We start from the raw sequence: 72089 nt of genomic DNA, 5'->3' as shown, positions 1-72089 counted from the left end.
AAATCTCGGGGACGAGCCACTTATTGCCAATTGATTTTGAGCTGGGTGCCCAGATTTGATGTCTTTTTTGCATGGATATGTATGTAAATACATAATGCATGCTGCTTTTGTTTCCCACCACATTAGAGTCCTAGCCCTTGAATTATATGCCAAATTTAGTGAACATTGATGCATTTTGTTCTGCTTTACCTAAGTACAAGATGTGTTTAATCTCTTCCCAAAAAAATGGAACTGGGGTGTTGTGGAAGTGGTCATGTTAGATTTTGTTTAAATACAACTTATGTTACATGGACTTACAAGTTTTTTTTAAAATAATCAGTGTCGGATACGTATCTGATGGGGAATAATTAGATTTAGAAGATAGGATATGGAAATCCTTAATAGAATAATTGAACGAAGGAGATTGAAGAGTTTAGACGAATAATAAATTAAGATTGAAGGAGATGAAGAATAATTGGAGAAGGAAAATATTAGGCTTGAGATAATTTAGATAATTGAACTGATTGAATAATTGAATACCTAAAACAACTAACATTGGCCTCCTTATATAAATAAGCCAAACTTTATAACCAAGAATCCTAGACTTCTAAATCTAATTAAACCCAACATAAGAAACTACTACATCAACTTAATAATTCTACTAATAGAAATACCTAAAAGTGAACGTTCTCATCCTACATCAGTATCTATGTATCCATTTTGGTCACACAATCAGGAAGATCTCTAACTGAGTCTATTTATGAAAAGAGAAGCGAAGTTTGCTTTGCCTTGAATGAACGATTCTTTCTTAAGATGCTATCGATCAAAACACGGACCAAAAACTGACATAAATGGTATAAAATATATCTCGATTCCATGTTTGACATTTCATATTCGTTTCGGGTATGGACACACATAATCGTATCAATGTAACTTAGAATACAACAGTTTTGCTTTTAAGATGGAGTCATTAGAAATCTCAATATTAAGTTCAAAAGCTAATTTGCACAAACTTACTATCAATTAATATATTTAATAAGTTATAACGTTAAATTAACTGTAAAGTGAATGCCTTGCATCTACCTTACTTAGTTTCGTAACTGGCACCCTTCAAGCTAGTGGTGCATGTCCACTAGCAGGGTTGAATTGGGATTTTCTCAAGGGTAAGCAGAAATTCAATGGCAAGTCGGCAACCTTAATAAACCTGTTTATATCAAATATTCATGATGAAGGGTGGATAAAGATATAAAGGCGCCCAGTCATATTTATCTTTGTTTGCCAATTTTTAGTTACAATTTCAAATTCACGATAGATAGATTTGTCCTTATATTGTATATAATGTTATATCCCTATCGTGATAGATATTTGAATTGACTAACTGTATACAAAAGCTAATAAGTTGTTGATGGATTGAGGATCTGAGTAAAATCAAGTCTTGATAGATCATAAACCGGATCACTTTCTATTGCTATTATCCACTTCATCTATGTTTTTTATGGAAATATGAACTCAATTTGCTAATGTCATCAAATATAAGTAGAGATGCCATCTTTGTAAAAGATTTATATATTGTCATTATTGTGGAGGAAGACAAGATAATGACAAGATATATGGTATGTATTTAATATATTACTAGATTAGAATTCTATATTGTGCATATACCTTGAACAAAACAAGATTCTATATATGATTAGGAAAATTTCACACAGGGAAGGAAGAAAACTAGCTTCACGGCTGATATAATAGCAAAACATGCATGGTACTAGTTTAACTATTTTTGAACAAATTTGGTCTGAATGCAAACCACCATGTAATTGGGAGGAGTATGATATGGTGTACCTGAGTACGTTTGGCAACTTAAAGTGGAAACTAATTAGGAATAGGATGGAGTTGGAAACTATTGGAATGGAATCCACTATAATAGAATTTGATTCAAATTTACGAAATGTGTGTTTGACAAACTTTCATAATTCAATTCCTATTTAGATTTTTGTATTTGAAACACAATGAATATGTTGTCTACGATTGTATGGGATTACCATAGCTCTGTGGAAGACTTCATAAAAGGATTTGGAGTATGTTTAGAATTTAATTCTATTGGATTCTAGGCCTCCCAAGGAGGCTAAAACTGGGTGGTCTACTAAGAATTTTATTTAATTGAGCTTAGAATTTTATTTAATTGAGCTTGAATGTTGGTAGTTGCATCCACTGTAGCAACACCAAAAGAGATGTATAGTGTGCATTTCCTTTCATTAACACAATTTTGGACCTTATTACGGGAAATAAATTTTTGAAAAAAAATAGTGTTGAATGTTTTTATTTTTTTTTAATAATAATTATTTTAATGTTTCTTATCTAACAGGCGGGCATCGTAGTAGGTCCTAGCATTTTGGGTCCTATCACTGGAAACAAACAATTACGGACAATTTTCGTCGAGCCAAGTTTCACCACATTAGATCTATATTCAACTTTGGGAATAATTTTCCAAATCTTCTTGATTGGAGTGAAGATGAACCCCAGGATGATACCAAGGACAGGAAGAAAAGCTATAATAACTTGCATTTTGGTAATTTTACTTCTAGCGATACTCTCTACAGCATGTGCTACTCTTTTCTCATCAATATTCAGTCAACACGTAAACAAAACGTTATACTATCATCTTATAATGGTTGGAGTTGCAGAATCCATTCCGGCTTTCCCTTCCATTGCTAGTTATTTTTCTGAGCTTAATATTTTCAACACGGAGTTCAGCCAGTTAGCCTTAAGTTCTTCATTGATCAGTGGTATATTGTATATATCAGTAATGACAATTTTTTGGACCCATCAACAAAATCTAAGCATCCTAAATATAGCTATATATGGGTGTCTCACTATAGCCATAGTAGTTATGGTAGTTATGGTAGTTATGTTTGCACTGCGGCCAGCGATAAATTGGATGATTAATCGGATACTAGATGGAAAGACAATGCAGTAGGGATATCTGTTTGTGGTGTTTGTAGCGGTAGTATTGTTAGCATATTTTTCTATACTTCTCGACCTTGATATTATGTTTGGGCCATTCATTTTTGGGCTGATGATACCACCAGGGCCACCTCTAGGATCAGCCCTAGTTAATAGGCTTGAACTTTTCAATAAATGTTTGATCATGCCAATTTTCTACACCACGAATGGGATGGCGATGAATGTATATCTGATCGACTTATCTACCGCTCTCATTGTTAGAATGGTTGTTCTCGTTAGTTGCACTGGAAAGTTCTTAGGAGCATTTTTACCTGCTCTTTACTACAACATGTCGTCCAAGGATGCTATTTTACTTGGCCTCACAATGAATACCCAAGGCTTTATGGATCTTTCCTTTTTCCAAGTATTGACGGCCGTTCAGGTATACTATATTACAGGAAATCATGCTCCATATATAATACCTCTTATTGTTGGCTTACTGTGTTTATGTTCATGTAAGTACGACAACTGGTTCATTTTTTATTTTTATTTTTGTTTTTTTTAAATGGCAGCTAGTCAATTACGACTACTTTCAAATCATGGTATTGTCGACAGTGGTCATAACCGGGGCTTCTGCACCCCTAGTAAGATATCTCCACAAGTCGTCAATGAAATATAATCTACTCAATAGAAGAACCATTGCACACTCTAAACTTAACACTCCACTGTGAATTCTTGCTTGCATCCACAATGAGCCGAATGTACTATCTGTGATCTATCTCATGATGGCCACCAATCCAAAAAAAAAACTAGCCCCATCAACTTGAACATCATTCATTTTGTTGAGATTGTTGGCCACTTAAACTCCCCAAATCATTTCTCACAGATCGCATTTAAAGATCTTCTTCTTCTCCTAATACAAAGATCCCAAAGAATCGCCGGTGTGTTCAGGTCTTATGAAGAAAAAACAAAGGGAGAGTTTCAGTTGCACCCTACACCGTGGTAACATAATACACATCTATCTAATAATGACGTGTAAGCTTGCGATCGAAAAATGATTTCTCTCATAATTCTCCCTTCCACAAACATTTGGATACCGGCTTCACCACAAAGTGGGATAAGGACAATGAACAAGAATGTCCTTGAAAATGCACCTTTCTCTGTTGGTATCATTATTGACCGGGGGGTGCTCGGTGGTGGTTTAGATAACTTCGTCATCTTATCATGTGGCAAGTGGTTTTTGGGCGGCTGGACGATCGTGGGAGGCACTAGCATATGCAGAAAGAATGTCCGAACACCCAAACATTAAGGTCACCGTAATTCGATTGTCAAGAAGAGTTGTGAATATAACTTGAAGAAAATGTCACCGAGAACAGATTTGACGAGGAAACATTAATGGATTTTAAGTTGAGAACTACATACAACAAAAGAGTCACGTATATACAAGAGGAGGTAAACAACGGGGTAGGTGTAGTCAGTGTGATTCGTGAAATGGGAGATAAATTCGAATTGATTATACTAGGCAGACGCTACGATGAAAATTCACCGCTTATCATCGAGCTTACTGATAACAATAAAATTGAATAGCTTACCTACGAAATGAACGATAAAACTCAAAACGTAAGTAAACTAAAACTATTTATGATCCTATATGCTTATCAAAGATTTCTCTACTCTCAATCCTATGAGATATAGTGGAGTAGGAAGTTCGTTCCACTCCTAGTGCTCTAGCATGGAATTGTTTTCTAATCTAATTAGTCGTTTTTAAGTCCAATGAGAGCTTTACGAAGGTGTGTTATACTACGATACGTATATGAAATTGATTATGTTGAATCTAGATAAAGGATTAGAGGGGAATTGAATCCACCTCGAATCCAACTTAATAGCCTAGCATAGATTCTTGTATCTCGATTCTTACGTTCTTACGGCAAAAAATTCGAGTTCTAATCCCTAGTGTTCATGGCATTTCTACCGAGTACTAACTAGCATGTGATGTCGTCCACCCATTCTTATGGCGAATCACGACCTTCTAGATTGGAATAGATTCTACAATACTTCTACACTATACCACTAAGTTTTCATCAAGGCTTCATCAACCCCTCTCATGGAGGTTTTAGCCTTGAATCATTCATAATCATTCCCATATGAATCTAAACTAAACATATTATCAAGATTCAAATTTACTAATCTAAACTAAACGATAATTAAATTCTAATTAACAACTAAGAAATGGTAACCAACAATAATTAAAACTAGATCTAATAGATTGAAATAACACAATTCGAAATTGATAGAATAACTATTTTATTTATCTAATCAATCAAGAACAATGATTCAAAGACTTAATCTAAAACAAGAATTGAAAATGGAACTAAAACTTAATTTAATTAATTAAACTAGATCTAGAATTATCTATATTGTTTTAGGTCTAACTAGCTACCATTAACAAAAAGCTAATCTTTGGTTTTTATATGTCCAGATCCAAAAATCGTGCATGGGCTTGGAGCCATGTTTTGGGCCAGAGAATCAGGCCCAAAACCCAATATTTTCAGTCCAAAAAGGCCTCTTCAGCTGCTGTTGGCTTCAACAAACTTTTCATCCACTTCTGCTCCTCTGATTGGGTCAAGGCTTGGACCATTGGAAATCTCTTTCCGAGCCGGTTCTTTTGACATAAAGTAGGCCCCATTCCGAGGTTTGAGTCTAAAGATACGGCCATCGAAAGTTCTGCTGACTTGTGTGCTATTTCTGCCCGTGTTGACTTTTCAGCTTTTGACTGGGCTTTAAGAAGGCTTTGTCTTCTTGAATCTAGGCCTTTAATCACGGAACTCCTTAGTAACCGACCTTTGCTCTTTTATCTCGCTAAAGTGGCACATTTCTGCACATAATGGACTTTGAAACCTGGAATGCATAAAAACACATAATCAGTGTTAACTCTTAATTATTACTCACATAATTTGTCTAAAAGTATGACTGTTACAGGGTTAAAACTACAGCTTTGGGCTCTTATCAAACCACCCCCAAACAGCATTTTACTTGTCCTCAAGCAAAGATGAGAAATTAGAATAAGTGACCAAAAATGGAGTTCTATCTACACTCGTTTTGCTGAGTGCGATTGCATTGACCATATGCAACAAGGCCTTAAACCACTAGGAATTCCCTAGTGGACGAGTTATAGCCTCGTGAGAGTTTTCCAGTGAAGGTACTCACAAACTTCAACTATACTACAACGACTAAGAAATAAAACTATTGTTTCCTCATTCATGTCCCAACTATCTATACATCTCACTAGCAACTGAATAAGAATAACTAAGTCAAAACCCTAAACTAATACATGCATAATAATCAATCATCTATGATACAAATATAAATACTACGAGTAATACTATGAAATGCCTAGCAGGTTCATTTCTGAAACTCGGAATAGCGTCCTTAAGTAGGTCCTCACATAAATGTCAAGACAAAAACCACTCTGATTTTTCCGCTCAGTTTTTTACTCCCAATTGTGCAGTGGGCACACTTTACCTTACAATCTCAATGACAAACAAGGAAGCCAGAGTCGATCAAACACATCTGCCACTTACTATCACACTAACCTAATCTTAATTGAGCTAGAGGTCTTTATTAGGTGTTGCGGGGATTAGGAAATGGTTTAAGATGGAATGAAATGGATATTCAAAAGGACAAGTCCGAGATAATAGAGTCTTCATATTATGTAACTTAGAGAAAACCTTGTTATTTTCTTTTGCTTCTATACTTTGTTTCCATCCTTAGCCATATTTTTTTTTTTTCTTTTCTTTGGCTTTTGACTCCCCTTTTATTCTATTTTTGGAGTTTTTATTTATTTCTATTTTTTTTTTTTTTTCCTTGGATGGAAACTTCTTTTCTTTTCCTCAAGCAACTATTAATTTGTTTATAATGTTTTTTTCTTCTTCTTTCTTCACTCATTCTATTCTCGGACTTATTCTATATTGGGTAAGTTGAATTTTTTATTTTGTTTTGTTTTGTAACAGGTAAGGATTTGTGGGTTATGAAAGGCTAAAGAAAGGCTCGTGAGGGGCTTAACTAGCGGAAAATAATTTATAGGTTTGAATTTCTGGCTATATCGATCCAAAGAGGGCCTAAATTCTCGCTTTTTTAGGATATGGCATAGTGATCAAGCAAGTGGACGTGTGATTTCTCTATCCGGATTTTACTTCTCCCTTGTGTCATTTCTCAAATGTTTCATTTCATATAAGGCTTTAGGCTATATTCTCACAGGATTTGTAGAATAAGTACTCTAGCCTAGATTTCTTTAAACTTATCGCTAACAATCATAGATACTCATGTAATATATTTATAGATAGATGCAAAGATTATTACCTACATATTAACCTAAGTTTCTAACAATTATTCTGATGTAAAAGCTACATGAGACTTCTAGATTGTTAAGAGCATAGAGAAAGAAAACAATACCAATATTCCTAAGTGTATAGCATAAACTTATTTATTTATATTTTTGAAATTTTTTGAAACTTTAACTAGAAAACAAATGCATATTATACATATCTATATCCTAACAGATGCCTTAATTACACGTGTTTCTATGCCCCCCAAAACAAGAATCATGCTTTGTCCTCAAAGTATTGTAAATAAAGAGGGTAGGAAAAATACCATTGAAACGTGTGAAATTCGTGAACATTTGCAAAACAAAGTTAGAACGCATACTAATATAGGAAATAAAACCGACGCAACTCTATAAGAGTTCCACCCATTATGGGGTTAACCGAATTAAATTGCTTGGGACATAAGCAGACACTAACAAAACTAAAAACTTACCTTATCTCCCGCTTAAGCATCCTTTTCCTCGTTAGTGAGACGAGGTTCCTTCGTGATCCCCGCGGTCCATTGTAATTTGCCAAGCTTGCCGCCAGTTATCATCTACTAATGCTAACCTGTTAAGTGTTATCATGTCCGATGGGATGTACGGGGCAATCAAATGAGGTCGCACCCGCCATCCCGCCAAGTCATTATTCGCGAACGAGCTTAACCACCCGATTTGTGGGTCTCATGACTTCAACCCTTTTCCAATCTGTGAATTGTGCACGTAATCTGAGGTAAACAACTACGCATGATGCGGCTTACTAACACAGGCATAAGAAGATACTTACGCCTCATGGTTTGGGCTCTCTTAAGACTAGCGACTAATACTGCAGGAATGTCATATCGGGCGACGCCCCTCGCCTAAAGCGAGGAAAATGTCACCGCAAGAAGATCGCTTTGCAGAAATGAACCGCCATTCCCCAAAATATTCATCGGGATGAATAACATGGTGGTGCCTACGTTTAGGGAAAGGCTACCAAGGGCAATACTATATCGCCTCGGTCCATTACTCGAAATACCCTCCCCATAATACTCATGGAAATATGTATAATCATAAAGATATGCATTATCGGTCATATATGCCCATGTGTAAACAGAATCGTATTGGTAATCCCCGAAACTAAAGCGACCACATTTTTATCGAATTGATGTGCCGTGTCTTCTCGACTCACGACGGAGAATTCTTGTTCTCCATCCTGATTACAATAGAATTTAACATGGTCATAGAAATAAGCAGTAAGCTATGGTGAATATGAATCGTCATCACTTACCAGTAGATGACGCCATCCTAACTGCAGGATCCTGTGTCGGAACCAATGTCCATAGGTCTCGGTGCCCAACACATCTTCGAAAGACTGTTCAGGTATGACTATAGGAGATGTCATCTTAACTACTCTTTGAACAGTTCCAAAAAATCCTGGACTGACCCTCTGAAAATTGGAATTTCCGCGTTACGTAAGGTGGAGCGGGATATGGTGCGCCACACGTAGCGGCGGTCGCTCGTGTGTTAATGCTTTTACAGTGTTTTGGGCACGGGTCGCGCTCAAGGAGGGCGCGGGTCACGCTCTGACAAAATTTCGTGAAATGTAGAGGGCACAGGCGCGCTCTAACGAGGCGCAGGCGCGCTCGTAAGTGCTGAAACCGGGGTTTAGAGCAAAAAGAAAGAAAAACTTGGAGTGGAAGGTGCGGGATGATGGTGGGGTGTAGTGTGGTTTGTTAGTGTACAAATAAATGTGTTTAAATAGGTTCTGAGCTACCAAAACGAATCGGGAAGTTCCCAAATTGTTTGAAGGCAATTTCTGGAAATAGAAAAATTCCAAACCCGAAAACAGAAACAAACCATTTCCATGATTTTCTATAAATCTTGGTATCTTTCATACTTGATTTAGAATAGTAACTTCTAAACTCTCCTAGATTTCATGCTACCACCACACAAATCATAGATATGCCGATATCGGCCAAATTATCAACCTTTCCTCCAATACAACTTTACAGCAGATGATCATATAACGACTTATGCTCGGTATAAATATTTCCACCCCCAAACAAGTCGGGAAGGTGGGATTAATGATAAAACAAGCAGTACTTGAAAATAACCAATTATATTAAAAATAAAATTTAAATCTAAACAACATTAAATAAACACATTACTATTTAAATTTAACTACTGAATTAAAATCCAACTAATAAAACAAAATTATGAAATAACAGTGAACACAACTGATGGTGAACACCTAGTTCTGTGATGATGATGGGCCATGGGATGGAGATTGGCTTGAACCATCTGTCCTTTGGCGACGACGCTCATGCCTGTCGGACTCGGCTGAAACAGAGTCCTCCACGGGTGGCATGCGTCATAGCATCTCTATTCGGAACAAGCACTGGGCTTCCATCTCAGTACCGAGTACTACATACTGGGTTTGTTGATGCTGGTGGATAGTCTCCATGTTAGACAAGATATCGCCCGTAACCCCTCGAAAGCATTTCAAATCTCCTCCGAAGGTTCCTTGCTTCTTTTGAACTACAACTGTCTATCTCGGATATTTCCACAAATACCATAAACGCACCGCAAGGCAGTTTGCAACACTTGCATCGTTCTAAATTAGAATTACAATTATCTAATGCATCTTCATCATCCGGACATGTCATATCTTCCCTTTCATCCTCCCGACTCAACCATTTTTCTTCGCATAACGGCCAAGTCTCTTGGATGCAATCCAGATAGATACTTGCATTAGAATGCAATTTGATCTTAATAGGAGCAGATCGCGGCGACTCTAAAGGAGGGCATGATCTTAGTGATCAATACGGAAGAGGTGCCAAGCTCTTCCCCTCCTCGAATCACATTAAACATTAAATCAAGGATGCAGAAATTATACTTATTTGTTTGCAAAATCCAGAGAACGTGCAGACATTGCAGGCCGATATCACTGACTTTGTCTTTCCCGAGGACGTTCCTACCAATCCACTGAGCTACATCTAGTTGATTGGTTCTCAGGATGGACTGGCGGACGCAATGAGATGTCGGATTGTATTCACCCTCCAGGACAGTATCCTTCATCAAAGCAGGAACTCCAGTATACTGGAATTCCTAAATTGTCGTTACCAGGTTGCTTTCTGCCGTAATTCCTAAACGGCCCGCCAACAACCGCCTCTCGTTACTTCCCCTCCTCGCTCCTCCTAACTTTATGAAAATCCTATCCCCTTCCAATTCTCGCTTTTTATAAAATTGTTCTACCAAATCATAGTGATAGAACTCCTCACCGAAAGTACCACAGTCCGTCCAATGCCTCTTAATCATCTCTCGTCGTAAAATGGCACGAACCGGGAAGCAAACGCGTGGTTCGGCAAAAATTCTACGTCGTGAGCGCCATTGAAGTTTCTTAGACAAGTAATGGTTTTGTAGACTGTGGGGAGGCGAGTGTGAAGAAAAACTACTAAAACACGGTGGTGGCGGTGGTTACTTGAACGGTGGCTTTTTTTCGAGTTGGGGTGGTGGTGGTAATGGTTTAGAGAAGATTTAAGTTGGCTTTGATTATCTTCGTGTGGGTGTAGTTAGGTTTCCTTCTCTCTCTCTATTTTTTTTTATTTTGGTTTTCAAAGTTTGATTTAACTTGTAACCGACGGGATTGAAAGGGAAACACTGTGCGTGCAGTTTGGGAAGGAAGGAGACGCACAGTCGTGCGTGCGGTTTGGGTCCAAGCCCAATTTGAATTCCGAAATTTTCCGATTTTTCTCGCAATTTCAAATTCAATTTGCCGCTTCGTTACTGGCCCGATTTTGGCGAATGAGTTATGGAAATGATCAGTAGAGAATTTCCAATCCAATGATCCATAAAACACTCAATTCCAACCATGGGTGACGTATAAGAGGGTGGAAGAACGCCTCGAAGTGCGTGTGTGACGTAAGTTATACGAACAAAGGAATTCTAGGTTTAGATTACGTCAACCCAATTGAACTACAAGTAATGGGCCTAAGCAACACCAATGGAAAGTTTGAGCAATCCCGATGGAAAGATCGACTGCCCACCCCCAAACAAATTTTTAAACACAAAATTTGTTTAAAACGTGGGTTGTTTAAAGTCAGATTCCCAAGACTTGTTGGATTGCTATTTCTATGATTTTAGAATTTTTTTTTTTTTTTTTTTATTAGTTTATTATAAGAAACACGAAAAACAATAAATACATAATTCACCCCATAGAGGAACATGACTCAAAAACCGAGAAAACATGCAAAAGTGGAAAACGTGAATTATGTTAACCGTGGACTTAGGATCCGGTACTTACAGCCACACACTCCATAGGGAGGGCCCGGTTCCCTGAATGGTGCACTTACCACTATATGGGAGTGAAAGGAAGTACACCAAATGACAAGGTCAGTCCTCATAGACAGGGTCCTGTAAAAGGACTTCCTCTACATCAGGGGACAGAAGTTCGTGAAAATGTTTTAACCATTGACCATTAACTTGAAAGGTACTTGTTGTCATTTGGATTTACCAAGGTGATTGCCCCATAAGGGGTGACTTCAAGAACGAGAAGGGGCGCACCAACGGGTTTTTAGTTTTTCCCCGGGAAAATATGTGGACGGAGTTGTAAAGCAAGACCTTTTGACCGACCACAAACTCTTTGCACAAGATATGCTTATCATGAACACGTTTCATGTTAGCTTTATAATCCTTTCGAGATCGCACGAATCGCCACGGATTTCTTCAAGCTCATTCAATTGTAAACAAGCGTTTGACACCTGCCTCATCAATATTGAAGTTAAGGCTTTTTATAGCCCACGAGCACGGTGCTCTAATTCAACGGGCAAATGACATGGTTTCCCAAATACAAGTCTAAAAGGGAGACATACCTATAGGAGTTTTGAAAGCAGTTCTATCGCCCATAAGGCATCCGATAGACGCTTTGACCAGTCTTTCCTATCAGGGTTTACAGTTGTTTCTAAAATCTTTTTGATTTCCCTATTAGAAACTTCTACTTGTCCGCTAGTTTGTGGATGATAAGGAGTTGCTACTTTGTGTGTAACTCCATACTTTTTCACTAGGGATGCAACAACTCTGTTGCAAAATGTGTTCCACCATCACTAATGATGGCTTTCGGAATGCCAAACCGACAGAAAATATATTCTTTAATAAAAAATACAACGGTCTTATGTTCATTGCTACGGCAAGCTAGGGCCTCTATCCATTTAGACACGTAGTCCACGACAACTAGAATATAAATGAAACCATGGGAAACCGGGAAAGGACCCATGAAATCAATGCCCCAAACGTCAAAAATTTCTACTATCAAGATTGGATTTAATGGCATCATATTACGCCGCGGATTCGCCAAAGTTGTTGGCAACGAATACACGTCTGGTAATGCAGTTGGGCATCCTTAAAAAGGGTAGGCCAATAAAATCCACATTGAAGAACTTTAGCGGCTGTTTTCATCCCACTAAAATGGCCACCACACTCTTTGTCATGGCAGAACGATAGAACTTCATTGTATTCCCACCGGGAATACAACGATTTAATAACTGATCCGCACAATACTTAAAAAGATAGGGCTCATCCCAGTAGTATAACTTAACTCTGGCCAAGAACTTCTTACGTTCATTTCTTGACCAATTATAAGGCATAACATCAGCCACTAAATAATTTACAATGTCAGCATACCATGGTGCTGAAAAAATGGCATACAGATGCTCATCAGGAAAAGAGTCCGGTATGGACTTAGAATCAGTCTGATCGTCGTTTGTGAGTCTAGATAGGTGGTCGGCAACTACGTTTTCGACCCCTTTTTTGTCCTTTATTTCTAATGTGAACTCTTGCAGGAGAAGGATCCATCGGATTAATCTCTGCTTAGCATCCTTCTTCGCAAGAAGGTACTTAAGGGTTGCATGGTCCGTGTAAACTAAGGTTTTAGAACCAACCAAATAAGGACCGAAACTTATCTAAAGCATAAATGACGGCTAAGAATTTTTTTAAGCTAGTTGAATAATTCCGTTGAGCATCGTTTAATGTTTTACTAGCATAATAAATAACAATGGACTTATTATCTAGTTTTTGTCCCAAGATCGCACCAACCGCATAGTCACTAGCATCACACATGAGTTCGAAAAAGGTTTAGACCAATCGGAGGATGTATAATTGGTGTAGAGGGTTAGGGCGGCTTTTAAAGTTTCAAAAGCCTGCTTACGCTTAAAATTAAAATCAAAGATTGCATCTTTCAAAAGCAGATTAGTTAAAGGCCTAGCTATTTTGAGAAGTCTTTAATAAATCGCCCATAAAACCCCGCATGGCCTAGAAAGGTTTTTAATATCACGGACAGTCCGTGGTTTAGGTAAAGTCGCTATCTTATCTAGTTTGGCCTTATCTACTTCGATGCCATCACTAGATATAATGTGACCTAGCACTATGCCTTTTTTCACCATGAAATGACACTTTTCCCTTTTTTAAAAACGAGGCTCTTTTCTTCACACCGTGTCAAAACCTTAGAGGTTAGACAAACAAATGCGTGAAGGAGTCTCCATAGATAGAAAAATCATCCATGAAAACTTCCATAAAGCGCTCTACCATGTCACTAAATATATGAAGCATACACACCAGAAGGTTCCGGGGAGCATTACAAAGGCCAAAAGGCATCGTTTATAGGCATACGTTCCAAAGGGACATGTGAAGGTAGTCTTTTCTTGGTCATCAATATCAATAATAATCTAAAAATAGCCTGAGTAGCCATCTAGAAAACAATAAAAAGCATGACCGGTTAGGCGTTCGAGCATTTGATCTATAAAAGGTAAGGGAAAGTAATCCTTTCGTGTCATAGCATTTAACCGTCTGTAATCAATACAGATCCTCCATTTCATAGGACCTTGTGTGACAACATAGTCACCCTTCCCATTTCGTACCATGGTAACTCCCAATTTCTTAGGAACTACATGAATGGGACTTACCCATTCGCTATCGAGATTGGGTATATGATACCCGCAGATCGAAAGTAATCGTAAGACTTCTTCCCTAACCACCTCTTTCATGGCAGGGGTTCAGCGCTTACGAGGTTCGAGAGAAGTCTTCGCGTTATCCTCCAAATGGATACGATGAGTGCAAACATTAGGGTCAATTCCTTTAATGTCGGCTAGGGACCAACCAATCATAGACCGATGTTCCCTAATCACCCGGATTAAACGTGTCTCTTCATTCTTAGATAATAGAGAAGATATAATTACCGGATGACTACCATCCGGATCAAGTTGAATATATTTTAACTCTGGTGGAAGGGGTTTAAGCACTGGGGTGGAAGGAAAATCAATAGATGTTTCGTCGGGGTCCTCATTTTGCATAATGAATACTTGCTTAGGTAGCAAGTCTTCATACTCAATATGTGGAGCAACCGAAGTGTCTACAATTGGTGTGGACTCAAGGATGGTGTTGACTTCTTCTAAGTAGGAGTCATTTACAAAATCTTAAGTTCCAAAAGAAAGGAATTTGTACATATTGTTTTCAGGAAATGTGTTGTTAAAATAATCTTGAGCTAAGCTCTCGATCATGCTAACCTCCCCATCTATAGACAAATCTGGTAATTGTTTCATCATTTTAAAACATTTACCTCAACCGTAAGATGGCCAAAAGATAAGGACATCTTACCATCGCGGCAATTTATAAGTCGTTGGCGTTGGCAGTTGCTAAGAAGGGGCTTCTAAGATGATCGGTACAGAGTCGTTTAATTTCGTGATCGAGGATAACAAAATCAGCGGGATAGTAGAAATCCTCGAACCTTAACAAGCACGCGTTTTTTCCACTACACCCTTAGGATACTTAATTGACCGTCCACTAATTGCAACGTTATTTTTGTAGGTTGCATTTCCGTAGACCTATTTGTTTATACAAGTAATACGGGAGTAAGTTAACACTCGCCCTCAGGTCTAATAAAGCGGTCATCATGTGGGAATCTCCTAAGGTGCATTTTATAGTAGGACGACCAGGGTCCTTGTACTTAACGATTCCATTATTTCCGGATAAAGTTGGGAATTGTTCAGTTAAAAAGGCGTCTTTAGGTATGTTGGTCTTACGCCTAGTAGTGCATAACTCTTTAAGAAACTTAGCGTGGTTAGGGAGCTTTTTAATAGCTTCGAGAAAAGGAAGGTTTATCGTTAGATTTTTGAAAACGTTCCTAATCTCCTCAAAGTTTGTATCCCTGGTTAGCATGGCTAACTTCTGAGGGAATGGTGATTTTGCTCTATATTTAGCCTATGGCTCAACTTCATGTGTTACCTTGGCTTTCTGTTTCTTAGGTTGTGGTTTAACTGGTACCTCTACAGTGGTAGGCTCTTCAGTTTCTATTTCGGTATCTAGTTCGATATCCGGTGTAGGGAGTACTGATGGGATAACTATAGGCATAGTTACTTTGTTATCAACCACTCTTCCAGAGCAGAGAGTGGTGATGGCATTCAGGTCACCTACTATTGTCGTTTCCATACTAGTATTACCGTTTACCTCAAAGGCTGTGTTTATTGTTTTAGGGTTGGGTATGGCTTGTCCCGAAAACGCTTTTGGTTGGGCTTTTCTTGGGCTAACCGTTGTATGCCCCGATTTATGGATTGTAAGATCTGTTGGTTTGATTGAGTCATTGATTGGAAAAGTTGTTGGGTAACTTTGTATAAAGGCGCCTATACGATCCCGGTGTGATTGTGTAGTAGTCACAGTGTGGTGCGGGACCGAACTATCTCACGTTGATTATTTATGGGTGGGTTGTGATAGTTACTATTGTTAACCGGAACGATACCTCTATTGGTATTATAACTATTATAATTTACCCGACCTTGTGCTAAACCTTGTCATGGTTGCGCTTGGTTGTTATAATTATTATAATTTCCCTGACTTAGTCCCTGGCCTTGCCTAGGTGGAGCTTCATTATAGTTGTTTGCTTGCCTAACATTTTGGTTATTAGACCCTGGAGATGAAACTTGTTGATTGTTTCGCCAACTAAAGTTGGGATGTTGTCTCCATGGGGCATTAGGAATAGGATAGTTATTAATGGAATAAACATTATCTTGCTCTAATTGTTGTTGTTCATAGGCTTAGAGGACAATAGGAGTCGGGGTGCTCGGGACTCAAAACGGACATTACATGGGTTGGAGTTAACATTCATTCGGGGATAGGCTTTTTGTTGTTGCGTAAATAGCCTCAACCTTTTTAGTTAGAGATTCGATTAAATTTTTAAGTTCTAGATCGGGTTTCATCTCAAACATACCGCGTGGCCTTAACTGTTAAAAGAAGAAGAACCAAACAGAGCGAGGGGGATATCATCACTACCCCCCAATTGTTATTATGTTTAGTTTGATCTTCTAAAAATTTGTAAGCCTCCGAGGCTCCTTTACTTAGGAAACTACCCCATTCATTATGTCAAGGACTTCTTTATGGTGATGTTGAAGTCCTTTGAAAAAGGCACGAACTAACGTGTCTTTTGCTAGGTTATGGTGTGGACACTCAATAAGCAGATCGGTGAAACGATTCCAAGCCTCAGAAAATGATTCATGAGGATTTTGTCGGAAAAAATGAATCTTGGAAAGCATCTCATCCGTTTTTAGGGGTGGGTAAAAATGTTCCATAAACAGCTGAACAAGTTTAGCCCACGAGTCCACAGAGTTAGGCGCTTGGGCAGGTAACCAAGACGCTGCCTTATCGGTTAAGGTGAAGGGAAATACCTTCAATTTAATTTGTTCCATACCAACCGTAGGATGATGGAATGTTGTAAGGACTTGTTCAATCCTACGCATGTGTTGATAAGGTTTTTCATGGTCTAAACCATGGAAAACGGGTAACAAATTAAATATGTTTGGGGGAATTTGAAAATCCCCCACTGGGTCTGCTAGAACGATACAAGATTTAGGGCTATCGCTCAAGGCTTTGTAAAAGTCGGAGAGAGGAGTCTCTCTTTCTTCAGCCATTATGTCAAGTGTGGTTGGTGGAATATTACTTAGAGGTGTAGTGATTGGTATACTCGATAGATTTGTTTGTTGACGTTGACAGTTAATTACGTTCGGTGTTTTTCTCCGACCAGACCTTAATCTCATGCAAGTCTAAGTATAAACACGACAACAATCCAAACAATCTTGATATATTAGTATGAACCTCTAACTAGAGATGCGAGGTATGGAAGAAAGGAATACCAAATAGCGTCCTTGCTTCGCTTATGAATAGCGTCTTGTTTACGCGTGTTCAGTGTAAATAACAAGTTAGAACACTGAAAAACTTAAAAATCGAAGTTTGAAACAAACCTGTTGAAATCCGGAATTTTTGGCTTAGGGCGCTTTGCGCTCAGATAGCCGGTCGGTCTCCTTATTCAGTGACTTAGCTGTCGGTCGGTGTGAGGGCTGGTCGCTCATGTTCCGACTATAGAGGCAGGTGCGCCCCTTATAGCGCCGTCACACAAGTGTAATTTTGTCGCGAATTTTTTTTTTGAAATGGATAACCACAGTATGAATCAAACAAGGGTGGGTGGGTCTAATGGGACTTAAAAATGACTAATTCTATTATGAAAACAATGCTAAAGTGCAACTAAGATGGCAGCGGCGCCATTTGATAACAATAAAATTGAATAGCTTACCTAAGAAATGAACGATGAAACTCAAAACGTAAGTAAACTAAAACTATTTATGATCCTATATGCTTATCAAAGATTTCTCTACTCTTAATCCTATGAGATATAGTGGAGTAGGAAGTTCGTTCCACTCCTAGTGCTATAGCATGGAATTGTTTTCTAATCTAATTAGTCGTTTTTAAGTCTAATGAGAGCTTTACGAAGCTGTGTTATACTACGATACCTATATGAAATTGATTATGTTGAATCTAGATAAAGGATTAGAGGGGAATTGAATCCACCTCGAATCCAACTTAATAGCCTAGCATAGATTCTTGTATCTCGATTCTTACGTTCTTACGGCAAGAAATTCGAGTTCTAATCCCTAGTGTTCATGGCATTTCTACCGAAAAAGTACTAACTAGCATGTGAGGTCGCCCACCCATTCTCATGGCTTAATCACGACCTTCTAGATTGGAATAGATTCTACAATGCTTCTACACTATACCACTAAGTTTTCATCAAGGTTTCATCAACCCCTCTAATGGAGGTTTTAGCCTTGAATCATTCCGCAATCATTCCCATATGAATCTAAACTAAACATATTATCAAGATTCGAAATTTACTAATCTAAACTAAACGATAATTAAATTCTAATTAACAACTAAGAAATGGTAACCAACAATAATTAAAACTAGATCTAATAGATTGAAATAACACAATTCGAAATTGATAGAATAACTATTTTATTTATCTAATCAATCAAGAACAATGATTCAAAGACTTAATCTAAAACAAGAATTGAAAATGGAACTAAAACTTAATTTAATTAATTAAACTAGATCTAGAATTATCTATATTGTTTTAGGTCTAACTAGCTACCATTAACAAAGAGCAAAGCTTTGGTTTTTATATGTCCAGATCCAAAAATCGTGCATGGGCTTGGAGCCATGTTTTGGGCCAGAGAATCAGGCCCAAAACCCAATATTTTCAGTCCAAAAAGGCATCTTCAACTGCAGTTGGCTTCAACAGAGTTTTCGTCCACTTTTTCTCCTCTGATTGGGTCAAGGCTTGGACCATTGGAAAGCTCTTTCCGAGCCGGTTGTTTTGACATAAGGTAGGCCCCATTCCAAGGTTTGAGTCCAAAGATACGGCCATCAGAAGTTCTGCTGACTTGTGTGCTGTTTCTGCCCGTGTTGACTTTTCAGCTTTTGACCGGGCTTTAGGAAGGCTTTGTCTTCTTGAATCTAGGCCTTTAATCACGGAACTCCTTAGTAACCGACCTTTGCTCTTTTATCTCGCTAAAGTGGCACATTTCTATACATAATGGACTTTGAAACCTGGAATGCATAAAAACACGTAATCAGTGTTAACTCTTAATTATTACTCACATAATTGGTCTAAAAGTATGACTGTTACAGGGTTAAAACTACAATTTTGGGCTCTTATCACTTACAGATTTCGACAAATGCTCAGAATTAGGTACAATTGGTGACATATTCGAGACACCAGATTTTGGTGGCAAGGCAACACTCTTGCTAATGCAACATCAATCAAAATAAAACTAGCGTGCTCAAATTTAGCTTTTAACTTAGTCAATACAGATATTTCGCCTAATTTGGATGTTGTAGAATCTAATCTTGTGGATATGCACTTGTTGTCTTTCAAAGTGTTTTAATTTTTTAAGCATATAAACATTGGGTAACCGCCGCGGCTGTAGAAGCCCAACCCCGTGGGCCTGTGCTGTGTAAAGCCCAAAGCCTCTTTGGAAATGAACCAGTTGGTCCAATAGTATTTATATTTATTTCTGTAGGTAGGCAGCAAGAGCAAAGATAAGTAAGGTTGGATCGGTCCATCCTCGCAAAATAAAACTAAAATATACAAAAGCCACCACCAGCTCTTCTAATACACATTTCCGCCTCTCCTCCACTCACCACGGTCGGTCTAATAATTAGCATGACGTCTCCTCCTCCATCGAGTGGCTTATTATTATTACAAGAGAATAATAATAATAATAATAATAATAAATTATTATGGAAAGGCATTTTCACTGTCTTTGGGATCATGACCACTCTCGTCATTTACGGTGTTTTCCAGGTTTTTTTAAAAAAAAATTCAATTCTCGTCTCAAGAGTTTTGTCTTGTGTATTTTTTTGACAAAGTAAAGAGAAATTTAATGATGTAGGAAAAGATAATGAGAGTTCCGTATGGGGAAAAGAAAGAGTATTTTAAGTACTCGTTATTTCTTGTTTTCTGCAACAAAGATTATGACGTCGCACATATCTGCGCAACCGCTTTTTTATCGGGTACTCTACTATATATATGTAACCTTATTATTATTATTTAATTTGTCTTTCCGGAGATGGTGTCATTGCCTAACCAATATCTTTTTTAGGCAAGTAAAAAAGCCTTGGACCCTGTTGCTCCAATCTATAAGTATTGCCTCATCTCAGTATCAAACATACTCACAACAACTTGCCAATATCAAGTATGTACCATTTCTTCTTTTTTTTTTTTTTTTTTTTAATTAATTTCGCCTGTATATTAACGATGTCACCTGTTTTTTTCTCCAAGTCCTCAAGTATGTTAGTTTTCCAGTTCAGACACTTGCAAAATGTGCTAAGATGATACCCGTTATGGTAAGTGACTTATTTATTCTCATCTTTCCAAACTCGTTTTTTATGATGTTGCTTCCAAAGGTTTTCTAGGTCTTAAGTTTCTTTAATCCTCACTGAACATTGCAAAATAACTTTTAGCTCTATTGGATTTGATAGATGTTTGACTGAATTCAAAATTTTAGTATCCTGCATATATTCCCGCCACAACTTACCTATTGAAGTGTTACCTATAGTAAACAAAAACTTTAAGGGTTAGCTCCGTAGAATTATTTATGTACGACTTGTATGTTTCCTTGTGGAATTTGCAAGGAGCTATATGTTGTTCCTTAACAATCACCTGTTTTACTTCAGTGATCTAGTTTGTATGCAAGACAGAGTTAAGTATCATTTCCATCGAGAACGTAACCGAAAGTGACATGGTGGTCGATTGACTCCAAAAGTATGCTCCTACGGTTTTAGGAGCAGACTCTCCAAGCATCAGCTTTTTGCTCAAAAGAAACAACTCCAGCTACAATTTTTATTTTATTTTTGGATACATAAAAGAAAATGTAATAATATTAATGAATGGGATTAAATTAACAGTTCAATTATTAGCCAGTAGCTAATTTTCAAGCCCAAAACCTGCCCCATAACCCCTAAGACACCAACCCCTGATTACAAGAAAGGAAAGAAAAACAGAACGGAAAATAACAAGCAGGTGACCAGTTGGTAATCAAGAACAAAAGCACCCAAAAACACCACCATAACCTAGTTCCTACACCAGATGACCACTATCACTTGACTTAGATGGTCTCTTGTTCCTTGTCCTCTGTTCGTCTTCTCCTTCCACCTCCCTGCTGTAGTATTCCTTCAATAATTCGACATCCAACATCTCATCCTCAGTGTCACATCTGCCATCAAAATTATCTTCAACAGACTCTTCTTCCTCCGAGAGTATGTTATTCTTTGTCCTGCTACAATATTTAGAAGTGATCTGATGATATTAGTGGTCACAACCAGAAGTATTAGCCAATACATTAAATGCATTGGATAGATAGTGAATGAAGAATTGTGGTAGTTATTTTGTACAACAACAATTTAAAGAAGATAGCCTCTGAAAAATTAGCTTCCTGACTTCATTTGCACGATTACTTGCTGTATGTATGTACATAATATACATAATATGTTTTCTAGTGTTTTTTTTTGTTTAAAGCTAATATGCAACCATTTTTTTTTTTGATTGGTAAGCCTGTTTTAAATGAGATTAGTAACTCTTTAATGCTGGCGGGGTTCGATCCCCAGACCTCTGGTATCATCACCCAAAGGTTTTACCGACTTTGCTAGTCGGCACCTGCAATATGCAACCATCTTTGTAGACAATAGCTTTATTCTTAAGTTTAGCAGTTTATCTTAAGTACTATTCATATTGTAAATGCAATCACAGTTGATAATAGATGTAATACCACTTTAAGGATTGCACTCCTTTCTAGAATAATTTTTGTTTGTAATATACTATCTAGTGTCTCAGTTTCGAAAGGAATTAAGTAATTCATAAGTGTGTGGGCAATAGACGTAAGCACGAAAGGATACGGGGTAGTTGTTCAAGAAGTACCCATGTAAGTGTCGATCGTCGGTGTCCTCATGTTGATTTCGGTGTTGGATAACGTGGATATGCATAAGTTGTGTTTATTGAAGTATCACGGTATCATAGATAAATGTTCTAAAGTAAATACTGGCATCGTTTTGAGTTCGGCTCTCCTGTACTCTCATTCTGAACCAAGCTTATTTGCTTGGAATCCTCCATCCTCATGTTGTGTAATTGTCTACTTTTTTTAATATTGGTTGTATAACTTAGTTTAGGATGAAAAAATATTCTACCATTCATCTTAAGCAAGGTTCTGAATCTTCATGTCAAATGATTATATTTTGTCTCTCAAAAAGATTTCCTTTCTTATCTGCAGGTTTGGGGCACATTAATTATGCAGAAGAGATATAGGGGCCGAGACTACTTGATTGTTGTAGTAGTGACTATAGGATGCTCGGTATTTGTCATATATCCGTTAATTCTTTCGCTAAGTAGATTCCTATCTTATTTACGGGTGTCAGTACGACTACTATAATTTCTTTTTTTTCAAATCAGATTTACTACTCTGTCGTGGAATGGGCATATTATCCACTTAATGAATGTGTAAAACCGTAAAAGAAGGATCACAAACTATATTACTGGCTATCTTGTACATGAATAGCCACGATAATATTTGAAAGAATAGTTGAACATTATTATCCTTTGTTTTGTCTCCTTTCTCTTTTGATAACATGACATTTTGACCATTTGTATTCACTGAAAATGTATTTTGTCTCCCACAAAATGAATTTAGAAATGTTTCCATTTGTTACCTGCTTGGCTTTGCCTGAATGTGAGGGGTTTCGTTGGATACACAAGCAAAATCTGCCACTTAGTATCCCTTAAGAACTATGCGTAAATCGTAAACTAGAGTGTAAAGTATACCAATTTGGAACAGAGTTGAAACCTTTTCCCTCGTTTGCTGATAGTACTGGTTGGGGTACTGATGAGAATTTTATAAGGCAAATTAACCAATTGGGTTTAAGGCTTTAAGGTTGGAAGATAGGCATTGACATTTCTCTCACACAATTCATGGATGACACCGTGTCGTCGAGGGTAGTTAGGTTGTTAAGTAAGACACCTCGCGACTTGTTACTTTTATTTATAATTTTTTGGTTTGAATTTTTCCTTGAGATCACTTCTTCTAAAAATGTATTTTGTGGGAACAATAATTTGGGTACTCGACTGGGTGGATACCTCGTCTATTTTTGAAAATTCTTTGGCGCAAATTGTTTGAGATCATATCGAGAGATTTGATAGAAACCGAGTGGGTTGAAGAGGTTGGTATGCTTTTGAAGAGTGGTTCTTTCCCTTATTAAGAGCTTCCTTCTAAGTTTTAGAAGTTCTTTTCTCTTATCCTAGTTTATTTGAGTGTTTGACCATTATGTTATTCACTGTCGTGAGGAATTTTCTGTGTGAAGCGTTTGTGGAACCCCAACATGAATGAATACCTTCTATAAAATGTACAACAAAAGGGGTGTAGGGCTGCAATGATCATATGTAAAGAACTAGGTACTAGAAAACTGGGTACGAGATGTGGAGGAATAGGAGTAAAATCAGATGCTGGTATGGAATAAGAGGTTGATAAAACATACTACCCAATGTGTTTAAATCTCATTATTATAGGGTTTGGAGGTTTACTTGCTCAAACTTGTACACTGAGCTTACTAAGATTGGGATTCTATAATCAATTTTCTCATCTGCACTTAGGATTTTATCTAAAAACAACCCCCCTCCCCCCTCTCTCTGGGGAATCCAAAAACATCATAGTGTCTTGATACGTGAAAGTTTAAAATGGTTTAGAAGCTGCCAACGCCTACTATGCTAATTTAAAATCAGAATATTTAGCTATCAATTATATAAGGAGCATGTTGTTTTACTCTTTGGTTGGACCTATCGTAGGAAGACTAGGAACTTAATGGGTTATCTTTGGAATTACTCGTTCTGTTTATAGGTACCTCAAGTCCTGTTTATGTATATTATTTCATTGTCTATTAGATTTTGTCTTTGCTGTCTAAGATCTACATTATTTACTTCTAAAATATATAATAAACTAAATTTGAATATACTTTTGTGGACTTTCATGAAACTTGTGAGATGGAAGTTGATGAATCTACTTTTCTTTTCTTTTTCTTTTGAACTGGTGAAATTAGGCAGCAGCTGACATTAGTCCGCATAATAGAGGCAGGGAAAGCACCGTGTGGGGCGTTTCTTTAATGATTGGTTACCTTTGGTAAGTATTCGGAATTTGTATCCTATCCTTGTCAACCTTATCTCCAATGGCATTTCAATCAGCTTGTGTTTGAGAATATAGGACTTCTTATCATATCAACATACCTGACAGTCTGTATTTTCTATTCTTGAGATTTTTAATCGATATCGGATATCATGTTCTACTGTTTGAGACCCAGATTCATACCTTTGTTCTCAATAGGGAGAAGAGGATGTTCCCTTTTATAAGAATCATGGGGCCTCTCCACTCATTGCCAATTGGTTTTGAGTTGGATACCCAAATTTAATATGGTATCAAAGTAGACTATTCTATGGCCTGAAATACCCATGTACTTTACATCACATATGTGTGTTTTTTTTAAAAAGTGTCCATTTGTTTGGCTCAAGATACGCGACGCCCCAAATACCCATGTACTTTACATCACTCATTAAAATGTGTCCACATGTTTGGCTAAAGATACGTCACACATTAGGGGGCATCGTGAGATCTATTATCCCATATCGGGTATCTGAAGCCATGCGCCCATGCATATAATACATAAATCTCGGGGACGAGCCACTTATTGCCAATTGATTTTGAGCTGGGTGCCCAGATTTAATGTCTTTTTTGCGTGGATATGTATGTAAATACAATACATGCTGCTTTTGTTCCGTACCGCATTAAAGTCCTAGCCCTTGAATTATATGCCAAATTTAGTGAACATTGATGCATTTTGTTCTGCTTTACCTAAGTACAAGATGTGTTTAAATCTCTTCCCAAAAAAATGGAACTGAGGTGTTGTGGAGTGGTCATGTTAGATTTTGTTTAAATACAACTTATGTTACATGGACTTATAATTTTTTTTAAATAATCTGTGTCAGATACGTATCTGATGGGGAACAATTAGATTTAGAAGATAGGATATGGAAATCCTTAATAGAATAATTGAACGAAGGAGATTGAAGAGTTTAGACAGATAAGAAATTAAGATTGAAGGAGATGAAGAATAATTGGAGAGGGAAAATATTAGGCTTGAGATAATTTTGATAATTGATCTGATTGAATAATTGAATACCTAAAACAACTAACATTGGCCTCCTTATATAGATAAGCCAAACTTGATAACCAAGAAACCCAGACTTCTACATCAAATTAAACCAAACGTAAGAAACTACTAAATCAACTTAATAATTCTACTAATAGAAATACCTAAAAGTGAACGTTCTCATCCTACATGAGTATCTATATATCTGTTTTGGTCACACAATCAGGAAGATCTCTAACTGAGTCTATTTATGAAAAGATGATAAGAGAGGTGGCAAAACAGGCAAAAGATGATATCAAAATAATAGGTTGAGATGATAAAATAGTCAAGACTGCCACGATTCAGGGAGAGTATAACTTGGAAGATGCATATGAAGGATTGCGGGGGATGAGGCCATCAGTAGCATGGCATCGAATGGTATGGTTTGCGAACCGAATTCCGAGACACTCATTTATAAGCTGGATGGCGATGCATAAAGGGCTCAAAACACTAGACAAGCTAAAGGAATGGAAGAAAGTGGACACCGACAACTTCATTATGTGCTGGAGAGAGATCAAAACTGAAGAACACTTGTTTCATGATTGCTCCTTCTCGATGGCAGTATGACAAAGCCTATTAACATCAATGGCAGAGTACAAGCTGTAAACTGGAGTGAAGAAATAGAGTGGGTTCAGAAAAATCAGCGGGGAAATGGCCGAAACAGGATTCTCTAAGGCTGGTGTGGAATGGTTACATATATTGAATATGGAGGAATCGCAATGAGAAAATATTTGAAAACAAACAGCGCCAAACTCATCAGGTGGTGCAGCTCATTTTATGCGATGTGAAAACAAAGTTGCAATCAATGGCAATTATGATGGAGGAGGAACCAGAAAAACAACAATTCCAAAACACTTGGAATGTGGAAGTGCATACAAGACAGAGGCAGCGGCGGTACTGTAAGTGGGAACGAGCAACTCAAGGAATTCTGAACTTGAGTACCGATGGCAGTTTGCAAGGACTGATAGGTGGCTGGGCAGCGGTAATAAGAGATGAGCATGGGCAGGTTAAAGCTGCAAGAAAGGGAAGGTTAGGCAAACAGTTACACGAGGAGAAAAATGCATATTTGGGAACTGCTCAATTAGAATGACTGCAAAACACTTGATTGATTGAATGAATGCAAAACACATAATTCAATGTATATACTTGTGAGCTTGCATTAGAATGAATGCAAAACACTTAATTGATTGAATTAACACATCCACAAGTGAGCTTACATTAGAATGAATGCAAACTACTTGATTGACTGCATCGACGTGTGAGCTTGTATTAGAATGAATGCAAAACGTGGAGTCTTTTTCTTGCAAAGGGTCGAGTCCTTGGTCCTTAAAGCATTGGAGTGTTTCCTAAACTTCTGAGTTTTTGGACCCATGAGTTGTCTTTGACCCTTAACAGTTGACTGCTGACTTTGACTTTTGACTTTGACAGTAGACTTTTTGCACTTTTTCTCAGTTGTCCCATAACGTCCCTTCTAGGCTCATATTGGCTTTAGATCACGTCTTTTGAGATATTTGGTCAAGAATAAAATTGTATACTGAAAAAGCTATATGAACATGAGTTTTGTACATTATTGATTATATAATTTGAAATAATTGAAGCATTACAAGTGGATAAAAATGTATATTTGGGAACTAATCAATAGGAATGAATGCAAATCACTTGATTGAATGCATCTACTTGTTAACTTACATTCAAATGAATGCAAAACACATGATTGATTGAAATTAGCACATCTACAAGCGAGTTTGCATTTGAATGAATTCAAAATGTGGAGTCTTTGTCTTGCAAAGAGATGAGTCCTTGGTCCTTGAAGCCTTCGAGTGTTTCCTGAACTTTTGAGTTTTTGGAAACTCGAGTTGTCTTTGACCGTTGACTTTGACTTTTGACTTTGACTTTGACTGTTGACTTTAACCATTGACTTTTCAGCAATTTTTCTCAGTTGTCCCATAAGTTCCTTTTAGGTTCCTTTTAGATCTAGATCACGTCATTTGAGGTATTTTATCCCAGAATAGGCTTGTATCTTGAAAAAGCGATAAGAACATGAGTTTTGTACAATATTGATTATATAATTTGACATAATGGAATTATTACAAGCGAATAAAAATGCATATTTGGGAACTGATCAATTAGAATGAATGCAAAACATTTGTTTGAATACATCTACTTATGAGCTTGCATTAGGTTGAATACAAAACACTAGAGTGATTGAATTAATGCATCTACAAACGAGCTTGCACTAGAATGAATGCAAAACACTTGATTGAATACATTTACGTGTGAGCTTGCAATAGTATGAACGCAAAACATGGAGTCCGTGTCTTGCAAAGGGTTGAGTTGAGTCCTTGGCCTTTGAAGCCTTGGAGTGTTTCCTAAGCTTTTGAGTTTTTGGACCCCTGTGCTGACTTTAACCATTTACTTCGACTTTGATGGTTGACTTTTACCGGCGACTTTTTGACACTTTTTCTCAGTTGTCCCATAAGGTCCCTTTTAGGGCTCATTTTGGCTTTAGATCATGTCATTTGAGGTATTTGGTCCAGAATAAGCTTGTATACTGAAAAAGTGATAAGAACATGAGATTTGTACATTACTGATTATATAATTTGACATAATTGAAGCATTACACGAGGATAAAAACGCATATTTGGGAACTGGACAATTAGAATGGCTGCAAAACAATTGATTGATTGAATGAATGCAAAACACTTGATTGAATGTATATACTTGTGAGCTTGCATTAGAATGATTGCAAAACACTTGATTGATTGAACTAACGCATCTACAAGTGAGCTTACATTAGAATGAATGCAAAACACTTGATTGAATGCATCGACATGTAAGCTTGTATTAGAATGAATGCAAAACGTGGAGTCTTTGTCTTGCAAAGTGTTGATTCCTTAGTCCTTGAAGCCTTGGAGTGTTTCCTGAACTTTTGAGTGTTTGGACCCCATGAGTTTTCTTCGACCCTTGACAGTTGACAGTTGACTTAGACTTTTGACTTTGACAGTTGACTTTGACCATTGACTTCGACTTTGACTGTTGACTTTTACCGACGACTTCTTGACACTTTTTCTCAGTTGTCCCATAAGGTCCCTTGTAGGCTCATTTTGGCTTTAGATCATGTCATTTGAGGTATTTGGTCCAGAATAAGCTTGTATACTGAAAAAGTGATAAGAACATGAGTTTTGTACATTACTGATTATATAATTTGACATAATTGAAGCATTACACGAGGAGAAAAATGCATATTTGGGAACTGCTTAGTTAGAATGACTGCAAAACACTTGATTGCTTGAATGAATGCAAAACACTTGATTCAATGTATATACTTGTGAGCTTGCATTAGAATGAATGCAAACCACTTAATTAATTAAACTAGCACATCTACGAGTGAGCTTACATTAGAATGAATGCAAAACACTTGATTGACTGCATCGACGTGTGAGCTTGTATTAGAATGAATGCAAAACGTGGAGTCTTTTTCTTGCAAAGGGTCGAGTCCTTGGTCCTTGAAGCATTGGAGTATTTCCTAAACTTTTGAGTTTTTGGACCCATGAGTTGTCTTTGACCCTTAACAGTTGACTGCTGACTTAGACTTTTGACTTTGACAGTTGACTTTTCAGCACTTTTTCTCAGTTGTCCCAGAACGTCCCTTCTAGGCTCATATTGGTTTTAGATCACGTCATTTAAGATATTTGGTCAAGAATAGACTTGTATACTGAAAAAGCTATATGAAGAGTTTGGTACATTATTGATTATATAATTTGACATAATTGAAGCATTACAAGTTGATAAAAATGCATATTTGGGAATTGATCAATAGGAATGAATGCAAACCACTTGATTGAATGCATCTACTTGTTAGCTTACATTCAAATGAATCAAAACACATGATTGATTGAAATTAACACATCTACAAGCGAGTTTACATTTGAATGAATGCAAAATGTGGAGTCTTTGTCTTGCAAAGGGATGAGTGCTTGGTCCTTGAAGCCTTGGAGTGTTTCCTGAACTTTTGAGTTTTTGGAAACTCGAGTTGTCTTTGACCGTTGACTTTTCAGCAATTTTTCTCAATTGTCCCATAAAGTTTCTTTTAGGTTCATTTTAGATCTAGATCACGTCATTTGAGGTATTTTATCAAAGAATAGGCTTGTATCCAGAAAAAGCGATAAGAACATGAGTTTTGTACAACATTGATTATATAATTTGACATAATGGAATTATTACAAGCGAATAAAAATGCATATTTGGGAACTGCTCAATTAGAATGAATGCAAAACACTTGTTTGAATACATCTATGTATGAGCTTGCATTAGATTGAATACAAAACATTAGAGTGATTGAATTAACGCATCTACAAATGAGCTTGCACTAGAATGAATGCAAAACACTTGATTGAATACATTTACGTGTGAGCTTGCAATAGTATGAATGCAAAACATGGAGTCCATGTCTTGCAAAGGGTTGAGTTTAGTCCTTGGCCTTTCAAGCCTTGGAGTGTTTCCTGCGCTTTTGAGTTTTTGGACCCCTGTGTTGACTTTGACCATTGACTTCGACTTTGACTGTTGACTTTTACCGGCGACTTTTTGACACTTTTTCTCAGTTGTCCCATAAGGTCCCTTTTAGGCTCATTTTGGCTTTAGATCATGTCATTGGAGGTATTTGGTCCATAATAAGCTTGTATACTGAAAAAGTGATAAGAACATGAGATTTGTACATAACTGATTATATAATTTGACATAATTGAAGCATTACACGAGGATAAAAACGCATATTTGCGAACTGGCCAATTAGAATGACTGCAAAACAATTGATTGATTGAATGAATGCAAAACACTTGATTTAATGTATATACTTGTGAGCTTGCATTAGAATGAATGCAAAACACTTAATTGATTGAACTAACGCATCTACAAATGAGCTTACATTCGAATGAATGTAAAACACTTGATTGAATGCATCGACATGTGAGCTTGTATTATATTGAATGCAAAATGTGGAGTCTTTGTCTTGCAAAGTGTTGACTCCTTGGTCCTTGAAGCCTTGGAGTGTTTCCCGCACTTTTGAGTTTTTAAACCCATTAGTTGTCTTCGACCCTTCACAGTTGACTGTTGACTTAGACTTTTGACTTTGATAGTTGACTTTTCAGAACTTTTTCTCAGTTGTCCCATAACATCACTTCTAGGCTCATATTGGCTTTAGATCACGTCATTTGAGATATTTGGTCAAGAATGGTCTTGTATACTAAAAAAAGCTATATGAACACGAGTTTTGTACATTATTGATTATATAATTTGACATAATTGAAGCATTACAAGTGGATAAAAATGCATATTTGGGAACTGATCAATAGGAATGAATGCAAAACACTTGATTGAATGCATCTACTTGTAAACTTACATTAGAATGAATGCAAAACACTTGATTGATTGAATTAACACATCTATAAGCGAGCTTGCATTTGAATGAATGCAAAACACTTGCTTGAATGCATCTACGTGTGAGCTTGTATTAGAAAGAATGCAAAATGTGGAGTCTTTGTCTTGCAAAGGGTTGAGTCCTTGGTCCTTGAAGCCTTTGAGTGTTTCCTGAACTTTTGATTTTTTGAACCCTTGAGTTGTCTTTGACCGTTGACTTTGACTTTTGACTTTTAGTCTGACTGTTGACTTTGACTGTTGACTTTTCAGCAATTTTTCTCAGTTGTCCCATAAAGCTCCTTTTGGGTTCCTTTTAGCTCTAGATCAAGTCATTTGAGGTAGTTTTTCCCAGAATAGGCTTGTATCCTGAAAAAGCGATAAGAACATGAGTTTTGTACATTATTGATTATATAATTTGACATAATGGAATTATTACAAGAGAATAAAAACGCATATTTGGGAACTGATCACTTAGAATGAATGCAAAACAATTGATTGAATACATTTACTTGTGAGCTTGCATTAGATTGAGTACAAAACACTAGAGTGATTGAATTAACGCATCTACAAACGAGCTTGCAGTAGAATGAATGCAAAATACATGATTGAATGCATCTACGTTCGAGCTTGCAATATTATGAACGCAAAACAAGAAGTTCGTGTCTTGCAAAGGGTTGAGTTGGGTCCTTGGCTTTTGAAGCCTTCGAGTGTTTCTTGGGCTTTTAAGTTTTTGGACCCCTGTGTTGACTTTGACCATTGACTTCGACTTTGACTGTTGACTTTTCCCGATGACTTGTTGACAGTTTTTCTCAGTTGTCCCACTACTTTTTTACATTACTGATTATATAATTTGACATAATTGAAGCATTACACGAGGATAAAAATGGATATTTGGGAACTGGTCAATTAGAATGAATGCAAAACACTTGATTGATTGAATGAATGCAAAACACTAGATTGAATGTATATACTTGGGAGCTTGCATTAGAATGAATGCAGAACACTTGATTGATTGAACTAACGCATCTACAAGTGAGCTTACATTAGAATGAATGCAAAACACTTGATTGAATGCATCGACATATGAGCTTGTATTAGAATGAATGCAAAATGTGGAGTCTTTCTCTTGCAAAGTGTTGAGTCCTTGGTCTTTGAAGCCTTGGAGTGTTTCCTGATATTTTGAGTTTTTGGACCCATGAGTTGTTTTCGACCCTTGACAGTTGACTGTTGACTTAGACTTTTGACTTTGACAGTTGACTTTTTAGCACTTTTTCTCAGTTGTCCCATAACGTCACTTCTAGGCTCATATTGGATTTAAATCACGTCATTTGAGATATTTGGTCAAGAATGGGCTTGTATACTAAAAAGCTATATGAACACGAGTTTTGTACATTATTGATTATATAATTTGACATAATTGAAGCATTACAAGTGGATAAAAGTGTATATTTGAGAACTGATCAATAGGAATGAATGCAAAACACTTGATTGAATGTATCTACTTGTGAACTTACATTAGAATGAATGCAAAACACTTGATTGATTTAATTAACACATCTACAAGCGAGCTTGTATTTGAATGAATGCAAAACACTTGATTGAATGCTTTACGTGTGAGCTTGTATTAGAATGAATGCAAAATGTGGAGTCTTTGTCTTGCAAAGGGTTGAGTCCTTGGTCCTTTAAGCCTTTGAGTGTTTCCTGAACTTTTGAGTTTTTGGACCCTTGAGTTGTCTTTGACCGTTGACTTTGACTTTTGACTTTGACTTTGACTGTTGACTTTGACCGTTAACTTGTCAGCAATTTTTCTCAGTTGTCCTGTAAAGTTCCTTTTTGGTTCCTTTTAGCTCTAGATTAAGTCATTTGAGGTATTTCTTCCCAGAATAAGCTTGTATCCTGAAAAAGCGATAAGAACATGAGTTTTGTACACTATTATTATATAATTTGACATAATAGAATTATTACAAGAGAATAAAAATGCATATTTGGGAACTGATCAATTAGAATGATTGCAAAACAATTGATTGAATACATCTACTTCTGAGCTTGCATCAGATCAGGGATGAAAGAAATACAAGATTTTGGCTTGACCCATGGCACCCAAGTGGAATTCTAAAAGATAAGTTTCCGCAAGCTTTAACTTACAGCTCCAGTGGACATCTAAATGGCCAAGTTTTTGATTTTATAGAACAAGGGGAATGGTGTTTTCCAGAATACATAGAAAACCAGATAAGAGAGGTGGCAAAACAGGCAAAAGATGATATCAAAATAATGGGTGGAGATGATAAAATAGTCTAGACTGCCACGATTCAGGGAGAGTATAGCTTGAAAGATACATATGAAGGATTACAGGGGATGAGGCCATCAGTAGCATGGCATCGACTGGTATGGTTTGCGAACCGAATTCCGAGACACTCATTTATAAGCTGGATGGCGATGCATAAAGGGCTTAGAACACTAGATAAGCTAAATGAATGGAAGAAAGTGGACACCGACAGCTGCATTATGTGCTGGAGAGAGATCGAGACTGAAGAACATTTGTTTCATGATTGCTCCTTCTCGATGGCAGTATGACAAAGCCTGTTAACATCAATGGGTTTCAGCAGAGTACAAGCTGTAAACTGGAGTGAAGAAATATAGTGGGTTCAGAAAACATCAGCGGGGAAAGGGTCGAAACAGGATTCTCTAAGGCTGGTGTGGAATGGTTACATATATTGAATATGGAGGAATCGTAATGAGAAAATATTTTAAAACAAACAGCACCAAACTCATCAAGTGGTGCAACTCATTTTATGTGATGTGAAAACAAAGTTGCAATCAATGGCAATTATGATGGAGGAGGAACCAGAAAAACAACAATTCCAAAACACTTGGAATGTGGAAGTGCATACAAGACAGAGGCAGTAGCGGTACTGTAAGTGGGAACGAGCAGCTCAAGGAATTCTGAACTTGAGTACCGATGGCAGTTTGCAAGGACTGATAGGTGGCTGGGCAGCGGTAATAAGAGATGAGCATGGGTAGGTTAAAGCGGCAAGAAAAGGAAGGTCAGGCAAACAGTCTATAACATTAATAGAATTGAAAGGGGTCGAGCAAGGAATAATAATGGCTATTGATCATGGCTTCAGGTACATTCATTCACAAACTGATCCAACAAATGTGTTGTCCTTTTTTCAGAATGGGGGTCAACATCCATGGCAAGCAGAAAAGATGATGAGGAGCATAAGTCGAATGAGAGAGCAACTAGAGGAATTCTCTATCACTTATGTCTACAGAGAAGCCAACAAGTTAGCAGACTCACTTGCTAGTACTATACCCACAGAGAGCTATATAGATCTAGATTTTAATTCATTCCCGGAGGATGTAATGAAAATCATTCATGATGATTCAGTGGGGAAACAATATGTAAGAATGTAACAAGCTGTAACAGATCTTTTATATTAAATAAAAAGGGGTAAGGGACCTCGTTAACAACCTCGCTTTCCAATAAAAAAAAAACTTGCATTAGATTGAGTACAAAATACTAGAGTGATTGAACTAACGCATCTAAAAATGAGCTTGTAGTAGAATGAACGCAAAATACTTGATTAAATACATCTATGTGCGAGCTTGCAATATTATGAACGCAAAACAAGGAGTCCGTGTCTTGCAAAGGGTTGAGTTGCGTCCTTGGCCTTTGAAGACTTGGAGTGTTTCTTGAGCTTTTGAGTTTTTGGACCCCTGTGTTGACTTTGACCATTGACTTTGACTTTAACTGTTGACTTTTACCGACGACTTCTTGACACTTTTTCTCAGATGTCCCACAAGGTCCCTTGTAGGCTCATTTTGGCTTTAGATCATGTCATTTGAGGTATTTGGTCTAGAATAAGCTTGTATACTGAAAAAGTGATAAGAACATGAGTTTTGTACATTACTGATTATATAATTTGACATAATTGAAGCATTACACGAGGATAAAAATGCATATTTGGGAACTGCTCAATTAGAATGACTACAAAACACTTGATTGATTGCATGAATGCAAAACACTTGATTGAATGTATATACTTGTGAGCTTGCATTAGAATGAATGCAAAACACTTGATTGATTGAACTAACGCATCTACAAGTGAGCTTACATTAGAATGAATGCAAAACACTTGATTGAATGCATCGACATGTGAGCATGTATTAGAATGAATGCAAAGCGTGGAGTCCTTGTCTTGCAAAGTGTTGAGTCTTTGGTCCTTGAAGCCTTGGAGTGTTTCCTAAACTTTTGAGTTTTTGGACCCATGAGTTGTCTTCAACCCTTGACAGCTGACTGTTAACTTAAACTTTTGACTTTGACAGTTGACTTTTCAGCACTTTTTCTCAGTTGTCCCATAACATCACTTCTAGGCTCATATTGGCTTTAGATCACGTCATTTGAGTTATTTGGTCAAGAATGGGCTTGTATACTAAAAAAGCTATATGAACACGAGTTTTGTATATTATTGATTATATAATTTGACATAATTTAAGCATTACAAGTGGATAAAAATGCATATTTGGGAACTGATCAATAGGAATGAATGCAAAACACTTGATTGAATGCATCTACTTGTGAACTTACATTAGAATGAATGCAAAATACTTGATTGATTGAATTAACACATCTCCAAGCGATCTTACATTTGAATAAATGCAAAACACTTGATTGAATGCATCTACGTGTGAGCTTGTATTAGAATGAATGCAAAATGTGGAGTCTTTGTCTTGCAAAGGGTTGAGTCCTTGGTCCTTGAAGCCTTTGAGTGTTTCCTGAACTTTTGAGTTTTTGGACCCTTGAGTTGTCTTTGACCGTTGACTTTGACTTTCGACTTTCACTTTGACTGTTGACTTTGACCGTTGACTTTTCAGCAATTTTTCTCAGTTGTCCCATAAAGCTCCTTTTAGGTTCCTTTTAGCTCTAGATCAAGTCATTTGAGGTATTTTTTCCCAGAATAGGCATGTATCCTGAAAAAGCGTTAAGAACATGAGTTTTGTACATTATTAATTATATAATTTGGCATAATGGAATTATTACAAGAGAATAAAAAAGTATATTTGGGAACTGATCAATTAGAATGAATGCAAAACAATTGATTGAATACATCTACTTGTGAGCTTGCATTAGATTGAGTACAAAACACTAAAGTGATTGAATTAACGCATCTATAAACGAGCTTGCAGTAGAATGAATGCAAAATACTTGATTGAATACATCTACGTGCGAGCTTGCAATATTATGAACGCAAAACAAGAGTCCTTGTCTTGCAAAGGGTTGAGTTGGGTCCTTGGCCTTTGAAGCCTTGGGTGTTTCCATAGCTTTTGAGTTTTTGGACCCCTGTGTTGACGTTGACCATTGACTTCAACTTTGACTGTTGACTTTTACCGGCGACTTCTTAACACTTTTTCTCAGTTGTCCCACAAGGTCCCTTGTAGGCTCATTTTGGCTATAGATCATGTCATTTGAGGTATTTGATCCAGAATAAGCTTGTATACTGAAAAAGTGATAAGAACATGAGTTTTGTAAATTACTGATTATATAATTTGACAGAATGGAAGCATTACACGAGGATAAAAACGCATATTTGGGAACTGGTCAATCAGAATGAATGCAAAACACTTGATTTATTGAATGAATGCAGAACACTTGATTGAATGTATATACTTGTGAAATATTTCATCTGGGTCTGATGCTGCCTTTATACTACACTACCATTTGTTTTCTTATAATTTCAACTGAAGTAAGAAGGTTCGAGTAACCATTGAAGCTTATAGAATGTATACTGCAGACCTAAATTATGCACCAGCCAATGTCACTTCACACAATTTTCATGTCATTGTTGCACATGTACTTTATTTTCATTTACAAATGCGTGGAGTGCAATGTGATTTTACAATTTGACCCTTTGCTTGGACACTTTAATAGTCTTAGATTAGCTTGCCACACCTAGTCCAGGAACAACTAATATTTGCTCGAGTCTTTGATTCGGACTGGTTTACCAAGCCACGTCCAGGGACAACTAATATATGTCCTCCAGTATTGCAACAATTTTGTGTTAAGAAAATTGCGGTATACTACAACCAAATTGTTGTGATTGTCATTCTCTTGTATGCACACATATCATTTCTTTTTGAATCAATTTGTCTTCACAATATACTTGAGCTATCTTTTACTGTAAACCTCTTCATTGCGCATTGTTTGTAATTATATCTCCTTTTGCATCAATTGGGGCTATTACTATTTGACTATAGTTATGTTTTCAACCAGCTTGGGCAGTGTCTTGTTTGCGAACTAATATTTGCTCTTCAGTTTTGATTCAGACCGGCATACCATGCCTAGTCCGGGAACACCTAATATCTGCCCCTAGTTTCGATTCGGAGTGGCGTACCATGCCGAGTCCGGGGACAACTATTATATGCCTCCAAGTCTTTGATTCAAACTGGCATACTATGCCACATCCAGGGACCTCTGCCCATATGTCTTTGATTCGATTTGGCATGCCATGCCGGGCACGGGATAACTATTATGCCTTAAGTCTTTGGGGATAACTATTATCTGCCCTTAGGGACCTTTGCCTATATCTTTGATTGGACTAGCGTACCATGCCATGTCCGGGGACTATTATCCGCCCCTAGTCTTTATCTTTGATTCGGACTAGCGTACCATGCTTTGATTCGGGGACAACTACTTTATCTGCCCCGAAGTCTTTGATTTGGATGGCGTACCATGCCCGCCCGGGGACCTCCGCCCTATATCTTTGATTCGGATTTGAGCGTACCATGCGAATCCGGGGACAACTTTTATCTGCCCGAAGTCTTTGATTTGGATTTGGCGTACCATGCCACGTCCAGGGACCTCCGCCCCTATATCTTTGATTCGGACTGACGTACCATGCCGAATCCGGGGACAACTTTTATCTGCCCCCGAATCTTTGATTTGGACTGGCGTACCATGCCACGTCCAGGGACCTCCACCCCTATATCTTTGATTCGGACTGCCGTACCATGCCGAGTCCGGGGACAACTATTATATGCCCCCAAGTCTTTGATTTGGACTGGCGTACCATGCCATGTCTAGGGACCTCCGCCCCTATATCTTTGATTCGGACTGGCGCACCATGCCAAGTCCAGGGACAACTATTATCTTCCCTTTTTTCTTTTAGAGAACCAATAAAAAGATTTATGTTATGGAAAAGAAAATATCATTTTCATTACATATCATTTACAAGACACTATATCAATTGCATTATTTGATTTGGATCATTTTCTCCGTTTCTTCTTCCATGATTCTGCTAATAATGTTCCCACATCAGTGAGTTTCACTTCATTATATTCTCGCTCAAATTGACCATTTGTACCTCCTCCACAGTTAGACTCGGTCCGCAGATGAGGCTTATCCGCGGACAACCCTATCTGTAATTGATATGCTTTCTCTTGGGGCTTAGAACTTTCTACCCCACCATTTCTCTTCACCATATCTTTCACCGCACCGCTACCGTAGCGAAATAACTTGGCTGTGCTGCGGATTGGTCTCCCTTGATTTCATAAGTCCCTACTGTGATAGGGAATCTAACCACGTATTTGGTAATAAGAGGTAGATGGTACATCTTTCATTGCATATATCCATTTGCGTACCAAAATTATATTGTATTGCGACGAATGTAGTCATAACGATAACTGGACTTGTAAATACTGGCAAATCTATCTCCCTAACTGGTTCAGTTATGCTTCTATTGAACCAAACAAATTATTTTTACCTTCGCCGCTTGTCTCAATACCACAGAGTCTATATGAATTTCATCTAAAGCAATGCAAAATATTAAATCAATAGAACTACCACAATCAATTAAAATTCTTTTGGTTAGAAGACTTAAACTTTCTCTGTCCCCCTCCGTGAAAGTGATATTACTGTATCATGTGGCACTCTGTGGTATTGCCCTGGGTAAAAGACTTACTTCGCATACTTGCTACATTTGCATAGTCCACCTCATCTTATCTCTCTGTCTGTTATGCATAGTCCACCACTGAATATGGCCTTTTATGGCTCCCAGAATGCGACTATCCTCCGGTATCCTTACCTCTTTTCTATTGTCTTTGATATAACAAAAGACACAACAAAAGGTTATAAACTCTCTTAAATTCCCTTCATCTATCATTTTTTTTTTCACCTTTACCTTTCCTTTCGCTTTCCTTTTCCACCGCACTAACTCCTTTTCCCCCTCTTTTGCTGGTCCGTGGTATATAATCTTCACATCTGATGTATTTTTCCAGTTTTGGATATATACAACTCCGCCAGACTTGATATTTTCTCCTCATTTCTAACGATGGACATGTGCACCTCGCTCCCTTGGCGGACTCACCCTCTCTTGGTATGGTTTTTGCCCTTGTCCTCCCGTCTCTCCCTTTCTTTGGGTCTTTCCATCTTGTAACTCCTATTTTCGTAGACCCCTTTGCCTTTCCTTTCACTTTCCCTTTCCACCGCACTAACTCCTTTTCCCCCTCTTTTGCTGTTCCACGGTACATAATCTTCCCATCTGATGTATTTTTCTAGTTTCGGATACAACTCTTGAGACTTGATATTTTTTCCTCATTTCTAACAATAGACATGTGTACCTCGCTCCCTTGGCGGACTCCATTTCTGAATGCTATCACCGCAGTCTTCTCATCCAGATTCTCAACCTTCATAGCCTCTGCATTGAATCTAGAGACAAATTCTCGTAATGTCTCCGCCTCTCCTTGCTTTACATAGAATAGCGCGGATATATCCACTGCCCTTTCCTTTTGGTAGATATAGTGAGTGACGAATGCCTTCTCTATATCACTAAATCTGTGTATACTTCCCGCCGGTAGTCGGTAAAACCAATTGGAAGCTCCTTCTTTCAAACTCACCGGGAAAAGCATACACCATAAGCCATCAAACTTATCTTCTTGCCATAACGCCAACTGTTAGCGAAAGTGTTGGACATGATGCAAGGAAGAGAAGATATTGTTTGCTTCAACGACTTCCATTTTTGTATCTTCTCTTGTTTTTATTTTCGGTGGTACCATCTCTTCTCTTAGCACCGTGACTTTTAACCGGCGTAGTTATGGGTTCAGTCCACTCAGACGGCGCCAATTTTATGACCTAATTTCTTAACCTAATTCTTCCTCTCCTTTTTCTTGGCAGTCCTCTTTCTCTCAGTTTTTTCCCCCCCTTCTATTAGGTTTTCTCTTCTCTCTTATACTCGGTCCTCCGCTCTCTACGCTTAACCCTTGATCTTGCTTTCATCCATCCACTGTGTTACTCCCACGTGTCCTCTACTACGTCGCACATACAGATCCACCGCTATACTCGGTCCTCCGCTCTCTATGCTTAACCCTTGATCTTACTTTCATCCATCCACTGTGCTAGTCCCACGTGTCTTCTACTACGTGCATGGCACATACAGATCCACCGCCTAGCCAATTATTTGATATCCTCCGCTCTATGGTTTTTGTGTACTCCTCTTCTTGGGACTTCGTCCTAATAGCCCATTCATTCCTCCAGACCTACAAAGCCCATTAGGTTCTCCGAACCTATGAAGCCCATTAGGTTCAAACTAGACCGTAACAATTAGGGATTACAATTTCCCACGCCACTTTTGCCCATTTCGTACTAGGTTTTTCTTCCACACCACATGTAGTAGGGTTTTCGTCATGTAGTAAGGTTTTTTCAATAGAGTGATTGCAATAATCAAAGGGAATACAATTTTCTACACTGCTCTTTTACCCTTTCAAACAATGTTATGATTTGTGACCAAAATACAATTTCCAGACAATAGAAATATTAAGGGTTTAGAAATGGTGTGTAGAAAGAATAAGAGTATTTTGATCATAAATTATAACATTGCATATGTCAATTCGTAGTTGTGAACAGTGAACGAGACCATGAGTGGTGTTTGATTATTGCACAGGTCACATGAAATTTGTAGTTGTGAGCGAGGTTATTATCTCACATTTTTAAGAATGTCTATTATTTTATTTATTTTTTCACTCTGCCATAGTAGTGCAAACCCCCAGTCGTTCTCTTGAACTATTTATGTGTAATATAATCATACATGATCCACATGCGATCTAAACAGATCGACCTGCGTTAAGTACAATGACAAATAATCACCAGAATTAAGGAAAAATAATCAATTATTCCAACTTCATTTCTGCAACTTGTTAAAAACCTCTTTCCAAGCCCATCTTTTTGTTCTGCACAGCTAGCTGATCAAACTAGCATATACAAGTCCTCAGTTTTCCCAGCGAAGCCGCTCAAAGAAGAACCATTATTTGCAAAAATGTTACCAAAAGCTCTCGACGGATCTTTACTAGGGATGACTTGAATTTCTTCGACGCAGGAAGACAGACTAAGGTAGAAGGACGATGAGCGGAAGATGATGTTGACTTGATTTGACCATCCATATATGTAATGCAATCAAATAAAATATTCATCCCACAATTGCGAAAATGCCAAACAACAATTTCTTCGTATTGCATAGGCGGACTTTCTAGTACACGCAACATTGTTTGCATAACTTCAAGAAAACATCTTCCTTGTAAGCTAAAGCTCTCTTCTCCCAGTATTGCCAACCTGCTAATTGTCCATATACTTGACTATTGAAGTAAGGATTCTCGTTCAGTACCAGTGCTTGAAGCTAAAGTAGCATTTGCATCACTGATAACATATGAGAACCTAAACGTACTACACCATTTGCATAGAAATATGGATTGATTTGGAGGCCATAGGAATGATAGTATATTTTGAGTTTTTGTATACGAACTAGGATTTTGAGTTTTGGTGAAGAACCATAGTCTCAAAAATTTGTGTAGACAAGGTGTTCGATAAAATTCCTGATTGAGATATTTTTTGGGTTATTGTGTGTGACTTGAAAAAAGGATCCCAAGATGTCAAATGCTAGATTTAAAATAGAGAAGTTTGATAAATAAGCAAAAGAAAAGATGGCGATGGTGATGTCGAATGAGATGACTTCCACAAGCAAGTGGAAGGGTAGTTTGAAGAAGCCTTTAAAACATGTACGGTGCTACAATTGCAAGAAAAAGGGGAATTATCTATGTGATTAGGGCCTGAAAAAGAATAACAAGATAAGTGGTAAGTTTGAGAATGAGGATGTTAGTGAAGCAAGTCTTGCTTCCGGCTTCGATGGGGATGATGTAAGTCTTTTGGTATCTACACAAGACGACCACATGATCGATACGTGGATTCTTGATTCCAGGTGTTCCTACCACATGTGTCCAAATAGGAAGTGGTTTGCTACCTATGAGAACTTTAGTGGAGGTTTTGTTTTGATGAGTAATGATGTTGCTTGTAAGACGGTAGGAATTGAAATTATACGGGTCAGGATGCATAATGGTGTAGTGAGGATTTTAACCGATGTGAGGCATGTTCCCGAGTTAAAGAAGAACCTCATTTCTCTTGGTACCTTGGATTCCAAAGGCCACAAGTTTGTCGGAAATGGTGGAGTCCTAAAGATCCTTAGTGGCTCTTTAGTCATTATGAAGGGTCAAAGGCATGGAAACTTGTATATTTTGTTGGGTAGTACAATGATAGGTGATGTAGCAGTGGGTACATGTAGTGATGATTCTGAGTGCACAAAATTGTGGCATATGCGTCTTGGGCATATGAGCCAAAAGGGATTGTCTGAGTTGTGCAAGCAAAGGCTACTGAAAGACTTGGAGAAACCAAGTATGAAATTCTGCGAGCATTGTGTTTATGGCAAGCAGTGTAGAGTCAAGTTCGGTACACGCAAGCACAAGATGAGAAGCATCCTGGATTATGTGAATACGGATGTTTGGGGACCCTCTAGAGTGGCTTCTAAGGGAGGTAACCGGTATTATGTCTCTTTCATCGATGATTATACACGCTATGTGTGGGTATATATCTTGAAGTCCAAGGATGAAGTTTTTGAGACATTTAAAAAGTGGAAGGCAAGGGTTGAGAATCGCACATATAGGAAGGTGAAGACTCTATGGTCTGACAATGGTACTGAGTATACCTATAGGCCTTTCCAAGAGTTTTGTGCACAACAGGGAATTGCCAGACACTAGACAGTGAGGGGCACGCCGCAACAGAATGGGTTAGCAGAGAGAATGAATCGCACGTTGCTTGAGAAAGATAGGTGTTTTATTTCCAATGCCAATCTTGGCAAAGAGTTTTGGGCAGATGCAGTGGCCATGGCATGTTACTTGTATAATATATCACTAGTTCCGGCGATAGACTGCAAGACACCTTATGAGGTGTGAGAAAGAAACCGGTGATTATGGTACTTTTGGCGTGTTTGCATCTAGTGTTTACTACCATCTGAAGGATAGTAAGCTTGATTCTAAAGCTAAGAAAGCAATATTCTTGGGTTATGCAAAGGGAGGAAAGGGATACGAATTATGGTGTCTAGAGAACCACAAGTTCCTGGTCAGCAGTGAGGTTACCTTTGATAAGACTTCGGTGTTATATTTTAGTGGGCCAGAGAAGGCTGGAAATAGTGGTGATTCTATAAAATCTCAAGTGATTAAGATAGAAGCGTTTGAGGATGCTAAAGAGAGTGAGGTTCTTAGTGAAAGAACTATTCAACAAGAAGTAGAGCTACAATAACCTGAGCAGCAATCTTTGGCTAGATCATAGCCAAAGAGAAGTGTGAAACAAGTTATGAAATATGGGCATGATAAGCCAGTGAAGCATTATGGTCAACCGGACTCGATTGCCTACGCACTGAATATCGAGGGTGATGAACCAAATGACTTCACAGAAGTAGTTAGAGATGGTCATTGCATAGATTGGTCGGTGGATATGCATGAAATAGTGGAGGCTCGTAACAAGTTTTGTACTTGGGAATTTGTTTCTTTGCCTACGGGCAAAAGGGCTTTGGGTTGTAGAAGGTTCTCTATGGAGTTGAGTTCCAACATTGGTTGGAGGTACTCCACAAATGCTGGAGACTCATGCATTGTTGATTGATGTCTTTCGTAAGCATGGCCCTTTGTGGGTGTGATTGCTCTTTGTGAGCATGACTTTCTGTGAAGATAGCACTTTGTGGGCATGACATGCTCTTTGTGGGTGGCTCTTTGTGAGCAAGACACTCTTTGTGGGTGGCTCTTCATGAGCAAGCTAGACACTCTTTTCATTATTTTTATTTTCTTTTTCTTGGTACCAAAACTACCAATGCTATTTTTATTTTATTTTTATTTTGATGGAGCTTTTTTCAGACTTTCAGTTTCAATTATTTACGACTTGGGAAGTTAATCAGTTTAATTTGTTAACTGAATTTAGCTGCTAAACAGCCAAACAATATGTACATAAGTATTTGGGGTGTTCATTGGTAAAACAAATTTATTTCATGGGAATTGAGCATGGTTTAAATTGTTGGCCTGGGAACAACACTCAATCAACACCATAACCCATAAGGCTTTGAACATAACTCCCCAACTAACTTTTTTTTTTTTTTTTGGTTGGTAAGCGAGGTTTTTAGAGAGGTCCCCTACCCCTTTTATTAGAAATAAAAAATTGTCAAAAGCTTGTTACATTCTCACTCTCTCAAGTATTGCTTACCCCTCGCATCATCATATATAATTCTTTTTACATCCTCTGTAAGCAATGTTGGTACTAATTCTAAAAAATTACATGATGGAATATTAGCTGCAATAGCATCAGCTAATTGATTTGACTCCCTGAAAACGTGGATAATGGTAATCTGTTCAAATTGGGCCTTTATTCGCAAAATAGCCTGTACCATCTTTTTGGCCTACCATGGGTGCTGGGCCCTTTCTTTTAAGAAGGATATTATGGTCATTGAGTCAGTCTGTACTTGAAGTCGTCTTGTTCCTTTGCTTAGCGCCATTTTCAGCCCCTGCTCTACTACTTCCAGCTCGATGAGGTCGATCGATGGCTTACTTGCTCTACCATGGCTAGCTGCTAAAACATTCCCTTCATGATCTCTAATCACTGTTACCCATCCCCCTAGTTAACCTTTAAGTGTGCCATCTGTGTTGAGAACATAAATTCCCACTTCTGATTTCTACCACCGCACAAATTGAATCTTCCTTTGCTTTATTACTACCTCCACATTCCACTTATCAGTGAACCTCTCAATCTCTGGTCCATATTCCATTTTTATCTCTACTGCCTTCAGCTTTGCTCTCACATCACCAATCAACAGTCGAGACATCTGATTAACATTCACCGCCTTGTTTCCAAATATCCTATCATTCCTTGCTTTCCAAATCTAGTAATTAAACCCATTCCACATTAGCCTCATCACACCATTCTCAATTCCTTTCCCCTGCGACACAGCTTCAACCCATGATACTTCCTGTTGCCATATTGGTTCTATTCTTCTGTTGTACTCCATTTTCTGCAGAGCTATTTCCCATAAGGACTGTGGTATAAAGCAATCATGAAATAAATGCTCCTCCGTCTCAGTTTCTCTCCAGCAGAATATACAAGTATCTGAGTCTACGACCTTTTGTTGTTTCATTTTTTCCAATGTTTTCAGTCCCCCACTTAGCGCCATCCAGCTGATGAAGGAATGCCTGGGTATTTTATTTGCATACCAAACCAGCTTATGCCACAGAACTTCTTGCCTTACTCCTCTCAGACTCTCATAAGTATCCTTCATGCTATACTCGCCATTTGTGGACGTAGACCATACTATATTATCCTCATCACCCATAATCTCCACTTCATTTTCTATTGCTGCAGTAATCTCACCTATATGATTCCTTACATTACTCGTGAACTCCCATGTACCATCTATTATGAAATTCGACACTGTAGCCTGCTTGTTGCAGCTCGAATCATATAACAGTCCCTGTGGAAACTTCTCTCTTAATATCCCAAATGGATGCCATGGTTCATTCCAGAAGCTCGTTCCTCTACCATTGCCTATCTGGTGGAATACTATAGTTGCGGCTTCCTTTCTAACTTTAAGTGTGAGTGTAGCCATCCAATACACACTAAGGTTATTCAACACTGCCTTTACCAGCTGTAATCTTCCCGCATAAGAGAGTAATCTGCCCTTCCAGCTTTGAATATGCTCTGTGATCTTTGAAATTAAAGGACAACAATCTGTGGACTTCAACCTTGTAGTAATCAACGGAAGCCCTAAGTACTTTACTAGCAGCTCACCCCTCGGAAACAACAGTGTTTGCTCTATGGCTGTACTTACACTATTATCCATTCCGGCAAAGAAAACATTGCTTTTTTGCACATTCACTTCCAACCCAGAGACTCTACTGAAAATTTGGAGGTTTTCCTTGAGTTTAGCGGCTGTTCTATTGTCTCCGTACATGAACACCATCAAATCATCTGCAAAGGATAAATGAGTAATAACTGGCTCCGCACACTTAGCATGTAACTGATACTGACCTTCTCTAACACTGTGATGCATGATTTCCGTAAATAAATCCATAACCAACACAAAAAGATAAGGTGATATTGGGTCACCCTATCTAATCCCTCTTCTTCCTTTGAAGTAGCCATATGAGGACCCATTAATCATAAAAGAGTACGAGGCTATCTCCACACACAGTTTCACCCATTTAATAAACCTTTCTGGCATCCCAACTCTTCTCATTGCAAACTCAACTGATTCCCATCTCACTGAATCATATGCCTTTCTTAAACCAACCTTTGCCGCACATCTTGGTGGATATTCATTCCTGTGATAATTATGCACTAATTCTTGAGATAAAAGAATATTATCCTAGATACTTCTTCCACTAATAAAGGTTGATTGGTTAAGGTTCACTAACTGCGGCATTACATCCTTCATTCTTCTTGTCATGACCTTGGTTATGGACTTATATATAACCCCACAACAAGCAATAGGTCTATAATCTGATAAAGACAGAGGTACATGTATTTTTGGTATAAGTGTAATACACGTAGCATTTACCTCACTGAGTATCTAACTCGCGGAGAAAAAATTTTGTATGGCCTTAATGAAGTCATCACCAATGACCCTCCATGTGCATTTGAAGAAAAAAGCAAAGAAACCATCACTTCCCGGTGCTTTTCATCACCAATGTTTAATAGAGCTTCTATTATCTCATCTCTAGTTACATCTCTCTGTAACTCCTCATAGTTCTGTGAGCTTATCTGCTTCCTTGGCCCAATATCTTCAAAAATCGTAAAATCCACAACCCTCATCATATTAGGACTGTAAAGGTCTTTGTAATACTCCACACATTCATTACCAATCTCATTGTAATCCTGTATTACATTACCCCCTGAGTCACGCAGACATGTGATCTTGTTTGTAACTCTCCTTGCTTGCACAGATTTAAAGAAATAAGCTGTATTATTATCACCTCCCCCTATCACTTGATCTCTGGACTTCTGTCTATACATATCTTCCTCAGTTGTAGTTGCTTGTGTATAGGCTATAATCACTTCTTTTTCTTTCAGAATAATCTCACAGTTTTGCGGCTGATTTTGTAGCTGTGTTTGCACCCTATCCATCTCTTGCTTTATTTCTCTTACCCGGTCCACTACACTTCCCACTCTGTCTCTGTTCCACTGTATAAGAGCTGCTTTCGTTAATTTTAACTTCCTCATGAATATATACATAGGATTCCCTACCACCTCACTTCCCCAAGCTTCTGCCACTGTCTTCATAAACTCCTTCTCTCTATACCAGAAATTAAAGAATTTAAATGCTCTTTTCTTTTGATTCCTTTGTACCAATGATCTCACAATCATGGGTGTATGGTCTGAGACAGCTCCAACATTCAAGAACTCTGCTTCATGGTCCTCATATGCCCCAATCCACTCTGAATTTCCCATTACTCGATCCAGTTTACAGCTGATCCGATCTACTTGCCTGTAGTTCCAAGTATACAAATTGCCTTTGAATTTAATATCTACTAGTCCAGCTTGGTTTACACAATCCATAAAATCTTCAAAGTTCTGTTGTCTAACTTCTAGACCACCCACTTTTTCATGAGAGTTCAAGATGGAGTTGAAATCACCCATTAGCAGCCATGGCTTCTGAATTTGGCATGATAAATCCACTAAGCTTCTCCATAGTTCTCTCCTCGTGCTCATCTCTGTACTTGCATACACCACTGAGATAACCACCTCGTCTCCTGAAATAGTGGTTACCTCCATTGTTATATGCTGCGTGTCCTTCTTTAGTAACTTTGCTGTACAAGTTCTTGGATCCCAAAGAACACCATATATTACCACCATCGATATCATTGTAGTTATCCTCCGTCTTCCACCGATTGAATGTTTTCGTACAATTCTATCTCGATTCTTATTCTTTACTCGTTTCTACCAATCCCATCACACTAATGTCGTGCCGTCACCATGTCTTTAACTTCAACTTGCTTAAAAGCTTTATTGAACCCCCTCATGTTCCAACATGCGTAATTTATCATTTACAGTGTTGGGTTGGTTTTAAGAGGCTTAGTATAGCCTCTTCATTACCGCCCGCCGACCCTCAGACGTTACGTGCATGTTTCCCTGCTTTCTGCTTTGATTCGAATCAGTCCTCACGATCAGATGTTTGAATCGATTGTCTCCATGCATCAGCAATAACCTCTTTTTATCAGCCTCAGTTTCTGCATTTCTGCCTATTTCATCACTGCTGCTGTCATTACTCTGTTGTCCTGATTCGCTATGGCATCCTCCTTCCTTTCCTTCTCTTCCCTTTTTCATTTTGCATCTCTGTTTCCTCTTTGGACTTTGCCATTCTTTGAGTTTTTTCCCTTCGTATCCTCTCCTTCAGAGTCTTTACTAGAGTTTTCTCCCTTCACATCCTCTCCTCCAGAGTCATTACTTGCTATTTCTTCGTTTTTCCCTTTTTCAGCCATACTCTCTGTGCCTTCGCTTTTGGAATTGGCTGCCTTGGGCAAGTAAGGTCAGTATGCCCAAAAACCTTACAGCCACTACAGCACGGTGGCCTCCAATTGTACTCGAACTCTATCTTGTACACTCTTCTTTGATCCAAGACCACTGGGATTCCATCTGGATACGGGCATGTGGCATCTATCTCAATACACATTCTTGCATACGACGTTCGCACCATATTCTCCGTCAGCCGATCTGTGAACATCGGTATTCCAATGGCACTCCCAACTTGGCTGAAGCCATCCTTGTTCCACATTTCCATAGGTAAACCTTTCACCACTACCCATATAGGAATTGTTCTCAACTCTTGCGTTTCTGCCTCCACAAAGAGTCTCCAAGGCCTAACAACAAACAGTTTACGTGCAATATGGAACGATCCTATATCCAATACTGCCTTCCGATCATCCTCATTCTCAAACTGGAAAGTGAACATTGTATCTGCATAAGGCTTCATAATGAATTTCTTAACTCTCCATGTCCTACCCACAATCTCCTTAACATAGTTATAATTCAGCCTCTTCCCCACAAACGACCCAACCACCAGATTCTCAAATTTCTTATTGAACGCAGTGAATTGTGTGCTCTGTACGTGTATAACTGGTTTGCCATTGACAATAGTGAGTGGTATATAACTCAATTCGTCTCTCCCTGTTGCTCCCTTTCCAATCACATCTGCCCAAGTACTTTTCTTTTCTGACTATGTTGTTGCTTCAACCTCATCAGCCTTCCTAAGGTTTCCATCTGCTTGCGTCTCTTTTCCTACTCCTACATCATCTGCATTACTTTCTCTAGTAGTCTGTTCCCCTCCCAATGACTTGGAGTTTGCATAATATTGCTCATTATGTTGCTGTAACTTCACGAGCGTGTCTTGGTTCTCCTTTGTTGTAGTTCCATCTAAGTTATTCTCCTCATTACTTAGCGCGAACTCCAGCAACTCCTCCTTAAACTGCAGGCCTTCATGACCAACCTCAGTTTCTGTGGGTTTTTTCCCCCCTTAGGCCCATTACTGTTTGCCTGTTGCACTCCAGTCCTAAGATGATCATCTTCCTGCGCGTTAAGTTTTTTCCTAGTCAGATCCGATATAACCGGATACTCTTCTTTGCTGTTTTCATCTCCCACCGCTTTAGTAACTTTCGCGTATATGAAGTCACCATCTTCTCCATCTCCTGATATTCTCTCGACTCCTTGTATTCCTGCTTTATTTGTTCCTGGTTTTATTGGCTGTACCAACTCATTTGCCTCGTTTCCTCCTGAACTTCCCAAGTTGCTAGAGGAGGATACAACTTCCACTCCCGATACCCTCTTTGATTTGAAATACTGTTCTACATCATACTGGAGTTTCGCGATGGTTTCTTTGTCATACATCATTGCTTTATCAGGTGCCTTACATTCAGTGCCCTCCTCGTCATGGATCTTCAGCGCTATATCCAACGCAAATGCATTCATCCTACTGCGTTCTGAATTTCCAGATCCAAACTTTCCTCGGTTTAATCCTTCCCTAAACCTCTCCAATGAACCATCTCCATACCTTTTCCTGAGCACAGATGACATTAGCTCCATGTCTGCTTCCTCACTCAGTGGTGTTTCTTGGTCAGAATCATCTCCTTCCATACGAACCCTAGCTGGTGTGCTAGGGTTTACAGCCTCTAAACTACCTAAACCGTGTGGTTTTTGCATGATTTTTGTTTTTTGGTGTAAAAAATCCTAAATACCCCTAAGGCTAACAATCACCCCTTAGAGGCCACCATTAACAACTCAAGGGCCCAAAAAAAAACAAAAACTGGGATTATCCCCCCTTGGCCCCTTACAAGTAATTCATATCCTTCTCACTTCCCCATGCCTGTTCTATATAAACTGGGATTATCCCCCCTTACAAACTCACAAGTCACAACACTACCAAGTAGCCATGGCAACTCCAAAGCTTAAATTAAAGCTCTTGATAGATAGGAAGGCGAAAAGAGTTCTTTTTGCTGAGGTTGGAAAAGTTTTTGTTGACTTTCTTTTTAGTTTACTGTCACTAATAGTTGGATCTGTTATAAAACTTCTAAACAAGAGTAAGATGGTAGGTTGTATTGGAAATCTTTGTGAGAGTGTGGAAAACCTCAATGACACCTATATTCTCAACCCAATTGAAAACAAGGACTTGCTCTTGAATCCAAAACCAGCAGTCTCTTCTGTTAGTGTTCCTTTGTTACTTGGGCAAGAGGCCGGACATCAGGAGGGTACTACATGTGTAGTAGCTATCATCGTAATGTAACTGACAACCCACTTGCTATATGTCCACAATGTAATCATAAGATGTCAGCTCCAATAACCTACGTTCCTCATGGCACTGGTAATGTGGGAACTAATGGCGCTGAGGGAGGATATGTGAAGGGGGTAGTAACCTATAAGGTGATGGATAATCTCACTGTGATGCCCATGTCCACCATTTCCAGTATAACTCTCCTCAGTACGTTCAATGTTGAGAATGTTAACTTACTTCAGGAGAAGGTTGTTGATATGGGTATGGAGGAGGTGAGTGCTAATTAAATTCTTTCTTCTATATGTGTACCAAATATTTTTGTTTGGTACACAAGTACGTGCTAGTATATATTACTGATGCCAATTTCGTTTCTTATTCTTGTGTTTTTTGTGTGTACACATATACGATTCTTGTAGGGCCTGGAATTATTGAAGACCTCGCTGCAGTCCAAGATGGCACTTTCTGATGTTTTTCTTGGCACAATCTTAAATATATGATTTTTTGTGGAAATTATTGCGCGTGTTTGCTTTGCTGTTTAAGTTGAACAAGTTTATTCTAGAATTTGAAAAATGTTAGTCAGATCGTTTGTAGCTATTTCATTTACTATATTTTGGCTCGTGGATGTTGTGATCTTGATAGTTAATTTGCAAGTTATGAACAGTTGGCTTATGATCGATGTTTACTATTTAATTTTTCTTACAACCTTCCTGATCTGTATTTAAAAAATTCCCTAAAGAATTTGCATGCCATGAACATAAACATAGGGGTTCTTGGGATCTTGTGTCAGCCTTAATCCCAAAAGTTAATAGTACACATCATAAGTTGAGAAGCAAGTGTCCAACTGGCATGTTGTTTTTTCAAAGGTGTATGGGAGGAAAAATCTCTGGAGTCGAATAGTATACAGGTACCCTCTTTGAAAGGAGAGACAATAGCTAAATACCCCAAGATAATAGTTGGCTAGATTCTTTTTCCTTTTTTATTTCTTTTTAGTTTCACTTACAGCTAGGAACTGTTTTTGAGTTTCTTCTTTCTTGACATGTTGTTCTTAAACTACATGAAACAAGAAGAAATAGCTAATGGGTACTCACGGTGAGACTCTGAAACCATGACAAACTTCACCTACCATGACCATATTACAGAGGAATGTGATTACATATTTTCGACCATTTCATCTTGTAAAATATCTGATTTTATGCGACATCTCAAATACTCATTGCCACTAATGGAATTTCAAATCTTTATAGCTACATTTGCGTCGATCATCATCTGGGTTCTTCTTAAGCGTCTTGGTATACCTATAACGGTTTCTCAAATCATTGTAAGATCCTTGTCTTGCTTGTATGTTTTGGAAGTATATACAAGTATGAAAACCATGCTGCGCAATGGTTTTCTTTTTTTTCTAAAGTATTAAAGTCTTAAAACTCGTCATTAGAGTTCGATAGTTAACATAATTTTTTTTCTTTTTTTTTGGTTGGTAAGCGGGGTTTTTTTAATTAAGAGGTCCCCTACCCCTTCCTCATAGAGGAGGAAAAATATTTTGAACTATTACAATCTTAAATACTCTTTCCCACTAGTATCTTCAAACACAATTTTCTTTATATCTTCGGAAAAAGAGCTAGGGGTGAGTTCAATGAAATAAACATCTGGGATAGCGGCAGCTAAGCTATTTGCTAACCTATTACATTCTCTAAACACATGCATTATAGAAAAATATTCTAACATACTAATCCTCTTCTTGATGTCTTCCAGTAGCTTCTTTATCCTCCATGGTTGCTGTCCAGTTTTTTTTAGGTAGCTCATAACATTTGTAGAGTCTGTTTGGGCTTTCACTCTCCTTATATTATTCCTCTTTGCTAGTTCTAACCCTTGTTGCAGCCCTTCAAGTTTAATGAACGCAATTGTAGTAAAGTGTGATTTGCCTCTTGCTGCCGCCATGACCATACCTTGATTATCTCTGAGTGCTGCCGCCCACCCACCTTCTATCCCTTGAAGCGTTCCATCTGTGCTTAAGTTCACTATGTCTAGTCCCACGCGCTCCCACTTTACCTTCTTAGCTGTTGATTCCGCTGTTCCCACAAACAAATTCCATCTTCCCATGAAATCATCTCTTTCCATGCTTGTTGGCATCTTTGTTATGATCGATCTTAGCTTAGTTCTGACATCTCTTATGATTTGATAACCCACCTGATCCAAATATCGAGTTTCGCGTTTGAAAATTCTGCCACATCTTTCCCGCCAAATCCAGTATATGAATGCATTCATCGTTAACTTCAGAGCATCTTGCTTAATACCTTTCCCACTCGATTTCTACACCAACCATTCCACTTTATCCTGCCATGTTGTTTGTCTCCTCCTAACATAACCTGCATATGCCATAATCGACATCCAAATATTCAAAGAATAACTACACTCAAAAAAACAGATGCGTCACCGTCTCCACTTCTCTCCAACAGAGCACGCAGACATCCGAAGTTCGTCACCTTCCATTGTTTCATCTTATCCCTCGTTTTCATCCCCTCAGAGAAGAACATCCATCCTATAAATGAGTGTCGAGGAATTTTATTAGTAAACCAAACTAACCCATTCCATGCCGCGTGGCTGTCTGATGCTCCTCATTCCTTCACGGGTTTCCTTGGTGAAAATTCACCGCCTGCAGGCAAACAGCCCAAAATACTTCATCCTTACCCCTTCTATTGGTACTTCCTCCTCCATTTGTTGTGTTATATCCATGATATGATGTCTAATGTCTTTGAGGCACAGCCCAAACCCCATTCTCAATAAGATTCGCCATCGGGGTACCGAGATGTTACATGTGGAGTTATATCGAAGTGCTTGAGGGAACTTATCCTTTTAATGACTCGATGGATGCCGCGGTTCATGCCACATCTTTGTTCTTTCCCCATTCCCAATTTGATAAAGAATGAATGTGGTTGCTTCAAGTTCTTAGCTTGAGTATATTCCTCCGCCTACTTGAGCAATCGGTGGTATTGTCATGTGCCAGAATTCCTTGTTTCTGATGTGATTCTTCTTTACCCAATCCACCCATAAAGTCTTCTTCTCACTTATTATCTGCCATACATGCTTAAGTGTCACAGCTTTGTTAGCAGTTCTGAGGTCTCGGATCCCAAGCCCTCCCTCTTCATAGGAGTAGCACATATCATCCCAGCTAATTAGTGCATGAGATGTTTGCATGTCTGGTCCTTTCCAAAGAAAGTTCTTGCACAGTCTATTTATATCTTCAATAGTCTTCATTGGCAGCATGAAAGAAGCAGTCCAATAGATGCTAAGATTATTCAGCACTTCCTTTACCAGTTGCAATCACTCGCATAAGATGAGATTTCCCTCTCCACTTTGTATTCTTTTCTCCACCCTCGATACAAGGCCACACAATCTGTTGCTCAAAGCTTGTAGTTATAAGAGGCAGTCCTAAGTACTTCACCGGCAAGTCCCCCGCTGGGAATTGTAAAGCATTTTGGATTTCATTACATTCTGTCTGCCCCAGGCCTGCATAAAATACTTGATTTTTGTTGACATTCACTTCTAGCCCTGAGCACTGCTTGAATTTTATCAGGTTCTGCTGTAAGCAAATAGCTGTCTCCTTTTCTCCATGCATAAAGGCTAGTAAGTCATCTGCAAATGAGAGATGAGTGATGATAGGATCATGACATTTATACTGTAACTTGTACCTTCCATCCTCTACACTCTGCATCATAATATCAGTGAACAGATCCATAACCAGCACAAACAAGTATGGTGACATGGGGTCTCCTTGTCTTATTCCTCTAGTTCCTTTGAAGTGCCCATATGGTGAGCCATTCAGCATGATAGAGTAGCTTGCAGTCTTTATACATTCCTTTACCCACTCAATAAAAATGCCTGGTACCCTAATCCTTTGTAGAGCAAACAGAACAACTTCCTATCTTACACAGTCATAAGCCTTTCTTAAATCGATCTTAGCCATACATCTTGGTGGGCCTGTGTCTCTGTGGTAATTATGAACTAGCTCATGAGATAATAGAATGTTGTCTTGTGTACTTCTTCCAGTGATAAAAGCTGATTGGTTATGGTGTATAACCCTTGGCATAAAAGCTTTCATTCTACTAGTAAGAATCTTCGTTATGCACTTGTAAACAACAGAGCAGCATGTAATAGGCCTATAATCACTAAGGGATAAAGGGCTTTGTGTTTTAGGAATTAAAGTAATACATGTAGTATTTACCTCAGAGAGCATTCGGCCTGACCTGAAGAAATTTTGGATAGCTTTAGTGAAGTCATCCCCCACAATTCTCCAACATGCCTTAAAGAACAAGGCACTAAACCCATCTATTCTCGGAGCTTTATCATTATCAATATCAGCCAATGCTTCAATGATCTCATCTCTGGTCACTTGCTTTTGCATCTGCTCTTGCTCATGTTGTGTAATCCTCTATGTAGGCTGTGCATTTGCAAAATCAGCAAAGCTAACATCTGGCAAATCAGCAGGACTAAACAGCAGCTTATAGTACTTAACACACTCCTCCCCTATGTCGCATAAATCTTCTATGACATTCCCACTTCCATCTTTCAAGCAAGTGATCCTATTTGTACTTCTTCTAGCCTTGATAGACTTAAAGAAATATTCTCAGATTATTATCTCCCAAAACAATTTACGATCTCGACTTTTGCTTATGCATTGATTCTTCTGACATGGCAGCTTTCACATACTCTCCAATAGCTCTCCTCTCCTCCAGTCCTAGATCATGATTTGTAGGGTCCATTTGCAAGTTAGTTTGAACCCTATCCATTACTTTCTTTGTGTCATCATCTCTTGATTGCACATTACCTACTCGTTCTCTGTTCCACCCAATCAACTCAGCTTTGACTTGTTTCAACCTCCTCATGAAGGTGTACATCGGGTTTCCTACTGCCTCCATAGCCCAAGCATTTTTTACAACTTCCTTAAACCCCTCCTCCTCCACCCATAAATTCAAGAATCTGAATGTTTTCTTCTTCTGATTTCTTTGAGTGCATGGGTATACCACCATAGGTGAGTGGTCAGATGTGGCGCCAGGATTCAAGAATTCTGCCTCAGTGTCCTCAAACTCACTGATCCATTCTCCATTCACTAACACCCTGTCCAGCTTTCTCCCAACTCTTATGCGCTGCTTGTTATTCCACGTAAACCGGTGCCCTTTGTATCTCATATCAACCAGCCCTGCCATTGTTACACATTCAAGAAAATCTTGGAAATGAATAGTTCTTGTTTCAGTTCCTCCAATCCTTTCTTGTTCATTTAGCACTGAATTGTAATCTCCCATTGCTATCCACGGGAGTGTAGTAGCAGAGATATTGACAAAATTATTCCACAGTTCCCTTCTTTCATTCCTATCATTTGAGGCATATACTACAGTGATTATGAATTTCTTACCATTAGACAAAATGCCCTCCATCGTAATGCTTTGTCTATCCTTCAGAATCACCTGCATTTTACACAGCTGAGGATCCCAGACCACCCATATTCTACCCAGCCTATCTTCACTGTAGTTACGTATCCGTTCCCATCCACTGCATACTTTATTAAGTATCCCCTCCATATTCTCTTCTTTCACTCTTGTTTCCAACAGTCCCATAATTCCTAATTCAAACTTTCGAATCAGTTCCTTCACTTTATAGTGCTTAAAACCCATGTTAAACCCCCGCATGTTCCAGCATCCTAGTCTTATCATCATTCAGAGGAGTTTAGAGTGTCAAAAAAAAAAAAAAAATAGTTAACATAATTTTTTTGGATTCTAATTGTAATTGGTAATTGTAATTATGTAGAAAAAGCTCATTTATTTTTTTTTAATAGGGAATAATTATGTTATTTAAGTTACATTAGAAAGGTTTTTCTAAATTATTAATAAAAGAGAGCTTGATTTAATATTAGCTTGGGAAATTGGGAAGTATTCGGAATTTGTATCCTATCCTTGTCAACCTTATCTGCAATGGCATGCCAATCAACTTGTGTTTGAGAGTATAGGACTTCTTGTCATATCAACATACCTGACAGTCTGTATTTTCTTTTCTTGAGATTTATAATCGATATCAGATATCATGTTCTACTGTTTGAGACCCAGATTCATACCTTTGTTCTCAATAGGGAGAAGAGGATGTTCCCTTGTATAAGAATCATGGGGCCTCTCCACTCATTGCCAATTGGTAGCACTCCTTACCATCAAGCCAGTTCGGCAGAAACCTAAGCCCATGGCCCCGGATAGAAAACTCAAAGTCAGAGAGGAAATTGATCGTTTACTCTCAACTAAGTTTATACATCCAGTTTCATATCCGCAGTGGTTGTTTAACGTGGTTGCATTACCCAAGAAAGATGGGAAAATGAGAGTGTGCATTGATTTCACGAACCTTAACAAAGCTTGTCAGATTCATCCCTACCATCTTCCACGAATATTGGAATTGGTGGATGCCATGTCTGACTACCCACGATTATCATTTATGGATGCGTATTTGGGATACCACCGGATCTCGCTAGCTGTTAAGGACCAAGAAGCAACTGCATTCATAACTGACCAAGGGATTTTTTGTTACCAAGTTATGCCTTTAGGTTTAAAAAACGCAGGGTCTACGTACCAGAGGATGATCGACACCATATTCGGAGATATGTTGGGCAAAATAATGGAGGCTTATATTGATGACATGGTTGTAAAATCCAAGCACAGTGGAGATCACATCTCTGACTTACAATCAGTTTTTGACAGAATTAATGAATTCAACATGAGGCTAAATCCTTTGAAATGTGCTTTCAGACTAATATCAGGGAAATTTCTAGGATATTTGATGACGCGTCGAGGCATCGAAGCTAACCCAGAACAGATCCGATCCATTCAAGCCATGCCCTCTCCAAAAACAAAAAAAGGAGATTCAACAGCTCATAGGGCACTTAGCAGCACTAAATTGTTTCATCTCTAAATACTCGAACCAGTGTCGTCATTTCTTTCAGACGTTAAAAGACTTAGCAAGGTGGAATGATGATTGTGAAAATGCCTTTCAATTAATCAAGGACTACCTGGTCTCACCACCAATCTTGGCCAGCCCAGCTACATGGCAACCTGTTAGAGCTTACTTGGCCACTACAGATACTGCAATAAGTGCAGTCATGTTCATTGATGGAGAAGATGGTCGTCCGATCTTCTTCATTAGTAAGACACTAACCGGGGTGGAAACCCGATATTCGAGAATTGAAAAAATTGGTCTAGCACTGGTTCATACTGTCAGACGCCTCAAGCTGTATTTCCAAAGAAGACTGGTCAAAGTATACACAGAATATCCTCTTTGCAAAGTTTTCCAAAGTGCCCAGGAATCAAGTAGACTCGCGGAATGGGACATCTACTTAAGTGCTTATAACATCAATTTTGAACCTCGCATTTCAGAAAAGGGTCATGCACTTGCATCCCTAATGACAGATTTCCCTATCGGTGATTTCGTCCCCGAAATCAACTAAGACGATGACATCTCTAGCAAAACGGCTATAGTTGGGGGCGAGGAGGTGCCGCCAAAGCATACTGACCCTTCATCCGATTCATGGACCGTTTACACGGATGGCTCACATAACAAATTAGGCTCTGGATTCGGATGTGTTTTAATCAACCATTGAGCGTTCAGTTCATTTCGGGTTCAAGGCCTCCAATAATGTAGCAGAATATGAAGTCATCTTTTATGCCATGCACACAGCTTTGGACTTAGCGGATTCAGTAAAGAAAGTCATCTGTATTTGGGTGAGTTCCTGGAAATGAACTGCGTCCAATTTTCTCACCTTGCCCGTTTGCGAAATGGGGTTTAGACATCATTGGGCTTTTCCCTAGAGCTTCGGGGAATGTCCATTTTTTGCTGGTTGCTACTGATTACTTTACCAAGTGGGCAGAGGTACAACCCTCAGTGCACATACAAGCTTCCAACGTGAAGCAGTTCCTATGGAAGAATATAGTGTGATGTTTTGGTGTCCCTGCCGAGTTAATATCAGACAATGGAAAGCAGTTTGATGCAGAAGAAATACACAAGTTTTATGCTAGTCTCCATATTCAACACAATTTTGCAACACCTTATCACCCTCAAGCCAACAGGGAAGCCGAGGCGACAAACATGTCAATCTTAGCAATCTTCAAACGTCGACTCGAGCAAGCCAAAGGAAAGTGGACAAGAGAGCTACCAGCCGTTCTATGGGCATATAGAACCACTCCAAAACGCTCAACAGGACTGTCACCATATAACCTGGCTTTCGGAGCAGAAGTCGTATTACTTACCGAAGTTTTTGCTGGGACAACCCACACTACTGCCTTATACGATGGTCTTAATGATGAATTACTAGCTCATTCGAAAGCCAATGTAGATGAAGTACGTCAAGAAAGTATTGCTCGTCTGCTCCATTACCAGGCAACAATGAAGAAGCAATATGACAAGAAGCTTCGCTTGAAAGCTTATCACCTGGGCGACTAGATCTTATGCAGAAAATCCAAGATCATTGATGCAGGGAAACTAACTAGGCGAAAATTGGGAAGGACCTCAGCATAGGCGAAAAAGTCATGGAGTTTGTGTTTTCAACACCTCTCTCTATGCACCAAAAAGTCATGGAGTTTCGTTCGCAATACCTTACTCCGCGTATCACCGAGTCATGGAGTTTGCATTTTCAATACCTCTCTCCATACACCAAAAAGTCATGGAGTTTGCGTTTTCAACACCTCTCTCCATACACCAAAAAGTTGTGGAGTTTGCATTTTCAACACCTCCCTCCATACACCAAAAAGTCACGGAGTTTGCGTTTGCACCACCTTACTCCACGCATCACCGAGTCATAGAATTTATGTTTGCAACACTCCCTCCATGCACCAAAAATTCGTGGAGTTTGCATTTTCAACACCTCTCTCCATGCAACAAAAAGTCATGGAGTTTGCATTTTCAGCACCTCTCTCTATGCACTAAAAAGTCATGGAGTTTGTGTTTTCAACACCTCTCTCCATGCACCAAAAAGTCATGGACTTTACGTTTGTAACACCTTACTCTATGCATCACCAAGTCATGAAGTTTGCATTTACAACACCTCTCTCCATGCACAAAAAAATTCGTGGAGTTTGCATTTGCAACACCTCTCTTCATGCACCACCAAGGCATAAGGTCCTCGCCTACTCCATCTTCAAGTCCAAGGTTTTCTATTACGTCTTCCAAGGCACTTGGAAGCAATATCCCGCAAATCTCTTTCTTCGGGCAAGAGTTGTACAACGAAGTATAATGTCGTGAACATCAACAATCTCTTTGTGTCTACAACACCTTACTCTACTCATAAAAAATCATTGGTGAACATTTGCGACCACTTACCCTATGCATAAAAAGTCAAGAAGTTGTCCTTGAAGAAAATTGAAGAAATATTGAAATATTGATATTGCAACAAGCTCAAGTTTCACCAATATTTTATACACAACTTAAAATTGGGGGCGAGCATTGGTCGACATTGAATAGTTGGAGTACCTATCCAACTGCCATAGAACATGGTTGTTTCTCTAGTGAAATGCCAACAATTAGGGGCGACTGCAATATGTTTGACGCCTAAAAGTTTCTCTATTTCATTAGTATTGAGTGTTTTCATACCACCGGTGTTACCTGAACTAAGCAGTGAACAAAAACAATGATCAATATTTCATGGCTGTACAAACAGCCTTAGGCATTTGTGTCAAACAAACAACCTTTGGTTGCTTTCTTTTCACAATCTTCAACTCCGATCCGTCTATAACTTCCACTGTCGCATCCTTTTTGAACTAGTTTTTTTATTATTCTTCACCACAAGGAACTAGTTCCATCCGGTAAAGAGGGGGCGGTGTATGTGCCACCATATTTGCACCCCTATAAACAATCATCGTTGGGTACCATTATAGCGCTACTCACTACTAAGCACGATGCCCAAAATTATGGCATGCCAGGGCCACCCAAAATTATGGCGTGCATGCGCTGCCCACAATTATGGTGTGCCTGCCCTGCCCAAAATTATAGCGTGATTGCGCTGCCCAAAATTATGGCGTGCCTGTCCTGCCCAAAATTATGGTGTGCTTGGGCTGCCCAAAATTATGGCGTGCCTGTGCTGCCCAAAATTATGGCGTGCCTGTGCTGCCCAAAATTATGGCGTGCCTGTGCTGCCCAAAATTATGGCATGCCTACCCTGCCCAAAATTATGGCACCACAAGCTAGATATAGCAGGTTCAGATTTAAAAAACATATTTGTTAAGATATGCTTTCATATTAAGACTTTACATAATTACAAAAGATTTTCTAGCAACTAAGGAAAGGATATTTCTCATTCTTATCCTATAAATACCCCTTTCCTTTGAAACAAAGAACTACGTTCATTTAAGAGACTTAATTCCAGAGAACGATTTGGATACGTAGGCAGCCATTGAAGGTACAGTCTCAACAATTCGAGCGTTCTTGGACATGCCCGACCCAAAAACAAAGAAGCAGATACAGAAACTATCAGGAATGGTGGCAGCCCTAAACCGATTCATATCGAGAGCATCAAACAAATGCCGACCTTTCCTACAAATTATCAAGAAGGGTGAACAATTCACATGGAATGAGCAATGCCGCCAAGCATTCTCTACAATCAAGGGCTATTTGACAACACCACCTGTGCTGGCAAAATCGATTGATGGTGAAATGCTGGGGTTGTACTTAGCTGTGTCTGACTTCGCTATCAGTTCAGTTCTCTTCAAAGAAGAACAAAATGTAGAGAAACTAATCTACTTCACAAGCAAGACATTGTTGCCAGCTGAGAAGAACTACTCCCACATTGAAAATGTAGTATTGGCACTACTTTATTCAGCAAGAAAATTCAGGCCCTAGTTCCAAGCACATCCAATCAAAGTGCTCACCGACCTGCCACTAAAGAAGATCCTTCTCAAAGCCAACAACACAACTCGTATGGCAGTATGGGCAGAAGAACTCGTTGAATACCACATTGAGTTCACCCCAAGAACTTCTCAGAACGGTCAGGTCGTTGCTGATTTCTTAGTAGATTTCCCAGTTGACGACCTGAACTGGGAACCACAGGACAACATCCTGACCTCTAAACAACACGACCCGTCGGTATGATCAGTCTTTGTGGATGGAGCTAGCACTCTAGGTGGCAGCTGAGTCAGAGTAGTCCTAGTGTCACTAGATGGCTTTATGGTGGAAAACTCAGTTAGCATCGATTTTGTGACATCTAATAATGAAGCTGAGTACGAAGACTTGATCATGGGACTTCGTATGGCATTCGAGCTCAAAGTTCAGGATCTCAAGGTCTTTAGCGATTCACAACTTGTCGTTCGCCAGGTCGCCAATGAGTATACCACCAATGAAGGTAACCTTTCTAAGTACCTTCAAGTTGTAAATCAATTACTGCTTTCTTTAAGAAAGTCACCATACACTATTTCCTATGGGAAGAGAATCGCCACGCTGACAGCTTGGCGCACCTCGAGACCAAAACACCAAACTGTGACCCTAGGAAACTATTCATCCAAGTGGTTGATCTACCCGCTTACCAAAATGAGCACGTCCTAGAAATCAGTGACCTATGCCCACTCTCTGACACTCAGATGAGTCAAACATGGATGCAACCTATCAAAGATTATATCCAGCTAAGCAAAGCACCAATAGATCGCATCAAGGCCAAACAGGTTCAATACCAGTCAGGTCGCTACTGCACAGTAAATGGCAAACTTTTCAAAAAGTCTGCCGGAAGACCCCATCTGAGGTGCATAAGCCCAGAATAGGGTCAGATGATTTTTGCAGAGATCCACGAAGGATAATGAGGAAACCATGCAGGAGGTCTCTCTTTGGCTCACAAAGCAATCTCACAAGGATACATTTGGCCAAGAATGCAGATCGATGCAAAGAAGTATGTACTAAAATACAGCCAAACATTTAGCCATAATATCATCCAGCCAACTCGCAAACTCATCAACATTGCCAGCCCTTGGCCATTTCACATGTGGGCTTTGGACATCATGGGTCCATTCATTCCACAGAACAGCACAACCTTTCGGTTCGTCCTAGCTATGATAGATTACTTCACCAAATGGGTGGAAGCGATCCCTTTGGCTCATGTCAAGGAATCTAATGTCAAAAACTTTATTTGGACCAAAATCATTACTAGATTTGGCCTCCCCCACACACTGGTGATGGATAATAGCTCCCAGTTCAAGGGAAAAATAGTTAAAGAATTCTTGGCTAAGTGGAAGATAGTTCACACGTTCTCTACTCCCCAGTACGCTCAGAACAATGGTCAAGCAGAAGCTAGTAACAAAGCAATTCTGGAGAACTTGAAAAAAAAGATTGAAAAGAACAAAAGCCAGTGATCCATGCAGCTAGAAAAAATTCTATGGGCTCATAGAACGACATCTCGTTCTAGTACAGGTGAGTCACCGTTCTCATTATGCTACGGCACTGAGGTCGTCATTTCTACTGAGCTGACTATTACAACGACTTGATATGAGATTGTCAAATTTGGTCAGAACGATTCCATTATTGCACGAGAGGTCAACTTACTTGAAGAACGATGCGACCTAGCAGCTATTTGAGTGGAATCCTACCACCAAACTCTGAGGAAGACATACAACAAGCGAGTTAACCTTCGAAGTTTCTAACCTGGCGACCTAGTCTTGAAAAAGACTAAGGAAGAAACTGGCACCAACATGGGAAGGCCCTTATATAGTGGAACGAGTCGTTGGCAATGGAGCATATTGGATCAAAACCCAAGATGGACAGGCACTTCCACGTCCTTAGAATACTTTCTTGTTAAAGAAATTTTATCAATAAAAAATTCTATTTCCATGAGTTATTACTCTTAGCATATATTTATACACATAGTTTTTATTTTGCATCAATGCACTGCAATTTCTCAATGTTATCAAGTCGATGCACAACTCGCTCTCTAAGAGCACAACGCTCACTCGAACTAAAACGCTCCATAGGGTTTAAACGTTCTCCACATTAAAACTCTCACTCGAGCTCAGGGTTATATAGCTCACAGGCTACTTAGCCTTAACACTTCTCACTAGTTGGCGACCTACACTTCTAGGGGCAACTCAGTGCAGAATGCTCTCTAAGAGCAAAACATTCAAACAAACTTAAACGCTCTCTAGAGCTCAAACTTTCTTTAGAATTAAATGATCACTCGAGCTCAGGGCTACATAGCTCGCGCACTTCTCACTAGTTGGAAACCTATACTTCTAGGGTCAACTCAGTGTAGAATGCTCTCTAAGAGCAACATGCTTACTTAAGCTACAATGCTCACTTGAGCTCAAAGGCTTCATAACTCCAACACTCCTCACTAGTTGAATGCCTACAACTCGAGGATCAACTTATCGCAAAAAGTTCTCGGGAACACTAAAAAACGTCTCTAAAAATAGCATGCTTACTCAGTCGAGCTAAAATGCTTCAAGGCATCCTAAGTCTTCTTAGGCGACAGAACATACATCTCTAGGTCAAGTTCCTACTGAGATATTAAAGCAACATGCAACAAGCATTCAGACAAAAGTAAATTGATACTTCAAAGTAAACATGCATTTCACAAGTGCAAAATACGAACTGCCTGAACATAGTTAGGAAACTATTTCTTTAGATTCTACTGAACTACCACTTATGTGGAAACCAGTTTGTTCAGATATCAAAAATAAAGAGGTAAATAAAGGTGAACTACCTAGGTCACCCCAGGTTATCAGCTCTAATGTATCTAGCTCAAGCCACACCAACATAAAGGCAAACTGCCTAGGCAAGCCCAGGAAACCAGCTCTAGTGTTTCAGGCCCAAGGCCAATCAACGGAAGCCTACTCATAATGATTATCTAGACAACATTTTCCAAACCTTCAACTTGAAGAGGGTCCAGGTCGGTAGAAGAGATAGGATCGGGCGAGATCATAACAGGAGGGACTACAGGGTTCATTCCCAATTCGTCACCAACAGGAGGGTCAGGAAGAGAAGTAGCAGCAATAGGCAGCATGTCAAGAGTGGCATCGGCATTTATAGTTGAGAAAACCTCCTTCCTATCTACAACCATACAAGCATACTCCTCCTTGAGCTGCTCATGTTTCTACTCCAGCTCTTCTAATGTAGCGCACATCGAATCATACGCATCTTTAGCCTGTAGGGTGACCATTTTACACTTCTCAGCGAAGTCATTAATGGTAGCCACCTTCCCTTTCAGATCGCTCAACTCATTAACCGCAACCATTCTCTCCAGAGTCACGGAAAAGAGTTATGCTTTCGGTCGTTCTGCTTCCTCTGCTCAGACTGCTGCACATCACGAACATTGCCCATCTCGTCTTCCAGCCTTTTGATCTCGCCTTTCTCTACTTCAGCGATCTGGGTAATAGTCTTCAGCTTCTAGTAGCTAGCTATAAGCTGCACCCAATTACACACGATCACAACTAAAAAAATAACATGTATAGTTAAACATAATCAACCAAACTGTTAAAAGCGTGGTCATTACCAAATAGTGGGCCAGGTCCATCATTCTCAGATTCTCTTCCAGGTCCTTAGAATCCAAGTCCTTCCTATCCCCATCTAGCGTCATGCCCTCCAGTAAGCAGGTCGCTATAGGTGCAGACTTGTAACTACAATCCGACCTCTTGACAAGCCGCTTTTTCCCAGTGACCTCATCCACATATATAAGGTTATGTTCCAGGTCGTCTTTACCTTTAATAGAAAGACCCTTACTAACAACCCTGGCAGCCAACCTCTCTTTTCCCTTACCACCAGTAGCGTCCCCCACAGGTGTGGGTGTCCCAGTCTCAGTGCCCCTAAAACCCAGGACACTAAAATAGACCTGAGCCCTCGACCTCGGGACCCGTATAGTCTTTCCCCCAGCTCGCTCAACACTACCAACACCAGAGCTACTCCCAACAATGTGCCCAGTCCCTTTAGGTACCTTCACAACTCTCCCATCAGACTCCTCAGCCTTCCTCTTCAACGCACTCTTTCGCTCACGAAGACTGGCGAAAATGTCATCCAGATCGAAGGGGGAGTCCTATTGCTCTCTCCCCCTTGAAGCAGCCTCAGACCTTTCACCTTCAGGTCGCCTCACCGACCTACTACCACCAGCCCCATCGCCAGGTCGCACCTGCGCAGACCGGCTCCTATTCCTAACCTCCCTACTGACAATCCCATTGTCTTCATGATCCATGCTTGAGCCACTTGATGATGTAATCACATCCTTACCTTTAGACCTCTTCTTCTGTTGTTTCCTCTTTTCCCTGATCCCAAGTCCTCCTCTTTCAACAAAGTAGCTTGCTACTTCAGGCAACTTCTCCCGCTTCTCAGCACGAGTCAAACAAGAAAACTTCTTGATCATACTACGTCATTTCCTTCTAGCAATAGCGACCTCTATAACATAAAAAATTCAAAGGTCAGTTCGTTATAGCACATACTCATCAGTATACAAAACAGAGGCATGGTTCAACTAAACAACCTAGTACGTACCAGCAAAATTACAAACCCTAGTCTCAACACTAAACCTAGAGGTACAATAATTCCCAAGTATAAAAAATGGCCTCTTCTCCCAGGGTTCGTTACTAACCCCATCCAGAATGCTAGACTTCCCAGTCAAAGTTTGTAAGCTAAAGTTGTTAGTTCTAGATCGTTCCACAACAAAATGCTCAGCAATATCCGCAACCCCAATGTGGTACTCACCACATTCATTCAAAAGGTCGAATACTCTAAGAAAATGCCATGTGTTTCCAATGAATTGACAAGGCGCTTTCTCACAGAAATTCAAAAACTCACATGTTAGCCTAGACAATGGTAACCTCAACCCAGCTCTCAGTTGCCCCTCACAGATAACTACCCTATAGTCACGGGGGACGAACGCGTTACTAAAAATGTTAGCGTCCTCACCCAATTCGTGAATCTCCAGATCGCTTACATTAATATTATACACACGCCTCAAATCACCAAAGCTTTTCAGAGCTCGCTTGTTTACTACCCTAGGAGGCAAACCACTAGAGGATGATGCAACCCTATCACCAGAATTGCTCACCATTGCAACCACAGAATCAGAACCAACCTCCTTTACCCCCTCACTCAATGAAACATCTCGAATCTCCTCAAATCGAGTATCATCTGAATTAGACATACTTCCTCTTCTTAAACAACTCACCAACAACAAATAATGATAGCTAAAGCATAGCGAACCCAACAAAAAAAAGTAGCAAAGAAAAGAAAAAGCAAAGAAAAAATGGCAGAAACTAACCTGTGCCTTTCAAACTCAAGGATAAAAATAACGAGCGCTTCAGTTCTCCAGGTGTATATCACAAGCCACTAGTTCGTTTTCCAAAGCAGTAATCATTTTATTTAACCTTAACATGCCACATCTCCCCATAAAATGAGGCAGTTCAATTGCAACATTTCAAATCAACCATCTGACATGCCATGCCAACTTAAATCTCTCACCAGATCGCTACCCAATACCAAACGACCTACTGAGAGGGGGTTGTGTGAGGGAGTAATATACACTACCAGTAAATATTAAGCACGTGTCTAGCACACCAGGACGATCACATTCATCTACACATCTAGGTCGCTAAAGATCAGTTCATATAGGTCAAGCGACCTCATCAGCACCCTGACTGCTATTCCCTCAGATCGTCCACATCCAAAATGGTAAGCATCCAGGACACTCATATTGGCCATCACCTGAATGGCTAGTAACGTATGACCTGGCTGTCACCTTAAGGATCGGAGCTGTAGGTGCGCTCGCCATTACTCCACTGCAGGACTCTTTCATGGCTCTTTAAGTGCCATCAAGTCCATAACTTAACTGATCACAGGAGAGGGGGAAGCGCGATCACCCTCACCTATATAAAGAAGAGAAGGAACTACGTCTGACCTGATTCAAGTCTCCCCCTAGCAGAGAGAACTTGATACGAAAGCAGTTCATTCAAACGAACTTGGTCAAACCCAATCAACCAACCCATTTCCCTCGAATTGCCTGCATTAGTAAGGTCAACTAAATACAACCTTTACACATGGTATTTGCTTACTCAGTTTGGTAAAAATTTTGTTGGTGTATTACACATCCAAGATGCAAATATGAGCATCTTGTTCTCTTTCATTATGCAGGGATTATCAGACTTTCTGAGGAACCGCTCCATAATTGGAGTGAAAAGAATGCGAGCTGAGAGTTAGATCAAAAGCCATTTCAGGATGCCTATCTAGAGAGGTGTTCAGGGGAGGAAAGGGACACGAGCTCTGCTGAGTTATGTTCCTTGTGGCAAAAAAACGTTCAAAATTCACATTGGCATCCATTTAAAAGAATCCGGATGGATGACAAGTTTGTTGTATGTTGATAAGCACCAAAAATTGTATTATAAAACCCGTAGAGATGTAACATTTCGGTTAATTTTGTGCTTAATAATCATGAAATAATCGTATTCTCATGCTTTGTAGTTTGGAGCAACTAACGTAAAAATGATGAAAAAGCCAACATTTAAGCACGGAATAGGGAAGCTTTCCGATTAAGCCCATGTGAAGCCCAACAAATTTGGACTAAAGCCCAAAGACTCAAACATGACAAAATCAAGCCAGAAACGGGATTACGTGTATAGAAACAGAAAGCTTCCGGAGCTCATATCTCTTGAACCAGGACTCCGAATTTGGCAAGTGATCTGCTCAGACGATCAGTGCGATGAGCTCTACTAAAAGGCAAGAAGTTGTAAAAATTCCAAAAAACCAGCCCACCACTAAACACAGCACGTGGACCCACTATACGGGCCCACAAGATTTGATGAGTCATCATGCAAGTAAAGATAAAAGGAGCAAATAATTGGAACAAAATGGACACCTTGCATGCAATTAATGGAGTTAGATAAGATTAGGTGTTAATAGTGTAAACCATATAAGGTGTCACTTTGCTTTGGTTTTGTGGATAAGATGGAAATTAATAGGTTTTGGTGTTTCACGTGGGATGAAAGGAAAAAGCTCTCTTATATATAAGGGGGGCTGATTTTAGAGCCTTAACTTCTTCTTTTGACTCCTTTTTCATTCGTTGTCTTGTAGTTTAGTTTTTGTTTTTGTTTTATGTAAAAGCTTGTAATAGTGTTAATGGGGAACACCTTTAGTTTTTGAAATAAACTTCATAATTTCCTTAGGTAAATCAGTGTTTAGTTTTTCTTTTCTTTTTCCTTTCTTTCATTAGCTTATATAACTTGTATTTTCTTCAAATAATCTAAGGATCAAGAGCTAAAACCCTCCAAGGTGGAGGGTTAATGATGCTCATGTGAGGATTCGTATATGTTTCTTAGAAGTAGGATTCACTACTTAGGACTAAGGACTCATGTAGCACACTACCCTAAAATGGTAGTGTCCAGCCAAAATTGAGGCCTGGAGGTTGATGAAGACTCGCGTTCACCACCCTTTTTGTGTCTGGGCTAGCCGCGCGTGCGGGGTACTATTTGACCTCTTCATTCTCTATTTGATAGGTGTATGTTGTATGAGTCCAGGAGTTGAGAAGGTATTTCAGAGATGAAATATCAGTTCAACTCCTTATGCTAGGGAAATGGACTTAGATATGAGTTCATCGCATTAGGGATCGATGCTCTAACCATTAGGGTTTGATAATGAACCCAAATCAGCTTAGAGATTGTAGTAATCTGATTCTAAGATAATAAAATGAAACCTTGCATGAATAGAAAAAATCTTCTACCCTTTCTTGCTCTTTAAATATCTTGTTAAAAATCTTAGTTTTTCCGTTTTTGTGTTTCGCATTTTTAGTGTCCGTTAGGATTTAAAACACAGCAACCCTTAGTTAGCAAATCAATTTGAAACTTACTCACTAGTTTCCTAAGGAGCACAATAAAGTTGTAATTTGTCCTAGAATTTAGGTTGGAACGAATTCCTACTCGAGCTAAACAAACGAAGACACGTGAGTAAGGACTTGAGTTTACACCGAACGGAGTAGAGAAGAAATCAAATCTTTATACCGAAAAGTGTAAAGATCAAATGGCGCCGCTGCCATTCTAAAGACCTAAGGACCTTTATTACAAACTGGAATTGTTCCAAAGGGAAACCCCCCACTCTCATTCTTTTCCTTCATTTCATTTATTTGTGTTTTTCTTCGTTTTTTGTTTTGAAATTTTCCCGCGTTTTGGTATTGATCCCAGATCGGATTTTTGGTTGCACTTACAGGAAACAAAAATTAGAACCTGGAGCCTAATCTATACATTGACCAGCACCTATTGGTCTTTCTCATTCCAGCAAAGGGCCTAAGTTTCTGAACCTACAACAGCTACTTCAAAATTCCTTTTGGTATTCGGGACGTCCACGGTTTGAAATGACGCTTATTTTCTTTGGCAGACTTACGGGACGCTAACAGGTTTCAAATTTTAATAGACTATTGTATGATTCACATGTATTATATAATATGTTGTAGGTAATGAACTATTATTTATATACTAGATTAGAAATATGTATGAATCATGTAAATACGTCTGTTAATATATATATATATATATATATATATATATATATATATATATATATATATATATATATATATATATATATATATATATATATATATAAGTTGCATCTTTAGCATATATATTACCTTATGAGTGGTTATTTGCATGTTGGCATATATAACTTATGAGTTATACATAATAATTAGGGTGTGTTTTGGTATGTTGGCCATAACTTTTGTTACGGTTCTCTGAATCACGCGTGTGACCTCAATTCGGAAAGATCTCGATGGCGCGCACACTGTCTCCACTGAGCAAGCTCTGTGGTGGTCATTTCCGAGGTCAAAATCCACTATTTTCCCTTCCAAAATCATTATTTTAGAAAATTGTCTTGTTTAATAAGTTGATTTTGTCATGAAAGATGAGAAAATTCCAACGAGGGTTAAAATCTGAGTTGGGTAAGTTATTTCTAAACCCTTTGGGGTGAAGCTGCTCTCTATATGACATTCACAATCTCACTGAGTATTGACGAAATTAATTTCTTATACAAAACACGAGTAGTATAAATTTGCCTGTTAGCATAGATATACGTATACGTAATATATATTTGCCTCTTCGCCTACATATATGTATTACGGATGTGTATTTGACCTGTACATATCGAAATATTTATTGATGATACAACCTTGCTTATAAGTATTTATATACGTATGAATCAAGTATCTTCACATGCTACTGTATCTGGTAATGTATGAGTAGGTTATATTTGCATGATTGTACTTAAATTCTATACATATTAGTTATATTTGCATGATTGCATGATTGTACTTTCTCCCTTGCATAAATTTTAATTAACTAAAAAAAAAAAAAAAAAAAACCCTTGCATAAAATTTAACTAATAATGATAATAACATGTAGTGGATTTCTCCTTTGCATAAATTTTAATTTTAAAAAAAAAAATCCCATAAATCTTAATAATATTCCAACGGTGTCTAGGAAACTTGAAAGATTGAGGTTACTTAATTAGAACCGTGCTTGCATGGAAATCCTCCCTCATATCTTTTTTGTGACCTGGCTGCTGGTTTATGCACACGTATTCCTAGCTTCACTGCTATGTTAGCAGCAACTTAGGCCTACGTTGTTCAATTCTAAAGCTTTAGAAAATAATAGAATTCAAGTAGTAATAAGTTCCTTTTGTACATCAGATCTAATTTTATGTTTGCATGAGATTAAGGTCTGATACTAATAAAAAATTTGAACATATTTATTGTAGGAGAAAATAAGATAAGCATTTGCATAAGTTCTCACCTCAAAATAGTTCCTCATCTGTTAATAAAAATCATCAAGATCCATTGCCGCCATTACATTCATTTATTATGGCTGATGAAACGCCACCAGCTGAGAAGCCCCTTTCGGACTTCTATACTGCATTACAGGAAGGACCTTCTTCCTGCATCAAACTCGAGGATATTGCCTGCGATTTTTGAATCCCTCCTAACGTTTTTGGATTGTTACCTGTTTATCATGGTCTGGATCATCAAAAACCGTACAATCACCTCTGTAGGATTCAGCAAGTAGCCATAACATTTAACCGTACCATCCAGCCGTCTCTACCGAACAAATCTTGCTTCGGTTGTTTCCTTTCACTTTAGCGGAAAAAGTGTCAGTTTGACTAGCAAGACAACAACCACAATCCATAGAAACATGGAACAAACTTGTGCAAGCTTTCATGCTACAATTTTATACTTAGAA

The 72089-nt window shown here is 38.8% G+C and overlaps 4 protein-coding genes across 4 annotated transcripts; 1 reads left to right on the top strand and 3 right to left on the bottom strand.

The window, feature by feature from the left end:
• Window positions 1–45015: 45015 nt before the first annotated feature.
• On the bottom strand, window positions 45016–46179 carry LOC147497670 (uncharacterized). The gene has a single exon (XM_086562965.1). The coding sequence runs from the start codon at window positions 46177–46179 to the stop codon at window positions 45016–45018; it is 1164 nt and encodes a 387-aa protein (XP_086419091.1).
• Window positions 46180–46236: 57 nt separating this feature from the next.
• Window positions 46237–47900, bottom strand: LOC147497669 (uncharacterized). Its single transcript, XM_086562964.1, has 2 exons — window positions 46687–47900; window positions 46237–46450 (listed from the first exon to the last, which is right to left on the bottom strand). Exons 1-2 carry the CDS (start codon window positions 47898–47900, stop codon window positions 46237–46239), a joined length of 1428 nt encoding a protein of 475 aa, XP_086419090.1.
• Window positions 47901–55535: 7635 nt separating this feature from the next.
• On the bottom strand, window positions 55536–56555 carry LOC147497668 (uncharacterized). The gene has a single exon (XM_086562963.1). The coding sequence runs from the start codon at window positions 56553–56555 to the stop codon at window positions 55536–55538; it is 1020 nt and encodes a 339-aa protein (XP_086419089.1).
• A 2446-nt stretch (window positions 56556–59001) lies between these two features.
• LOC147497667 (uncharacterized) lies at window positions 59002–59355 on the top strand. The gene has a single exon (XM_086562962.1). The coding sequence runs from the start codon at window positions 59002–59004 to the stop codon at window positions 59353–59355; it is 354 nt and encodes a 117-aa protein (XP_086419088.1).
• Window positions 59356–72089: the final 12734 nt, after the last annotated feature.

Source organism: Coptis chinensis, chromosome 5 (assembly GCF_015680905.1).
Source record: "Coptis chinensis isolate HL-2020 chromosome 5, ASM1568090v1, whole genome shotgun sequence".
In the NCBI taxonomy this organism is placed as follows: domain Eukaryota; kingdom Viridiplantae; phylum Streptophyta; class Magnoliopsida; order Ranunculales; family Ranunculaceae; genus Coptis; species Coptis chinensis.
Note: the sequence above shows the minus strand (reverse complement) of the source record. Positions and strands in the feature narration are given on the sequence as shown.

Bases quoted from the DNA above. Each gene is read 5' to 3' on its own strand.
- LOC147497670 (XM_086562965.1), bottom strand. From the start codon at position 46,179: ATGCATCACAGTGTTAGAGAAGGTCAGTATCAGTTACATGCTAAGTGT.
- LOC147497669 (XM_086562964.1), bottom strand. From the start codon at position 47,900: ATGGAGGTAACCACTATTTCAGGAGACGAGGTGGTTATCTCAGTGGTG. The intron at 46,451-46,686 runs GTAAATGCTACG...TAATTATCACAG, and splicing joins CGAGTTAGATACTCAGTGAG to GAATGAATATCCACCAAGAT.
- LOC147497668 (XM_086562963.1), bottom strand. From the start codon at position 56,555: ATGGGTTTTAAGCACTATAAAGTGAAGGAACTGATTCGAAAGTTTGAA.
- LOC147497667 (XM_086562962.1), top strand. From the start codon at position 59,002: ATGTCAATCTTAGCAATCTTCAAACGTCGACTCGAGCAAGCCAAAGGA.